Here is a 72,089-nt window from a genome sequence, read left to right as displayed (position 1 = left end):
GTGATCTGAACATTTCAAGATGATCGCACATTCCTATAGGGGGTAAAACCATGTCCCAAAGGTCACCGGGCCTGGTGTCACTTTAAAGAAGTAGTCCAGTTACACCTTTGTGGGCTTATAACTTGGCTTCTGAATGTCCTAGAGAGGTTAGGTGTGTTTTAGTGTACTCCAATCAACAGCCCCTACAACCACAAAAAGGAATGGAGTCATTAGCACTTGTGGTTTGTAAATGGCACCCAGAATTATGTTGCACGAAGCACAATTTCACTTCATTCTGGGTTCATTTGTGTGAAAACAAGGTCCAATCAGGCTGAAACGTTACAAGAAGGTAGAATCTATTGAGTTGTAAGTGATCTGAACGTTTCATGATGATCGCACATTCCTATAGGGGGTCAAACCATGTCCCAAAGGTCACCGGGCCTGGTGTCACTTTAAAGAAGTAGTCCAGTTACAAATTTGTGGGCTTATAACTTGGCTTCTGAATATCCTAGAGAGGTCAGGTTTGTTTTAGAGTACTCCAGTTAACAGCCCCCATTACCCCAAAGAGGAATGGAGTCATTAGCACTTATGGTTTTTAAATGGCACCCAGAATTATGTTGCACGAAGCACACTTTCACATCATTCTGGGTTCATTTGTGTGAAAACAAGGTCCAATCAGGCTGAAACGTTACAGGAAGTTAGAATCTATTGAGTTGTAAGTGATCTGAACGTTTCATGATGATAGCACTTTCCTAAGGGGGTCAAACCATGTCCCAAAGGTCACCGGATCTGGTGTCAATTTAAAGAAGTAGTCCAGTTACACATTTGTGGGCTTATAATGTGGCTTCTGAATGTCCTAGAGAGATCAGGTTTGTTTTAGTATACTCCAATTAACAGCCCCTACAACCACAAAAAGGAATGGAGTCATTAGCACTCATGGTTTTTAAATGGCACCCAGAATTATGTTGCACGAAGCACAATTTCACATGATTCTGGGTCCATTTGTGTGAAAACAAGGTCCAATCAGGCTGAAACGTTACAGGAAGTTAGAATCTATTGAGTTGTAAGTGATCTGAACGTTTCATGATGATAGCACTTTCCTAAGGGGATCAAACCATGTCCCAAAGGTCAACGGATCTGGTGTCAATTTAAAGAAGTAGTCCAGTTACACATTTGTGGGCTTATAACTTGGCTTCTGAATGTCCAAGAGAGATCAGGTTTGTTTTAGTGTACTCCAATCAACAGCCCCTACAACCACAAAAGGAATGGAGTCATTAGCCTTATGGTTTGTAAATGGCACCCAGAATTATGTTGCACGAAGCACAATTTCACATCATTCTGGGTCCATTTGTGTGAAAACAAGGTCCAATCAGGCTGAAACATTACAAGAAGGTAGAATCTATTGAGTTGTAAGTGATCTGAACGTTTCATGATGATCTCACATTCCCATAGGGGGTCAAACCATGTCCCAAAGGTCACCGGGCCTGGTGTCACTTTAAAGAAGTAGTCCAGTTACACCTTTGTGGGCTTATAACTTGGCTTCTGAATGTCCTAGAGAGGTCAGGTTTGTTTTAGTGTACTCCAACCAACAGCCCCTACAACCACAAAAAGGAATGGAGTCATTAGCACTTATGGTTTGTAAATGGCACCCAGAATTATGTTGCACGAAGCACAATTTCACATCATTCTGGTTCCATTTGTGTGAAAACAAGGTCCAATCAGGCTGAAACGTTACAGGAAGGTAGAATCTATTGAGTTGTAAGTGATCTGAACGTTTCATGATGATAGCACTTTCCTAAGGGGGTCAAACCATGTCCCAAAGGTCACCGGATCTGGTGTCAATTTAAAGAAGTAGTCCAGTTACACATTTGTGGGCTTAAAACTTGGCTTCTGAATGTCCTAGAGCGATCAGTTTTGCTTTAGTGTACTCCAATCAACAGCCCCTACAACCACAAAAAGGAATGGAGACATTAGCACTTATGGTTTTTTAAATGGCACCCAGAATTATGTTGCACGAAGCACAATTTCACATCATTCTGGGTTCATTTGTGTGAAAACAAGGTCCAATCAGGATGAAACGTTACAGGAAGGTAGAATCTACTGAGTTGTAAGTGATCTGAACGTTTCATGATGATAGCACTTTCCTAAGGGGTCAAACCATGTCCCAAAGATCACCGGATCTGGTGTCAATTTAAAGAAGTAGTCATGTTACACATTTATGGGCTTATAACTTGGCTTCTGAATGTCCTAGAGAGATCAGGTTTGTTTTAGTGTACTCCAATCAACAGCCCCTACAACCACAAAAAGGAATGGAGTCATTAGCACTTATGGTTTGTAAATGGCACCCAGAATTATGTTGCACGAAGCACAATTTCACATCATTCTGGGTCCATTTGTGTGAAAACAAGGTCCAATCAGGCTGAAACGCTACAAGAAGGTAGAATCTATTGAGTTGTAAGTGATCTGAACATTTCAAGATGATCGCACATTCCTATAGGGGGTAAAACCATGTCCCAAAGGTCACAGGGCCTGGTGTCACTTTAAAGAAGTAGTCCAGTTACACCTTTGTGGGCTTATAACTTGGCTTCTGAATGTCCTAGAGAGGTCAGGTTTGTTTTAGTGTACTCCAATCAACAGCCCCTACAACCACAAAAAGGAATGGAGTCATTAGCACTTATGGTTTGTAAATGGCACCCAGAATTATGTTGCACGAAGCACAATTTCACATCATTCTGGGTTCATTTGTGTGAAAACAAGGTCCAATCCGGCTGACACCTTACAGGAAGGTAGAATCTATTGAGTTGTAAGTGATCTGAACGTTTCATGATGATAGCACTTTCCTAAGGGGGTCTACCCATGTCCCAAAGGTCACCGGATCTGGTGTCAATTTAAAGAAGTAGTCCAGTTACTCATTTGTGGGCTTATAACTTGGCTTCTGAATGTCCTAGAGAGATCAGGGTTGTTTTAGTATACTCCAATCAACATACCCTACAACCACAAAAAGGAATGGAGTCATTAGCACTTATGGTTTTTAAATGGCACCCAGAATTATGTTGCACGAAGCACAATTTCACATCATTCTGGGTTCATTTGTGTGAAAACAAGGTCCAATCAGGCTGAAACGTTACAGGAAGGTAGAATCTATTGAATTGTAAGTGATCTGAACGTTTCATGATGATAGCACTTTCCTAAGGGGGTCAATCCATGTCGCAAAGGTCACCGGATCTGGTGTCAATTTAAAGAAGTAGTCCAGTTACACATTTGTGGGCTTTTAACTTGGCTTCTGAATGTCCTAGAGATGTCAGGTTTGTTTTAATGTACTCCAATCAACAGCCCCTACAACCACAAAAAGGAATGGAGTCATTAGTACTTATGGTATGTAAATGGCACCCAGAATTATGTTGCACGAAGCACAATTTCACATCATTCTGGGTTCATTTGTGTGAAAACAAGGTCCAATAAGGCTGAAACGTTACAGGAAGGTAGAATCAATTGAGTTGTAAGTGATCTGAACGTTTCATGATGATAGCACTTTCCTAAGGGGGTCAAACCATGTCCCAAAGGTCACCGGATCTGGTGTCAATTTAAAGAAGTAGTCCAGTTACACATTTGTGGGCTTATAACTTGGCTTCTGAATGTCCTAGAGAGATCAGGTTTGTTTTAATGTACTCCAATCAAGAGACCCTACAAACACAAAAAGGAATGGAGTCATTAGCACTTATGGTTTGTAAATGGCACCCAGAATTATGTTGCACGATTCACAATTTCACATCATTCTGGGTGCATTTGTGTGAAAACAAGGTCCAATCAGGCTGAAACGCTACAAGAAGGTAGAATCTATTGAGTTGTAAGTGATCTGAACGTTTCAAGATGATCGCACATTCCTATAGGGGGTCAAACCATGTCCCAAAGGTCACCGGGCCTGGTGTCACTTTAAAGAAGTAGTCCAGTTACACCTTTGTGGGCTTATAACATGGCTTATGAATGTCCTAGAGAGATCAGGTTTGTTTTAATGTACTCCAATCAACAGCCCCTACAACCACAAAAAGGAATGGAGATATTAGCACTTATGGTTTGTAAATGGCACCCAGAATTATGTTGCACGAAGCACAATTTCACATCATTCTGGGTTCATTTGTGTGAAAACAAGGTCCAATCAGGCTGAAACGTTACAGGAAGGTAGAATCTACTGAGTTGTAAGTGATCTGAACGTTTCATGATGATAGCACTTTCCTAATGGGGTCAAACCATGTCCCAAAGGTCACCGGATCTGGTGTTAATTTAAAGAAGCAGTCCAGTTACACATTTGTGGGCTTATAACATGGCTTATGAATGTCCTAGAGAGATCAGGTTTGTTTTAATGTACTCCAATCAACAGCCCCTACAACCACAAAAAGGAATGGAGATATTAGCACTTATGGTTTGTAAATGGCACCCAGAATTATGTTGCACGAAGCACAATTTCACATCATTCTGGGTTCATTTGTGTGAAAACAAGGTCCAATCAGGCTGAAACGTTACAGGAAGGTAGAATCTACTGAGTTGTAAGTGATCTGAACGTTTCATGATGATAGCACTTTCCTAATGGGGTCAAACCATGTCCCAAAGGTCACCGGAACTGGTGTCAATTTAAAGAAGTAGTCCAGTTACACATTTGTGGGCTTATAACTTGGCTTATGAATGTCCTAGAGAGATCAGGTTTGTTTTAGCGTACTCCAATTAACAGCCCCCATTACCCCAAAAAGGAATGGAGTCATTAGCACTTATGGTTTTTAAATGGCACCCAGAATTATGTTGCACGAAGCACAATTTCACATCATTCTGGGTTCATTTGTGTGAAAACAAGGTCCAATCAGGCTGAAACGTTACAGGAAGGTAGAATCTATTGAGTTGCAAGTGATCTGAACGTTTCATGATGATAGCACTTTCCTAAGGGGGTCAAACCATGTCCCAAAAGTCACCGGATCTGGTGTCATTTTAAAGAAGTAGTCCAGTTACACATTTGTGGGCTTATAACTTGGCTTCTGAATGTCCTAGAGAGATCAGGTTTGTTTTAGTGTACTCCAATCAACAGCCCCTACAACCACAAAAAGGAATGGAGTCATTAGCACTTATGGTTTGTAAATGGCACCCAGAATTATGTTGCACAAAGCACAATTTCACATGATTCTGGGTCCATTTGTGTGAAAACAAGGTCCAATCAGGCTGAAACGTTACAGGAAGGTAGAATCTATTGAGTTGTAAGTGATCTGAACGTTTCATGATGATAGCGCTTTCCTAAGGGGATCAAACCATGTCCCAAAGGTCACCGGATCTGGTGTCAATTTAAAGAAGTAGTCCAGTTACACATTTGTGGGCTTATAACTTGGCTTCTGAATGTCCTAGAGAGATCAGGTTTGTTTTAGTGTACTCCAATCAACAGCCCCTACAACCACAAAAGGAATGGAGTCATTAGCCTTATGGTTTGTAAATGGCACCCAGAATTATGTTGCACGAAGCACAATTTGACATCATTCTGGGTCCATTTGTGTGAAAACAAGGTCCAATCAGGCTGAAACATTACAAGAAGGTAGAATCTATTGAGTTGTAAGTGATCTGAACGTTTCATGATGTTCTCACATTCCCATAGGGGGTCAAACCATGTCCCAAAGGTCACCGGGCCTGGTGTCAATTTAAAGAAGTAGTCCAGTTACACCTTTGTGGGCTTATAACTTGGCTTCTGAATGTCCTAGAGAGGTCAGGTTTGTTTTAGTGTACTCCAACCAACAGCCCCTACAACCACAAAAAGGAATGGAGTCATTAGCACTTATGGTTTGTAAATGGCACCCAGAATTATGTTGCACGAAGCACAATTTCACATCATTCTGGTTCCATTTGTGTGAAAACAAGGTCCAATCAGGCTGAAACGTTACAGGAAGGTAGAATCTATTGAGTTGTAAGTGATCTGAACGTTTCATGATGATAGCACTTTCCTAAGGGGGTCAAACCATGTCCCAAAGGTCACCGGATCTGGTGTCAATTTAAAGAAGTAGTCCAGTTACACATTTGTGGGCTTAAAACTTGGCTTCTGAATGTCCTAGAGCGATCAGTTTTGCTTTAGTGTACTCCAATCAACAGCCCCTACAACCACAAAAAGGAATGGAGACATTAGCACTTATGGTTTTTTAAATGGCACCCAGAATTATGTTGCACGAAGCACAATTTCACATCATTCTGGGTTCATTTGTGTGAAAACAAGGTCCAATCAGGCTGAAACGTTACAGGAAGGTAGAATCTACTGAGTTGTAAGTGATCTGAACGTTTCATGATGATAGCACTTTCCTAAGGGGTCAAACCATGTCCCAAAGATCACCGGATCTGGTGTCAATTTAAAGAAGTAGTCCAGTTACACATTTGTGGGCTTATAACTTGGCTTCTGAATGTCCTAGAGAGATCAGGTTTGTTTTAGTGTACTCCAATCAACAGCCCCTACAACCACAAAAAGGAATGGAGTCATTAGCACTTATGGTTTGTAAATGGCACCCAGAATTATGTTGCACGAAGCACAATTTCACATCATTCTGGGTCCATTTGTGTGAAAACAAGGTCCAATCAGGCTGAAACGCTACAAGAAGGTAGAATCTATTGAGTTGTAAGTGATCTGAACATTTCAAGATGATCGCACATTCCTATAGGGGGTAAAACCATGTCCCAAAGGTCACAGGGCCTGGTGTCACTTTAAAGAAGTAGTCCAGTTACACCTTTGTGGGCTTATAACTTGGCTTCTGAATGTCCTAGAGAGGTCAGGTTTGTTTTAGTGTACTCCAATCAACAGCCCCTACAACCACAAAAAGGAATGGAGTCATTAGCACTTATGGTTTGTAAATGGCACCCAGAATTATGTTGCACGAAGCACAATTTCACATCATTCTGGGTTCATTTGTGTGAAAACAAGGTCCAATCAGGCTGACACCTTACAGGAAGGTAGAATCTATTGAGTTGTAAGTGATCTGAACGTTTCATGATGATAGCACTTTCCTAAGGGGGTCTACCCATGTCCCAAAGGTCACCGGATCTGGTGTCAATTTAAAGAAGTAGTCCAGTTACTCATTTGTGGGCTTATAACTTGGCTTCTGAATGTCCTAGAGAGATCAGGGTTGTTTTAGTATACTCCAATCAACATACCCTACAACCACAAAAAGGAATGGAGTCATTAGCACTTATGGTTTTTAAATGGCACCCAGAATTATGTTGCACGAAGCACAATTTCACATCATTCTGGGTTCATTTGTGTGAAAACAAGGTCCAATCAGGCTGAAACGTTACAGGAAGGTAGAATCTATTGAATTGTAAGTGATCTGAACGTTTCATGATGATAGCACTTTCCTAAGGGGGTCAATCCATGTCGCAAAGGTCACCGGATCTGGTGTCAATTTAAAGAAGTAGTCCAGTTACACATTTGTGGGCTTATAACTTGGCTTCTGAATGTCCTAGAGATGTCAGGTTTGTTTTAATGTACTCCAATCAACAGCCCCTACAACCACAAAAAGGAATGGAGTCATTAGCACTTATGGTATGTAAATGGCACCCAGAATTATGTTGCACGAAGCACAATTTCACATCATTCTGGGTTCATTTGTGTGAAAACAAGGTCCAATCAGGCTGAAACGTTACAGGAAGGTAGAATCTATTGAGTTGTAAGTGATCTGAACGTTTCATGATGATAGCACTTTCCTAAGGGGGTCAAACCATGTCCCAAAGGTCACCGGATCTGGTGTCAATTTAAAGAAGTAGTCCAGTTACACATTTGTGGGCTTATAACTTGGCTTCTGAATGTCCTAGAGAGATCAGGTTTGTTTTAATGTACTCCAATCAAGAGACCCTACAAACACAAAAAGGAATGGAGTCATTAGCACTTATGGTTTGTAAATGGCACCCAGAATTATGTTGCACGATTCACAATTTCACATCATTCTGGGTGCATTTGTGTGAAAACAAGGTCCAATCAGGCTGAAACGCTACAAGAAGGTAGAATCTATTGAGTTGTAAGTGATCTGAACGTTTCAAGATGATCGCACATTCCTATAGGGGGTAAAACCATTTCCCAAAGGTCACCGGGCCTGGTGTCACTTTAAAGAAGTAGTCCAGTTACACCTTTGTGGGCTTATAACATGGCTTATGAATGTCCTAGAGAGATCAGGTTTTTTTTAATGTACTCCAATCAACAGCCCCTACAACCACAAAAAGGAATGGAGATATTAGCACTTATGGTTTGTAAATGGCACCCAGAATTATGTTGCACGAAGCACAATTTCACATCATTCTGGGTTCATTTGTGTGAAAACAAGGTCCAATCAGGCAGAAACGTTACAGGAAGGTAGAATCTACTGAGTTGTAAGTGATCTGAACGTTTCATGATGATAGCACTTTCCTAATGGGGTCAAACCATGTCCCAAAGGTCACCGGATCTGGTGTTAATTTAAAGAAGCAGTCCAGTTACACATTTGTGGGCTTATAACATGGCTTCTGAATGTCCTAGAGAGATCAGGTTTGTTTTAATGTACTCCAATCAACAGCCCCTACAACCACAAAAAGGAATGGAGATATTAGCACTTATGGTTTGTAAATGGCACCCAGAATTATGTTGCACGAAGCACAATTTCACATCATTCTGGGTTCATTTGTGTGAAAACAAGGTCCAATCAGGCTGAAACGTTACAGGAAGGTAGAATCTACTGAGTTGTAAGTGATCTGAACGTTTCATGATGATAGCACTTTCCTAATGGGGTCAAACCATGTCCCAAAGGTCACCGGAACTGGTGTCAATTTAAAGAAGTAGTCCAGTTACACATTTGTGGGCTTATAACTTGGCTTATGAATGTCCTAGAGAGATCAGGTTTGTTTTAGCGTACTCCAATTAACAGCCCCCATTACCCCAAAAAGGAATGGAGTCATTAGCACTTATGGTTTTTAAATGGCACCCAGAATTATGTTGCACGAAGCACAATTTCACATCATTCTGGGTTCATTTGTGTGAAAACAAGGTCCAATCAGGCTGAAACGTTACAGGAAGGTAGAATCTATTGAGTTGCAAGTGATCTGAACGTTTCATGATGATAGCACTTTCCTAAGGGGGTCAAACCATGTCCCAAAAGTCACCGGATCTGGTGTCATTTTAAAGAAGTAGTCCAGTTACACATTTGTGGGCTTATAACTTGGCTTCTGAATGTCCTAGAGAGATCAGGTTTGTTTTAGTGTACTCCAATCAACAGCCCCTACAACCACAAAAAGGAATGGAGTCATTAGCACTTATGGTTTGTAAATGGCACCCAGAATTATGTTGCACGAAGCACAATTTCACATCATTCTGGGTCCATTTGTGTGAAAACAAGGTCCAATCAGGCTGAAACGCTACAAGAAGGTAGATTCTATTGAGTTGTAAGTGATCTGAATGTTTCAAGATGATCGCGCATTCCTATAGGGGGTAAAACCATGTCCCAAAGGTCACCGGGCCTGGTGTCAATTTAAAGAAGTAGTCCAGTTACACCTTTGTGGGCTTATAACTTGGCTTCTGAATGTCCTAGAGAGGTTAGTTTGTTTTAGTGTACTCCAATCAACAGCCCCTAAAACCACAAAAAGGAATGGAGTCATTAGCACTTATGGTTTGTAAATGGCACCCATAATTATGTTGCACGAAGCACAATTTCACATCATTCTGGGTTCATTTGTGTGAAAACAAGGTCCAATCAGGCTGAAACGTTACATGAAGGTAGAATCTATTGAGTTGTAAGTGATCTGAACGTTTCATGATGATAGCACTTTCCTAAGAGGGTCAAACCATGTCCCAAATGTCACCGGATCTGGTGTCACTTTAAAGAAGTAGTCCAGTTACACATTTGTGGGCTTATAACGTGGCTTCTGAATGTCCTAGAGAGGTCAGGTTTGTTTTAGTGTACTCCAATCAACAGCCCCTACAACCACAAAAAGGAATGGAGTCATTAGCACTTATGGTTTGTAAATGGCACCTAGAATTATGTTGCACGAAGCACAATTTCACATCATTCTGGGTCCATTTGTGTGAAAACAAGGTCCAATCAGGCTGAAACGTTACAGGAAGTAGAATCTATTGAGTTGTAAGTGATCTGAATGTTTCATGATGATAGCACTTTCCTAAGGGGGTCAAACCATGTCCCAAAGGTCACCGGATCTGGTGTCAATTTAAAGAAGTAGTCCAGTTACACATTTGTGGGCTTATAATTTGGCTTCTGAATGTCCTAGAGAGATCAGGTTTGTTTTAGTGTACTCCAATCAACAGCCCCTACAACCACAAAAAGGAATGGAGTCATTAGCACTTAAGGTTTGTAAATGACACCCAGAATTATGTTGCACGAAGCACAATTTCACATCATTCTGGGTCCATTTGTGTGAAAACAAGGTCCAATCAGGCTGAAACGCTACAAGAAGGTAGAATCTATTGAGTTGTAAGTGATCTGAACGTTTCATGATGATAGCACTTTCCTAAGGGGGTAAAACCATGTCCCAAAGGTCACCAGGCCTGGTGTCACTTTAAAGAAGTAGTCCAGTTACACCTTTGTTGGCTTATAACTTGGCTTCTGAATGTCCTAGAGAGGTTAGGTTTGTTTCAGTGTTCTCCAATCAACAGCCCCTACAACCACAAAAAGGAATGGAGTCATTAGCACTTATGGTTTGTAAATGGCACCCAGAATTATGTTGCACGAAGCACAATTTCACATCATTCTGGGTTCATTTGTGTGAAAACAAGGTCCAATCAGGCTGAAACGTTACAGGAAGGTAGAATCTATTGAGTTGTAAGTGATCTGAATGTTTCATGATGATAGCACTTTCCTAAGGGGGTCAAACCATGTCCCAAAGGTCACCGGATCTGGTGTCAATTTAAAGTAGTAGTCCAGTTACACATTTGTGGGCTTATAACTTGACTTCTGAATGTCCTAAGCCCCTTTCAGACAGGCCATGAAAAACGGAAATTTGCCGGAATCTGTCCGTAAGACCTTTCTGTCTGATTGACACATGGCATGGTTTGACCCCCTTAGGAAAAGTGCGATCATCATGAAATGTTCAGATCACTTACAACTCAATAGATTCTACCTTCCTGTATTGTTTCAGCCTGATTGGACCTTGTTTTCACACAAATGAACCCAGAATGATGTGAAATTGTGCTTCGTGCAACATAATTCTGGGTGCCATTTAAAAACCATAAGTGCTAATGTCTCCATTCCTTTTTGTGTTTGTAGGGGCTGTTGATTGGAGTACACTAAAGCAAACCTCATCGCTCTAGGACATTCAGAAGCCAAGTTATAAGCCCACAAATGTGTAACTGGACTACTTCTTTAAATTGACACCAGATCCGGTGACCTTTGGGACATGGTTTGACCCCCTTAGGAAAGTGCTATCATCATGAAACGTTCAGATCACTTACAACTCAATAGATTCTACCTTCCTGTAACGTTTCAGCCTGATTGGACCTTGTTTTCACACAAATGAACCCAGAATGATGTGAAATTGTGCTTCGTGCAACATAATTCTGGGTGCCATTTACAAACCATAAATGCTAATGACTCCATTCCTTTTTGTGGTTGTAGGGGCTGTTGATTGGAGTACACTAAAACAAACCTGACCTCTCTAGGACATTCAGAAGCCAAGTTATAAGCCCACAAAGGTGTAACTGGACTACTTCTTTAAAGTGACACCAGGCCCGGTGACCTTTGGGACAAGGTTTGACCCCCTATGGGAATGTGAGATCATCATGAAACGTTCAGATCACTTACAACTCAATAGATTCTACCTTCTTGTAACGTTTCAGCCTGATTGGACCTTGTTTTCACACAAATGGACCCAGAATGATGTGAAATTGTGCTTCGTGCAACATAATTCTGGGTGCCATTTACAAACCATAAGTGCTAATGACTCCATTCCTTTTGTGGTTGTAGGGGCTGTTGATTGGAGTACACTAAAACAAACCTGATCTCTCTAGGACATTCAGAAGCCAAGTTATAAGCCCACAAATGTGTAACTGGACTACTTCTTTAAATTGACACCAGATCCGGTGACCTTTGGGACATGGTTTGATCCCCTTAGGAAAGCGCTGTCATCATGAAACGTTCAGATCACTTACAACTAAATAGATTCTACCTTCCTGTAACGTTTCAGCCTGATTGGACCTTGTTTTCACACAAATGAACCCAGAATGATGTGAAATTGTGCTTCGTGCAACATAATTCTGGGTGCCATTTACAAACCATAAATGCTAATGACTCCATTCCTTTTTGTGGTTGTAGGGGCTGTTGATTGGAGTACATTAAAACAAACCTGATCTCTCTAGGACATTCAGAAGCCAAGTTATAAGCCCACAAATGTGTAACTGGACTACTTCTTTAAATTGACACTTGGCCCGGTGACCTTTGGGAAATGGTTTGACCCCCTATAGGAATGTGCGATCATCTTGAAACGTTCAGATCACTTACAACTCAATAGATTCTACCTTCTTGTAGCTTTTCAGCTGGATTGGACATTGTTTTCACACAAATTGACCCAGAATGATGTGAAATTGTGCTTCGTGCAACATAATTCTGGGTGCCACTTACAAACTATAAGTGCTAATGACTCCATTCCTTTTTGTGGTTGTAGGGGCTGTTGATTGGAGTACATTAAAACAAACCTGATCTCTCTAGGACATTCAGAAGCCAAGTTATAAGCCCACAAATGTGTAACTGGACTACTTCTTTAAATTGACACCAGATCCGGTGACCTTTGGGACATGGTTTGACCCCCTTAGGAAAGTGCTATCATCATGAAACGTTCAGATCACTTACAACTCAATAGATTCTACCTTACTGTAACGTTTCAGCCTGATTGGACCTTGTTATCACACAAATGAACCCAGAATGATGTGAAATTGTGCTTCGTGCAACATAATTCTGGGTGCCATTTAAAAACCATAAGTGCTAATGTCTCCATTCCTTTTTGTGTTTGTAGGGGCTGTTGATTGGAGTACACTAAAGCAAACCTCATCGCTCTAGGACATTCAGAAGCCAAGTTATAAGCCCACAAATGTGTAACTGGACTACTTCTTTAAATTGACACCAGATCCGGTGACCTTTGGGACATGGTTTGACCCCCTTAGGAAAGTGCTATCATCATGAAACGTTCAGATCACTTACAACTCAATAGATTCTACCTTCCTGTAACGTTTCAGCCTGATTGGACCTTGTTTTCACACAAATGAACCCAGAATGATGTGAAATTGTGCTTCGTGCAACATAATTCTGGGTGCCATTTACAAACCATAAATGCTAATGACTCCATTCCTTTTTGTGGTTGTAGGGGCTGTTGATTGGAGTACACTAAAACAAACCTGATCTCTCTAGGACATTCAGAAGCCAAGTTATAAGCCCACAAATGTGTAACTGGACTACTTCTTTAAATTGACACCAGATCCGGTGACCTTTGGGACATGGTTTGATCCCCTTAGGAAAGCGCTGTCATCATGAAACGTTCAGATCACTTACAACTAAATAGATTCTACCTTCCTGTAACGTTTCAGCCTGATTGGACCTTGTTTTCACACAAATGAACCCAGAATGATGTGAAATTGTGCTTCGTGCAACATAATTCTGGGTGCCATTTACAAACCATAAATGCTAATGACTCCATTCCTTTTTGTGGTTGTAGGGGCTGTTGATTGGAGTACATTAAAACAAACCTGATCTCTCTAGGACATTCAGAAGCCAAGTTATAAGCCCACAAATGTGTAACTGGACTACTTCTTTAAATTGACACTTGGCCCGGTGACCTTTGGGAAATGGTTTGACCCCCTATAGGAATGTGCGATCATCTTGAAACGTTCAGATCACTTACAACTCAATAGATTCTACCTTCTTGTAGCTTTTCAGCTGGATTGGACATTGTTTTCACACAAATTGACCCAGAATGATGTGAAATTGTGCTTCGTGCAACATAATTCTGGGTGCCACTTACAAACTATAAGTGCTAATGACTCCATTCCTTTTTGTGGTTGTAGGGGCTGTTGATTGGAGTACATTAAAACAAACCTGATCTCTCTAGGACATTCAGAAGCCAAGTTATAAGCCCACAAATGTGTAACTGGACTACTTCTTTAAATTGACACCAGATCCGGTGACCTTTGGGACATGGTTTGACCCCCTTAGGAAAGTGCTATCATCATGAAACGTTCAGATCACTTACAACTCAATAGATTCTACCTTACTGTAACGTTTCAGCCTGATTGGACCTTGTTATCACACAAATGAACCCAGAATGATGTGAAATTGTGCTTCGTGCAACATAATTCTGGGTGCCATTTACAAACCATAAATGCTAATGACTCCATTCCTTTTTGTGGTTGTAGGGGCTGTTGATTGGAGTACATTAAAACAAACCTGATCTCTCTAGGACATTCAGAAGCCAAGTTATAAGCCCACAAATGTGTAACTGGACTACTTCTTTAAATTTACACCAGATCCGGTGACCTTTGGGACATGGTTTGATCCCCTTAGGAAAGCGCTATCATCATGAAACGTTCAGATCACTTACAACTAAATAGATTCTACCTTCCTGTAACGTTTCAGCCTGATTGGACCTTGTTTTCACACAAATGAACCCAGAATGATGTGAAATTGTGCTTCGTGCAACATAATTCTGGGTGCCATTTAAAAACCATAAGTGCTAATGACTCCATTCCTTTTTGTAGTTGTAGGGACTGTTTATTGGAGTACACTAAAATAAACCTGATCTCTCTAGGACATTCAGAAGCCAAGTTATAAGCCCACAAATGTGTAACTGGACTACTTCTTTAAATTGACACCAGATCCGGTGACCTTTGGGACATGGTTTGACCCCCTTAGGAAAGTGCTATCATCATGAAACGTTCAGATCACTTACAACTCAATAGATTCTACCTTCCTGTAACGTTTCAGCCTGATTGGACCTTGTTTTCACACAAATGGACCCAGAATGATGTGAAATTGTGCTTCGTGCAACATAATTCTGGGTGCCATTTACAAACCATAAGTGCTAATGACTCCATTCCTTTTTGTGGTTGTAGGGGCTGTTGATTGGAGTACACTAAAACAAACCTAACCTCTCTAGGACATTCAGAAGCCAAGTTATAAGCCCACAAAGGTGTAACTGGACTACTTCTTTAAAGTGACACCAGGCCCGGTGACCTTTGGGACATGGTTTTACCCCCTATAGGAATGTGCGATCATCTTGAAATGTTCAGATCACTTACAACTCAATAGATTCTACCTTCTTGTAGCGTTTCAGCCTGATTGGACCTTGTTTTCACACAAATGGACCCAGAATGATGTGAAATTGTGCTTCGTGCAACATAATTCTGGGTGCCATTTAAAAACCATAAGTGCTAATGTCTCCATTCCTTTTTGTGGTTGTAGGGGCTGTTGATTGGAGTACACTAAAGCAAACCTGATCGCTCTAGGACATTCAGAAGCCAAGTTATAAGCCCACAAATGTGTAACTGGACTACTTCTTTAAATTGACACCAGATCCGGTGACCTTTGGGACATGGTTTGACCCCCTTAGGAAAATGCTATCATCATGAAACGTTCAGATCACTTACAACTCAATAGATTCTACCTTCCTGTAACGTTTCAGCCTGATTGGACCTTGTTTTCACACAAATGGACCCAGAATTATGTGAAATTGTGCTTCGTGCAACATAATTCTGGGTGCCATTTACAAACCATAAATGCTAATGACTCCATTCCTTTTTGTGGTTGTAGGGGCTGTTGATTGGAGTACACTAAAACAAACCTGACCTCTCTAGGACATTCAGAAGCCAAGTTATAAGCCCACAAAGGTGTAACTGGACTACTTCTTTAAAGTGACACCAGGCCCGGTGACCTTTGGGACATGGTTTGACCCCCTATGGGAATGTGAGATCATCATGAAACGTTCAGATCACTTACAACTCAATAGATTCTACCTTCTTGTAATGTTTCAGCCTGATTGGACCTTGTTTTCACACAAATGGACCCAGAATGATGTGAAATTGTGCTTCGTGCAACATAATTCTGGGTGCCATTTACAAACCATAAGGCTAATGACTCCATTCCTTTTGTGGTTGTAGGGGCTGTTGATTGGAGTACACTAAAACAAACCTGATCTCTCTAGGACATTCAGAAGCCAAGTTATAAGCCCACAAATGTGTAACTGGACTACTTCTTTAAATTGACACATGATCCGGTGATCTTTGGGACATGGTTTGATCCGCTTAGGAAAGCGCTATAATCATGAAACGTTCAGATCACTTACAACTAAATAGATTCTACCTTCCTGTAACGTTTCAGCCTGATTGGACCTTGTTTTCACACAAATGAACCCAGAATGATGTGAAATTGTGCTTCGTGCAACATAATTCTGGGTGCCATTTACAAACCATAAATGCTAATGACTCCATTCCTTTTTGTGGTTGTAGGGGCTGTTGATTGGAGTACATTAAAACAAACCTGATCTCTCTAGGACATTCAGAAGCCAAGTTATAAGCCCACAAATGTGTAACTGGACTACTTCTTTAAATTGACACCAGATCCGGTGACCTTTGGGACATGGTTTGACCCCCTTAGGAAAGTGCTATCATCATGAAACGTTCAGATCACTTACAACTCAATAGATTCTACCTTCTTGTAACGTATCAGCCTGATTGGACCTTGTTTTCACACAAATGGACCCAGAATGATGTGAAATTGTGCTTCGTGCAACATAATTCTGGGTGCCATTTACAAACCATAAGTGCTAATGACTCCATTCCTTTTTGTGGTTGTAGGGGCTGTTGATTGGAGTATACTAAAACAAACCTGATCTCTCTAGGACATTCAGAAGCCAAGTTGTAAGCCCACAAATGTGTAACTGGACTACTTCTTTAAATTGACACCAGATCCGGTGACCTTTGGGACATGGTTTGACCCCCTTAGGAAAGCGCTATCATCATGAAACGTTCAGATCACTTACAACTCAATAGATTCTAGCTTCCAGTAACGTTTCAGCCTGATTGGACCTTGTTTTCACACAAATGAACCCAGAATGATGTGAAATTGTGCTTCGTGCAAAATAATTCTGGGTGCCATTTACAAACCATAAGTGCTAATATCTCCATTCCTTTTTGTGGTTGTAGGGTATGTTGATTGGAGTATACTAAAACAAACCTGATCTCTCTAGGACATTCAGAAGCCAAGTTATAAGCCCACAAATTTGTAACTGGACTACTTCTTTAGACACCAGATCCGGTGACCTTTGGGACATGGTTTGACCCCCTTAGGGAAGTGCTATCATCATGAAACGTTCAGATCACTTACAACTCAATAGATTCTACCTTCCTGTAATGTTTCTGCCTGATTGGACCTTGTTTTAACACAAATGGACCCAGAATGATGTGAAATTGTGCTTCGTGCAACATAATTCTGGGTGCCATTTACAAACCATAAGTGCTAATGACTCCATTCCTTTTTGTGGTTGTAGGGGCTGTTGATTGGAGTACACTACAATAAACCTGATCTCTCTAGGACATTCAGAAGCCAAGTTATAAGCCCACAAATGTGTGACTGGACTACTTCTTTAAATTGACACCAGATCCGGTGACCTTTGGGACATGGTTTGACCCCCTTAGGAAAGTGCTATCATCATGAAACGTTCAGATCACTTACAACTCAATAGATTTTACTTCCTGTAACGTTTCAGCCTGATTGGACCTTGTTTTCACACAAATGGACTCAGAATGATGTGAAATTGTGCTTCGTGCAACATAATTCTGGGTGCCATTTACAAACCATAAGTGCTAATGACTCCATTCCTTTTTGTGGTTGTAGGGGCTGTTGATTGGAGTACACTAAAACAAACCTGACCTCTCTAGGACATTCAGAAGCCAAGTTATAAGCCCACAAAGGTGTAAATGGACTACTTCTTTAAAGTGACACCAGGCCCGGTGACCTTTGGGACATGGTTTGACCCCCTATGGGAATGTGAGATCATCATGAAACGTTCAGATCACTTACAACTCAATAGATTCTACCTTCTTGTAATGTTTCAGCCTGATTGGACTTTGTTTTCACACAAATGGACCCATAATGATGTGAAATTGTGCTTCGTGCAACATAATTCTGGGTGCCATTTACAAACCAAAAGTGCTAATGACTCCATTCCTTTTGTGGTTGTAGGGGCTGTTGATTGGAGTACACTAAAACAAACCTGATCTCTCTAGGACATTCAGAAGCCAAGTTATAAGCCCACAAATGTGTAACTGGACTACTTCTTTAAATTTACACCAGATCCGGTGACCTTTGGGACATGGTTTGATCCCCTTAGGAAAGCGCTATCATCATGAAACGTTCAGATCACTTACAACTCAATAGATTCTACCTTCCTGTAACGTTTCAGCCTGATTGGACCTTGTTTTCACACAAATGAACCCAGAATGATGTGAAATTGTGCTTCGTGCAACATAATTCTGGGTGCCATTTAAAAACCATAAGTGCTAATGACTCCATTCCTTTTTGTAGTTGTAGGGACTGTTTATTGGAGTACACTAAAATAAACCTGATCTCTCTAGGACATTCAGAAGCCAAGTTATAAGCCCACAAATGTGTAACTGGACTACTTCTTTAAATTGACACCAGATCCGGTGACCTTTGGGACATGGTTTGACCCCCTTAGGAAAGTGCTATCATCATGAAACGTTCAGATCACTTACAACTCAATAGATTCTACCTTCCTGTAACGTTTCAGCCTGATTGGACCTTGTTTTCACACAAATGGACCCAGAATGATGTGAAATTGTGCTTCGTGCAACATAATTCTGGGTGCCATTTACAAACCATAAGTGCTAATGACTCCATTCCTTTTTGTGGTTGTAGGGGCTGTTGATTGGAGTACACTAAAACAAACCTAACCTCTCTAGGACATTCAGAAGCCAAGTTATAAGCCCACAAAGGTGTAACTGGACTACTTCTTTAAAGTGACACCAGGCCCGGTGACCTTTGGGACATGGTTTTACCCCCTATAGGAATGTGCGATCATCTTGAAATGTTCAGATCACTTACAACTCAATAGATTCTACCTTCTTGTAGCGTTTCAGCCTGATTGGACCTTGTTTTCACACAAATGGACCCAGAATGATGTGAAATTGTGCTTCGTGCAACATAATTCTGGGTGCCATTTAAAAACCATAAGTGCTAATGTCTCCATTCCTTTTTGTGGTTGTAGGGGCTTTTGATTGGAGTACACTAAAGCAAACCTGATCCCTCTAGGACATTCAGAAGCCAAGTTATAAGCCCACAAATTTGTAACTGGACTACTTCTTTAAATTGACACCAGATCCAGTGACCTTTGGGACATGGTTTGACCCACTTAGGAAAGTGCTATCATCATGAAACGTTCAGATCACTTACAACTCAATAGATTCTACCTTCCTGTAACGTTTCAGCCTGATTGGACCTTGTTTTCACACATATGGACCCAGAATGATGTGAAATTGTGCTTCGTGCAACATAATTCTGGGTGCCATTTACAAACCATAAGTGCTAATGACTCCATTCCTTTTTGTGGTTGTAGGGGCTGTTGATTGGAGTACACTAAAACAAACCTGACCTCTCTAGGACATTCAGAAGCCAAGTTATAAGCCCACAAAGGTGTAACTGGACTACTTCTTTAAAGTGACACCAGGCCCGGTGACCTTTGGGACATGGTTTGACCCCCTATGGGAATGTGAGATCATCATGAAACGTTCAGATCACTTACAACTCAATAGATTCTACCTTCTTGTAATGTTTCAGCCTGATTGGACCTTGTTTTCACACAAATGGACCCAGAATGATGTGAAATTGTGCTTCGTGCAACATAATTCTGGGTGCCATTTACAAACCATAAGTGCTAATGACTCCATTCCTTTTTGTGGTTGTAGGGGCTGTTGATTGGAGTACATTAAAACAAACCTGACCTCTACAGGACATTCAGAAGCCAAGTTATAAGCCAACAAATGTGTAACTGGACTACTTCTTTAAAATTGACACCAGATCCGGTGACCTTTGGGACATGGTTTGACCCCCTTAGGAAAGCGCTATCATCATGAAACGTTCAGATCACTTACAACTCAATAGATTCTAGCTTCCAGTAACGTTTCAGCCTGATTGGACCTTGTTTTCACACAAATGAACCCAGAATGATGTGAAATTGTGCTTCGTGCAAAATAATTCTGGGTGCCATTTACAAACCATAAGTGCTAATATCTCCATTCCTTTTTGTGGTTGTAGGGTATGTTGATTGGAGTATACTAAAACAAACCTGATCTCTCTAGGACATTCAGAAGCCAAGTTATAAGCCCACAAATTTGTAACTGGACTACTTCTTTAGACACCAGATCCGGTGACCTTTGGGACATGGTTTGACCCCCTTAGGGAAGTGCTATCATCATGAAACGTTCAGATCACTTACAACTTAATAGATTCTACCTTCCTGTAATGTTTCAGCCTGATTGGACCTTGTTTTAACACAAATGGACCCAGAATGATGTGAAATTGTGCTTCGTGCAACATAATTCTGGGTGCCATTTACAAACCATAAGTGCTAATGACTCCATTCCTTTTTGTGGTTGTAGGGGCTGTTGATTGGAGTACACTACAATAAACCTGATCTCTCTAGGACATTCAGAAGCCAAGTTATAAGCCCACAAATGTGTAACTGGACTACTTCTTTAAATTGACACCAGATCCGGTGACCTTTGGGACATGGTTTGACCCCCTTAGGAAAGTGCTATCATCATGAAACGTTCAGATCACTTACAACTCAATAGATTCTACCTTCCTGTAACGTTTCAGCCTGATTGGACCTTGTTTTCACACAAATGAACCCAGAATGATGTGAAATTGTGCTTCGTGCAACATAATTCTGGGTGCCATTTACAAACCATAAATGCTAATGACTCCATTCCTTTTTGTGGTTGTAGGGGCTGTTGATTGGAGTACATTAAAACAAACCTGATCTCTCTAGGACATTCAGAAGCCAAGTTATAAGTCCACAAATGTGTACCTGGACTACTTCTTTAAATTGACACCAGATCCGGTGACCTTTGGGACATGGTTTGACCCCCTTAGGAAAGTGCTATCATCATGAAACGTTCAGATCACTTACAACTCAATAGATTTTACTTCCTGTAACGTTTCAGCCTGATTGGACCTTGTTTTCACACAAATGGACTCAGAATGATGTGAAATTGTGCTTCGTGCAACATAATTCTGGGTGCCATTTACAAACCATAAGTGCTAATGACTCCATTCCTTTTTGTGGTTGTAGGGGCTGTTGATTGGAGTACACTAAAACAAACCTGACCTCTCTAGGACATTCAGAAGCCAAGTTATAAGCCCACAAAGGTGTAAATGGACTACTTCTTTAAAGTGACACCAGGCCCGGTGACCTTTGGGACATGGTTTGACCCCCTATGGGAATGTGAGATCATCATGAAACGTTCAGATCACTTACAACTCAATAGATTCTACCTTCTTATAATGTTTCAGCCTGATTGGACTTTGTTTTCACACAAATGGACCCAGAATGATGTGAAATTGTGCTTCGTGCAACATAATTCTGGGTGCCATTTACAAACCAAAAGTGCTAATGACTCCATTCCTTTTGTGGTTGTAGGGGCTGTTGATTGGAGTACACTAAAACAAACCTGATCTCTCTAGGACATTCAGAAGCCAAGTTATAAGCCCACAAATGTGTAACTGGACTACTTCTTTAAATTTACACCAGATCCGGTGACCTTTGGGACATGGTTTGATCCCCTTAGGAAAGCGCTATCATCATGAAACGTTCAGATCACTTACAACTAAATAGATTCTACCTTCCTGTAACGTTTCAGCCTGATTGGACCTTGTTTTCACACAAATGAACCCAGAATGATGTGAAATTGTGCTTCGTGCAACTTAATTCTGGGTGCCATTTAAAAACCATAAGTGCTAATGACTCCATTCCTTTTTGTAGTTGTAGGGACTGTTTATTGGAGTACACTAAAATAAACCTGATCTCTCTAGGACATTCAGAAGCCAAGTTATAAGCCCACAAATGTGTAACTGGACTACTTCTTTAAATTGACACCAGATCCGGTGACCTTTGGGACATGGTTTGACCCCCTTAGGAAAGTGCTATCATCATGAAACGTTCAGATCACTTACAACTCAATAGAATCTACCTTCCTGTAACGTTTCAGCCTGATTGGACCTTGTTTTCACACAAATGGACCCAGAATGATGTGAAATTGTGCTTCGTGCAACATAATTCTGGGTGCCATTTACAAACCATAAGTGCTAATGACTCCATTCCTTTTTGTGGTTGTAGGGGCTGTTGATTGGAGTACACTAAAACAAACCTAACCTCTCTAGGACATTCAGAAGCCAAGTTATAAGCCCACAAAGGTGTAACTGGACTACTTCTTTAAAGTGACACCAGGCCCGGTGACCTTTGGGACATGGTTTTACCCCCTATAGGAATGTGCGATCATCTTGAAATGTTCAGATCACTTACAACTCAATAGATTCTACCTTCTTGTAGCGTTTCAGCCTGATTGGACCTTGTTTTCACACAAATGGACCCAGAATGATGTGAAATTGTGCTTCGTGCAACATAATTCTGGGTGCCATTTAAAAACCATAAGTGCTAATGTCTCCATTCCTTTTTGTGGTTGTAGGGGCTGTTGATTGGAGTACACTGAAGCAAACCTGATCGCTCTAGGACATTCAGAAGCCAAGTTATAAGCCCACAAATGTGTAACTGGACTACTTCTTTAAATTGACACCAGATCCGGTGACCTTTGGGACATGGTTTGACCCCCTTAGGAAAGTGCTATCATCATGAAACGTTCAGATCACTTACAACTCAATAGATTCTACCTTCCTGTAACGTTTCAGCCTGATTGGACCTTGTTTTCACACAAATGGACCCAGAATGATGTGAAATTGTGCTTCGTGCAACATAATTCTGGGTGCCATTTACAAACCATAAGTGCTAATGACTCCATTCCTTTTTGTGGTTGTAGGGGCTGTTGATTGGAGTACACTAAAACAAACCTGACCTCTCTAGGACATTCAGAAGCCAAGTTATAAGCCCACAAAGGTGGAACTGGACTACTTCTTTAAAGTGACACCAGGCCCGGTGACCTTTGGGACATGGTTTGACCCCCTATGGGAATGTGAGATCATCATGAAACGTTCAGATCACTTACAACTCAATAGATTCTACCTTCTTGTAATGTTTCAGCCTGATTGGACCTTGTTTTCACACAAATGGACCCAGAATGATGTGAAATTGTGCTTCGTGCAACATAATTCTGGGTGCCATTTACAAACCATAAGGCTAATGACTCCATTCCTTTTGTGGTTGTAGGGGCTGTTGATTGGAGTATACTAAAACAGACCTGATCTCTCTTGGACATTCAGAAGCCAAGTTATAAGCCCACAAATGTGTAACTGGACTACTTCTTTAAATTGACACATGATCCGGTGACCTTTGGGACATGGTTTGATCCGCTTAGGAAAGCGCTATCATCATGAAACGTTCAGATCACTTACAACTCAATAGATTCTAGCTTCCAGTAACGTTTCAGCCTGATTGGTCCTTGTTGTCACACAAATGAACCCAGAATGATGTGAAATTGTGCTTCGTTCAAAATAATTCTGGGTGCCATTTACAAACCATAAGTGCTAATATCTCCATTCCTTTTTGTGGTTGTAGGGTATGTTGATTGGAGTATACTAAAACAAACCTGATCTCTCTAGGACATTCAGAAGCCAAGTTATAAGCCCACAAATTTGTAACTGGACTACTTCTTTAGACACCAGATCCGGTGACCTTTGGGACATGGTTTGACCCCCTTAGGAAAGGGCTATCATCATGAAACGTTCAGATCACTTACAACTTAATAGATTCTACCTTCCTGTAATGTTTCAGCCTGATTGGACCTTGTTTTAACACAAATGGACCCAGAATGATGTGAAATTGTGCTTCGTGCAACATAATTCTGGGTGCCATTTACAAACCATAAGTGCTAATGACTCCATTCCTTTTTGTGGTTGTAGGGGCTGTTGATTGGAGTACACTAAAACAAACCTGACCTCTCTAGGACATTCAGAAGCCAAGTTATAAGCCCACAAATGTGTAACTGGACTACTTCTTTAAAGTGACACCAGATCCGGTGACCTTTGGGACATGGTTTGACCCCCTTAGGAAAGTGCTATCATCATGAAACGTTCAGATCACTTACAACTCAATAGATTCTACCTTCCTGTAACGTTTCAGCCTGATTGGACCTTTTTTTCACACAAATGGACCCAGAATCATGTGAAATTGTGCTTCGTGCAACATAATTCTGGGTGCCATTTAAAAACCATAAGTGCTAATGACTCCATTCCTTTTTGTGGTTGTAGGGGCTGTTGATTGGAGTACACTAAAACAAACCTAACCTCTCTAGGACATTCAGAAGCCAAGTTATAAGCCCACAAAGGTGTAACTGGACTACTTCTTTAAAGTGACACCTGATCCGGTGACCTTTGGGACATGGTTTGACCCCCTTAGGAAAGTGCTATCATCATGAAACGTTCAGATCACTTACAACTCAATAGATTCTACCTTCCTGTAACGTTTCAGCCTGATTGGACCTTGTTTTCACAGAAATGGACCCAGAATGATGTGAAATTGTGCTTCGTGCAACATAATTCTGGGTGCCATTTAAAAACCATAAGTGCTAATGACTCCATTCCTTTTTGTGGTTGTAGGGGCTGTTGATTGGAGTACACTAAAATAAACCTGATCTCTCTAGGACATTCAGAAGCCAAGTTATAAGCCCACAAATATGTAACTGGACTACTTTAAATTGACACCAGATCCGGTGACCTTTGGGACATGGTTTGACCCCCTATGGGAATGTGAGATCATCATGAAACGTTCAGATCACTTACAACTCAATAGATTCTACCTTCTTGTAATGTTTCAGCCTGATTGGACTTTGTTTTCACACAAATGGACCCATAATGATGTGAAATTGTGCTTCGTGCAACATAATTCTGGGTGCCATTTACAAACCATAAGTGCTAATGACTCCATTCCTTTTTGTGGTTGTAGGGGCTGTTGATTGGAGTATACTAAAACAAACCTGATCTCTCTAGGACATTCAGAAGCCAAGTTGTAAGCCCACAAATGTGTAACTGGACTACTTCTTTAAATTGACACCAGATCCGGTGACCTTTGGGACATGGTTTGACCCCCTTAGGAAAGCGCTATCATCATGAAACGTTCAGATCACTTACAACTCAATAGATTCTAGCTTCCAGTAACGTTTCAGCCTGATTGGACCTTGTTTTCACACAAATGAACCCAGAATGATGTGAAATTGTGCTTCGTGCAAAATAATTCTGGGTGCCATTTACAAACCATAAGTGCTAATATCTCCATTCCTTTTTGTGGTTGTAGGGTATGTTGATTGGAGTATACTAAAACAAACCTGATCTCTCTAGGACATTCAGAAGCCAAGTTATAAGCCCACAAATTTGTAACTGGACTACTTCTTTAGACACCAGATCCGGTGACCTTTGGGACATGGTTTGACCCCCTTAGGGAAGTGCTATCATCATGAAACGTTCAGATCACTTACAACTCAATAGATTCTACCTTCCTGTAATGTTTCTGCCTGATTGGACCTTGTTTTAACACAAATGGACCCAGAATGATGTGAAATTGTGCTTCGTGCAACATAATTCTGGGTGCCATTTACAAACCATAAGTGCTAATGACTCCATTCCTTTTTGTGGTTGTAGGGGCTGTTGATTGGAGTACACTACAATAAACCTGATCTCTCTAGGACATTCAGAAGCCAAGTTATAAGCCCACAAATGTGTGACTGGACTACTTCTTTAAATTGACACCAGATCCGGTGACCTTTGGGACATGGTTTGACCCCCTTAGGAAAGTGCTATCATCATGAAACGTTCAGATCACTTACAACTCAATAGATTTTACTTCCTGTAACGTTTCAGCCTGATTGGACCTTGTTTTCACACAAATGGACTCAGAATGATGTGAAATTGTGCTTCGTGCAACATAATTCTGGGTGCCATTTACAAACCATAAGTGCTAATGACTCCATTCCTTTTTGTGGTTGTAGGGGCTGTTGATTGGAGTACACTAAAACAAACCTGACCTCTCTAGGACATTCAGAAGCCAAGTTATAAGCCCACAAAGGTGTAAATGGACTACTTCTTTAAAGTGACACCAGGCCCGGTGACCTTTGGGACATGGTTTGACCCCCTATGGGAATGTGAGATCATCATGAAACGTTCAGATCACTTACAACTCAATAGATTCTACCTTCTTGTAATGTTTCAGCCTGATTGGACTTTGTTTTCACACAAATGGACCCATAATGATGTGAAATTGTGCTTCGTGCAACATAATTCTGGGTGCCATTTACAAACCAAAAGTGCTAATGACTCCATTCCTTTTGTGGTTGTAGGGGCTGTTGATTGGAGTACACTAAAACAAACCTGATCTCTCTAGGACATTCAGAAGCCAAGTTATAAGCCCACAAATGTGTAACTGGACTACTTCTTTAAATTTACACCAGATCCGGTGACCTTTGGGACATGGTTTGATCCCCTTAGGAAAGCGCTATCATCATGAAACGTTCAGATCACTTACAACTCAATAGATTCTACCTTCCTGTAACGTTTCAGCCTGATTGGACCTTGTTTTCACACAAATGAACCCAGAATGATGTGAAATTGTGCTTCGTGCAACATAATTCTGGGTGCCATTTAAAAACCATAAGTGCTAATGACTCCATTCCTTTTTGTAGTTGTAGGGACTGTTTATTGGAGTACACTAAAATAAACCTGATCTCTCTAGGACATTCAGAAGCCAAGTTATAAGCCCACAAATGTGTAACTGGACTACTTCTTTAAATTGACACCAGATCCGGTGACCTTTGGGACATGGTTTGACCCCCTTAGGAAAGTGCTATCATCATGAAACGTTCAGATCACTTACAACTCAATAGATTCTACCTTCCTGTAACGTTTCAGCCTGATTGGACCTTGTTTTCACACAAATGGACCCAGAATGATGTGAAATTGTGCTTCGTGCAACATAATTCTGGGTGCCATTTACAAACCATAAGTGCTAATGACTCCATTCCTTTTTGTGGTTGTAGGGGCTGTTGATTGGAGTACACTAAAACAAACCTAACCTCTCTAGGACATTCAGAAGCCAAGTTATAAGCCCACAAAGGTGTAACTGGACTACTTCTTTAAAGTGACACCAGGCCCGGTGACCTTTGGGACATGGTTTTACCCCCTATAGGAATGTGCGATCATCTTGAAATGTTCAGATCACTTACAACTCAATAGATTCTACCTTCTTGTAGCGTTTCAGCCTGATTGGACCTTGTTTTCACACAAATGGACCCAGAATGATGTGAAATTGTGCTTCGTGCAACATAATTCTGGGTGCCATTTAAAAACCATAAGTGCTAATGTCTCCATTCCTTTTTGTGGTTGTAGGGGCTTTTGATTGGAGTACACTAAAGCAAACCTGATCCCTCTAGGACATTCAGAAGCCAAGTTATAAGCCCACAAATTTGTAACTGGACTACTTCTTTAAATTGACACCAGATCCAGTGACCTTTGGGACATGGTTTGACCCACTTAGGAAAGTGCTATCATCATGAAACGTTCAGATCACTTACAACTCAATAGATTCTACCTTCCTGTAACGTTTCAGCCTGATTGGACCTTGTTTTCACACATATGGACCCAGAATGATGTGAAATTGTGCTTCGTGCAACATAATTCTGGGTGCCATTTACAAACCATAAGTGCTAATGACTCCATTCCTTTTTGTGGTTGTAGGGGCTGTTGATTGGAGTACACTAAAACAAACCTGACCTCTCTAGGACATTCAGAAGCCAAGTTATAAGCCCACAAAGGTGTAACTGGACTACTTCTTTAAAGTGACACCAGGCCCGGTGACCTTTGGGACATGGTTTGACCCCCTATGGGAATGTGAGATCATCATGAAACGTTCAGATCACTTACAACTCAATAGATTCTACCTTCTTGTAATGTTTCAGCCTGATTGGACCTTGTTTTCACACAAATGGACCCAGAATGATGTGAAATTGTGCTTCGTGCAACATAATTCTGGGTGCCATTTACAAACCATAAGTGCTAATGACTCCATTCCTTTTTGTGGTTGTAGGGGCTGTTGATTGGAGTACATTAAAACAAACCTGACCTCTACAGGACATTCAGAAGCCAAGTTATAAGCCAACAAATGTGTAACTGGACTACTTCTTTAAAATTGACACCAGATCCGGTGACCTTTGGGACATGGTTTGACCCCCTTAGGAAAGCGCTATCATCATGAAACGTTCAGATCACTTACAACTCAATAGATTCTAGCTTCCAGTAACGTTTCAGCCTGATTGGACCTTGTTTTCACACAAATGAACCCAGAATGATGTGAAATTGTGCTTCGTGCAAAATAATTCTGGGTGCCATTTACAAACCATAAGTGCTAATATCTCCATTCCTTTTTGTGGTTGTAGGGTATGTTGATTGGAGTATACTAAAACAAACCTGATCTCTCTAGGACATTCAGAAGCCAAGTTATAAGCCCACAAATTTGTAACTGGACTACTTCTTTAGACACCAGATCCGGTGACCTTTGGGACATGGTTTGACCCCCTTAGGGAAGTGCTATCATCATGAAACGTTCAGATCACTTACAACTTAATAGATTCTACCTTCCTGTAATGTTTCAGCCTGATTGGACCTTGTTTTAACACAAATGGACCCAGAATGATGTGAAATTGTGCTTCGTGCAACATAATTCTGGGTGCCATTTACAAACCATAAGTGCTAATGACTCCATTCCTTTTTGTGGTTGTAGGGGCTGTTGATTGGAGTACACTACAATAAACCTGATCTCTCTAGGACATTCAGAAGCCAAGTTATAAGCCCACAAATGTGTAACTGGACTACTTCTTTAAATTGACACCAGATCCGGTGACCTTTGGGACATGGTTTGACCCCCTTAGGAAAGTGCTATCATCATGAAACGTTCAGATCACTTACAACTCAATAGATTCTACCTTCCTGTAACGTTTCAGCCTGATTGGACCTTGTTTTCACACAAATGAACCCAGAATGATGTGAAATTGTGCTTCGTGCAACATAATTCTGGGTGCCATTTACAAACCATAAATGCTAATGACTCCATTCCTTTTTGTGGTTGTAGGGGCTGTTGATTGGAGTACATTAAAACAAACCTGATCTCTCTAGGACATTCAGAAGCCAAGTTATAAGTCCACAAATGTGTACCTGGACTACTTCTTTAAATTGACACCAGATCCGGTGACCTTTGGGACATGGTTTGACCCCCTTAGGAAAGTGCTATCATCATGAAACGTTCAGATCACTTACAACTCAATAGATTTTACTTCCTGTAACGTTTCAGCCTGATTGGACCTTGTTTTCACACAAATGGACTCAGAATGATGTGAAATTGTGCTTCGTGCAACATAATTCTGGGTGCCATTTACAAACCATAAGTGCTAATGACTCCATTCCTTTTTGTGGTTGTAGGGGCTGTTGATTGGAGTACACTAAAACAAACCTGACCTCTCTAGGACATTCAGAAGCCAAGTTATAAGCCCACAAAGGTGTAAATGGACTACTTCTTTAAAGTGACACCAGGCCCGGTGACCTTTGGGACATGGTTTGACCCCCTATGGGAATGTGAGATCATCATGAAACGTTCAGATCACTTACAACTCAATAGATTCTACCTTCTTATAATGTTTCAGCCTGATTGGACTTTGTTTTCACACAAATGGACCCAGAATGATGTGAAATTGTGCTTCGTGCAACATAATTCTGGGTGCCATTTACAAACCAAAAGTGCTAATGACTCCATTCCTTTTGTGGTTGTAGGGGCTGTTGATTGGAGTACACTAAAACAAACCTGATCTCTCTAGGACATTCAGAAGCCAAGTTATAAGCCCACAAATGTGTAACTGGACTACTTCTTTAAATTTACACCAGATCCGGTGACCTTTGGGACATGGTTTGATCCCCTTAGGAAAGCGCTATCATCATGAAACGTTCAGATCACTTACAACTAAATAGATTCTACCTTCCTGTAACGTTTCAGCCTGATTGGACCTTGTTTTCACAAAAATGAACCCAGAATGATGTGAAATTGTGCTTCGTGCAACTTAATTCTGGGTGCCATTTAAAAACCATAAGTGCTAATGACTCCATTCCTTTTTGTAGTTGTAGGGACTGTTTATTGGAGTACACTAAAATAAACCTGATCTCTCTAGGACATTCAGAAGCCAAGTTATAAGCCCACAAATGTGTAACTGGACTACTTCTTTAAATTGACACCAGATCCGGTGACCTTTGGGACATGGTTTGACCCCCTTAGGAAAGTGCTATCATCATGAAACGTTCAGATCACTTACAACTCAATAGAATCTACCTTCCTGTAACGTTTCAGCCTGATTGGACCTTGTTTTCACACAAATGGACCCAGAATGATGTGAAATTGTGCTTCGTGCAACATAATTCTGGGTGCCATTTACAAACCATAAGTGCTAATGACTCCATTCCTTTTTGTGGTTGTAGGGGCTGTTGATTGGAGTACACTAAAACAAACCTAACCTCTCTAGGACATTCAGAAGCCAAGTTATAAGCCCACAAAGGTGTAACTGGACTACTTCTTTAAAGTGACACCAGGCCCGGTGACCTTTGGGACATGGTTTTACCCCCTATAGGAATGTGCGATCATCTTGAAATGTTCAGATCACTTACAACTCAATAGATTCTACCTTCTTGTAGCGTTTCAGCCTGATTGGACCTTGTTTTCACACAAATGGACCCAGAATGATGTGAAATTGTGCTTCGTGCAACATAATTCTGGGTGCCATTTAAAAACCATAAGTGCTAATGTCTCCATTCCTTTTTGTGGTTGTAGGGGCTGTTGATTGGAGTACACTGAAGCAAACCTGATCGCTCTAGGACATTCAGAAGCCAAGTTATAAGCCCACAAATGTGTAACTGGACTACTTCTTTAAATTGACACCAGATCCGGTGACCTTTGGGACATGGTTTGACCCCCTTAGGAAAGTGCTATCATCATGAAACGTTCAGATCACTTACAACTCAATAGATTCTACCTTCCTGTAACGTTTCAGCCTGATTGGACCTTGTTTTCACACAAATGGACCCAGAATGATGTGAAATTGTGCTTCGTGCAACATAATTCTGGGTGCCATTTACAAACCATAAGTGCTAATGACTCCATTCCTTTTTGTGGTTGTAGGGGCTGTTGATTGGAGTACACTAAAACAAACCTGACCTCTCTAGGACATTCAGAAGCCAAGTTATAAGCCCACAAAGGTGGAACTGGACTACTTCTTTAAAGTGACACCAGGCCCGGTGACCTTTGGGACATGGTTTGACCCCCTATGGGAATGTGAGATCATCATGAAACGTTCAGATCACTTACAACTCAATAGATTCTACCTTCTTGTAATGTTTCAGCCTGATTGGACCTTGTTTTCACACAAATGGACCCAGAATGATGTGAAATTGTGCTTCGTGCAACATAATTCTGGGTGCCATTTACAAACCATAAGGCTAATGACTCCATTCCTTTTGTGGTTGTAGGGGCTGTTGATTGGAGTATACTAAAACAGACCTGATCTCTCTTGGACATTCAGAAGCCAAGTTATAAGCCCACAAATGTGTAACTGGACTACTTCTTTAAATTGACACATGATCCGGTGACCTTTGGGACATGGTTTGATCCGCTTAGGAAAGCGCTATCATCATGAAACGTTCAGATCACTTACAACTCAATAGATTCTAGCTTCCAGTAACGTTTCAGCCTGATTGGTCCTTGTTGTCACACAAATGAACCCAGAATGATGTGAAATTGTGCTTCGTTCAAAATAATTCTGGGTGCCATTTACAAACCATAAGTGCTAATATCTCCATTCCTTTTTGTGGTTGTAGGGTATGTTGATTGGAGTATACTAAAACAAACCTGATCTCTCTAGGACATTCAGAAGCCAAGTTATAAGCCCACAAATTTGTAACTGGACTACTTCTTTAGACACCAGATCCGGTGACCTTTGGGACATGGTTTGACCCCCTTAGGAAAGGGCTATCATCATGAAACGTTCAGATCACTTACAACTTAATAGATTCTACCTTCCTGTAATGTTTCAGCCTGATTGGACCTTGTTTTAACACAAATGGACCCAGAATGATGTGAAATTGTGCTTCGTGCAACATAATTCTGGGTGCCATTTACAAACCATAAGTGCTAATGACTCCATTCCTTTTTGTGGTTGTAGGGGCTGTTGATTGGAGTACACTAAAACAAACCTGACCTCTCTAGGACATTCAGAAGCCAAGTTATAAGCCCACAAATGTGTAACTGGACTACTTCTTTAAAGTGACACCAGATCCGGTGACCTTTGGGACATGGTTTGACCCCCTTAGGAAAGTGCTATCATCATGAAACGTTCAGATCACTTACAACTCAATAGATTCTACCTTCCTGTAACGTTTCAGCCTGATTGGACCTTTTTTTCACACAAATGGACCCAGAATCATGTGAAATTGTGCTTCGTGCAACATAATTCTGGGTGCCATTTAAAAACCATAAGTGCTAATGACTCCATTCCTTTTTGTGGTTGTAGGGGCTGTTGATTGGAGTACACTAAAACAAACCTAACCTCTCTAGGACATTCAGAAGCCAAGTTATAAGCCCACAAAGGTGTAACTGGACTACTTCTTTAAAGTGACACCTGATCCGGTGACCTTTGGGACATGGTTTGACCCCCTTAGGAAAGTGCTATCATCATGAAACGTTCAGATCACTTACAACTCAATAGATTCTACCTTCCTGTAACGTTTCAGCCTGATTGGACCTTGTTTTCACAGAAATGGACCCAGAATGATGTGAAATTGTGCTTCGTGCAACATAATTCTGGGTGCCATTTAAAAACCATAAGTGCTAATGACTCCATTCCTTTTTGTGGTTGTAGGGGCTGTTGATTGGAGTACACTAAAATAAACCTGATCTCTCTAGGACATTCAGAAGCCAAGTTATAAGCCCACAAATATGTAACTGGACTACTTTAAATTGACACCAGATCCGGTGACCTTTGGGACATGGTTTGACCCCCTTAGGAAAGTGCTATCATCATGAAACGTTCAGATCACTTACAACTCAATAGATTCTACCTTCCTGTAACGTTTCAGCCTGATTGGACCTTGTTTTCACACAAATGGACCCAGAATGATGTGAAATTGTGCTTCGTGCAACATAATTCTGGGTGCCATTTACAAACCATAAGTGCTAATGACTCCATTCCTTTTTGTGGTTGTAGGGGCTGTTGATTGGAGTACACTAAAACAAACCTAACCTCTCTAGGACATTCAGAAGCCAAGTTATAAGCCCACAAATGTGTAACAGGACTACTTCTTTAAAGTGACACCAGGCCCAGTGACCTTTGGGACATGGTTTTACCCCCTATAGGAATGTGCGATCATCTTGAAACGTTCAGATCACTTACAACTCAATAGATTCTACCTTCTTGTAGCGTTTCAGCCTGATTGGACCTTGTTTTCACACAAATGGACCCAGAATGATGTGAAATTGTGCTTCGTTCAACATAATTCTGGGTGCCATTTAAAAACCATAAGTGCTAATGACTCCATTCCTTTTTGTGGTTGTAGGGGCTGTTGATTGGAGTACACTAAAACAAACCTGATCTCTCTAGGACATTCAGAAGCCAAGTTATAAGCCCACACATGTGTAACTGGACTACTTCTTTAAATTGACACCAGATCCGGTGACCTTTGGGACATGGTGTGACCCCCTTAGGAAAGTGCTATCATCATGAAACGTTCAGATCACTTACAACTCAATAGATTCTACCTTCCTGTAACGTTTCAGCCTGATTGGACCTTGTTTTCACACAAATGGACCCAGAATGATGTGAAATTGTGCTTCGTGCAACATAATTCTGGGTGCCATTTACAAACCATAAGTGCTAATGACTCCATTCCTTTTTGTGGTTGTAGGGGCTGTTGATTGGAGTACACTAAAACAACCCTGACCTCTCTAGGACATTCAGATGCCAAGTTATAAGCCCACAAATGTGTAACTGGACTACTTCTTTAAAGTGACACCAGATCCGGTGACCTTTGGGACATGGTTTGACCCCCTTAGGAAAGTGCGATCATCATGAAACGTTCAGATCACTTACAACTCAATAGATTCTACCTTCCTGTATTGTTTTAGCCTGATTGGACCTTGTTTTCACAAAAATGAACCCAGAATGATGTGAAATTGTGCTTCGTGCAACATAATTCTGGGTGCCATTTAAAAACCATAAGTGCTAATGTCTCCATTCCTGTTTGTGGTTGTAGGGGCTGCTGATTGGAGTACACTAAAGCAAACCTGATCGCTCTAGGACATTCAGAACCCAAGTTATAAGCCCACAAATGTGTAACTGGACTACTTTAAATTGACACCAGATCCGGTGACCTTTGGGACATTGTTTGACCCCCTTAGGAAAGTGCTATCATCATGAAACGTTCAGATCACTTACAACTCAATAGATTCTACCTTCCTGTAACGTTTCAGCCTGATTGGACCTTGTTTTCACACAAATGAACCCAGAATGATGTGAAATTGTGCTTCGTGCAACATAATTCTGGGTGCCATTTAAAAACCATAAGTGCTAATGACTCCATTCCTTTTTGTGGTTGTAGGGGCTGTTTATTGGAGTATACTAAAACAAACCTGATCTCTCTAGGACATTCAGAAGCCAAGTTATAAGCCCACAAATGTGTAACTGGACTACTTCTTTAGACACCAGATCCGGTGACCTTTGGGACATGGTTTGACCCCCTTAGGAAAGTGCTATCATCATGAAACCTTCAGATCACATACAACTCAATAGATTCTACCTTCATGTAACGTTTCAGCCTGATTGGACCTTGTTTTCACACAAATGAACCCAGAATGATGTGAAATTGTGCTTCGTGCAACATAATTCTGGGTGCCATTTAAAAGCCATAAGTGCTAATGACTCCATTCCTTTTTGTGGTTGTAGGGGCTGTTGATTGGAGTACACTAAAACAAACCTGATCGCTCTAGGACCTTCAGAAGCCAAGTTATAAGCCCATAAATGTGTAACTGGACTACTTCTTTAAATTGACACCAGATCCGGTGACCTTTGGGACATGGTTTGACCCCCTTAGTAAAGTGCTATCATCATTAAACGTTCAGATCACTTACAACTCAATAGATTCTACCTTCCTGTAACGTTTCAGCCTGATTGGACCTTGTTTTCACACAAATGGACCCAGAATGATGTGAAATAGTGCTTCGTGCAACATAATTCTGGGTGCCATTTACAAACCATAAGTGATAATGACTTCATTCCTTTTTGTGGTTGTAGGGGCTGTTGATTGGAGTACACTAAAATAAACCTGATCTCTCTAGGACATTCAGAAGCCAAGTTATAAGCCCACAAATGTGTAACTGGACTACTTCTTTAAATTGACACCAGATCCGGTGACCTTTGGGACATGGTTTGACCCCCTTAGGAAAGTGCTATCATCATGAAACGTTCAGATCACTTACAACTCAATAGATTCTACCTTCTTGTAGCGTTTCAGCCTGATTGGACCTTGTTTTCACACAAATGGACCCAGAATGATGTGAAATTGTGCTTCGTGCAACATAATTCTGGGTGCCATTTAAAAACCATAAGTGCTAATGACTCCATTCCTTTTTGTGGTTGTAGGGGCTGTTGATTGGAGTACACTAAAACAAACCTGATCTCTCTAGGACATTCAGAAGCCAAGTTATAAGCCCACAAATGTGTAACTGGACTACTTCTTTAAAGTGACACCAGATCCGGTGACCTTTGGGACATGGTTTGACCCCCTTAGGAAAGTGCGATCATCATGAAACGTTCAGATCACTTACAACTCAATAGATTCTACCTTCCTGTATTGTTTCAGCCTGATTGGACCTTGTTTTCACACAAATGAACCCAGAATGATGTGAAATTGTGCTTCGTGCAACATAATTCTGGGTGCCATTTAAAAACCATAAGTGCTAATGTCTCCATTCCTGTTTGTGGTTGTAGGGGCTGTTGATTGGAGTACACTAAAGCAAACCTGATCGCTCTAGGACATTCAGAAGCCAAGTTATAAGCCCACAAATGTGTAACTGGACTACTTCTTTAAATTGACACCAGATCCGGTGACCTTTGGGACATTGTTTGACCCCCTTAGGAAAGTGCTATCATCATGAAACGTTCAGATCACTTACAACTCAATAGATTCTACCTTCCTGTAACGTTTCAGCCTGATTGGACCTTGTTTTCACACAAATGAACCCAGAATGATGTGAAATTGTGCTTCGTGCAACATAATTCTGGGTGCCTTTTAAAAACCATAAGTGCTAATGACTCCATTCCTTTTTGTGGTTGTAGGGGCTGTTGATTGGAGTATACTAAAACAAACCTGATCTCTCTAGGACATTCAGAAGCCAAGTTATAAGCCCACAAATGTGTAACTGGACTACTTCTTTAGACACCAGATCCAGTGACCTTTGGGACATGGTTTGACCCCCTTAGGAAAGTGCTATCATCATGAAACGTTCAGATCACTTACAACTCAATAGATTCTACCTTCCTGTAACGTTTCAGCCTGATTGGACCTTGTTTTCACACAAATGGACCCAGAATGATGTGAAATAGTGCTTCGTGCAACATAATTCTGGGTGCCATTTACAAACCATAAGTGATAATGACTCCATTCCTTTTTGTGGTTGTAGGGGCTGTTGATTGGAGTACACTAAAATAAACCTGATCTCTCTAGGACATTCAGAAGCCAAGTTATAAGCCCACAAATGTGTAACTGGACTACTTCTTTAAATTGACACCAGATCCGGTGAACTTTGGGACATGGTTTGACCCCCTTAGGAAAGTGGTATCATCATGAAACGTTCAGATCACTTACAACTCAATAGATTCTACCTTCTTGTAGCGTTTCAGCCTGATTGGACCTTGTTTTCACACAAATGGACCCAGAATGATGTGAAATTGTGCTTCGTGCAACATAATTCTGGGTGCCATTTAAAAACCATAAGTGCTAATGACTCCATTCCTTTTTGTGGTTGTAGGGGCTGTTGATTGGAGTACACTAAAACAAACCTGATCTCTCTAGGACATTCAGAAGCCAAGTTATAAGCCCACACATGTGTAACTGGACTACTTCTTTAAATTGACACCAGATCCGGTGACCTTTGGGACATGGTGTGACCCCCTTAGGAAAGTGCTATCATCATGAAACGTTCAGATCACTTACAACTCAATAGATTCTACCTTCCTGTAACGTTTCAGCCTGATTGGACCTTGTTTTCACACAAATGGACCCAAAATGATGTGAAATTGTGCTTCGTGCAACATAATTCTGGGTGCCATTTACAAACCATAAGTGCTAATGCCTCCATTCCTTTTTGTGGTTGTAGGGGCTGTTGACTGGAGTACACTAAAACAACCCTGACCTCTCTAGGACATTCAGAAGCCAAGTTATAAGCCCACAAATGTGTAACTGGACTACTTCTTTAAAGTGACACCAGATCCGGTGACCTTTGGGACATGGTTTGACCCCCTTAGGAAAGTGCGATCATCATGAAACGTTCAGATCACTTACAACTCAATAGATTCTACCTTCCTGTATTGTTTCAGCCTGATTGGACCTTGTTTTCACACAAATGAACCCAGAATGATGTGAAATTGTGCTTCGTGCAACATAATTCTGGGTGCCATTTAAAAACCATAAGTGCTAATGTCTCCATTCCTGTTTGTGGTTGTAGGGGCTGTTGATTGGAGTACACTAAAGCAAACCTGATCGCTCTAGGACATTCAGAAGCCAAGTTATAAGCCCACAAATGTGTAACTGGACTACTTCTTTAAATTGACACCAGATCCGGTGACCTTTGGGACATTGTTTGACCCCCTTAGGAAAGTGCTATCATCATGAAACGTTCAGATCACTTACAACTCAATAGATTCTACCTTCCTGTAACGTTTCAGCCTGATTGGACCTTGTTTTCACACAAATGAACCCAGAATGATGTGAAATTGTGCTTCGTGCAACATAATTCTGGGTGCCTTTTAAAAACCATAAGTGCTAATGACTCCATTCCTTTTTGTGGTTGTAGGGGCTGTTGATTGGAGTATACTAAAACAAACCTGATCTCTCTAGGACATTCAGAAGCCAAGTTATAAGCCCACAAATGTGTAACTGGACTACTTCTTTAGACACCAGATCCAGTGACCTTTGGGACATGGTTTGACCCCCTTAGGAAAGTGCTATCATCATGAAACGTTCAGATCACTTACAACTCAATAGATTCTACCTTCCTGTAACGATTCAGCCTGATTGGACCTTGTTTTCACACAAATGAACCCAGAATGATGTGAAATTGTGCTTCGTGCAACATAATTTTGGGTGCCATTTAAAAACCATAAGTGCTAATGTCTCCATTCCTTTTTGGGGTTCTAGGGGCTGTTGATTGGAGTACACTAAAACAAACCTGATCGCTCTAGGACATTCAGAAGCCAAGTTATAAGCCCACAAATGTGTAACTGGACTACTTCTTTAAATTGACGCCAGATCCGCTGACCTTTGAGACATGGTTTGACCCCCTTAGGAAAGTGCTATCATCATGAAACCTTCAGATCACATACAACTCAATAGATTCTACCTTCATGTAACGTTTCAGCCAGATTGGACCTTGTTTTCACACAAATGAACCCAGAATGATGTGAAATTGTGCTTCGTGCAACATAATTCCTGGTGCCATTTAAAAGCCATAAGTGCTAATGACTCCATTCCTTTTTGTGGTTGTAGGGGCTGTTGATTGGAGTACACTAAAACAAACCTGATCGCTCTAGGACCTTCAGAAGCCAAGTTATAAGCCCATAAATGTGTAACTGGACTACTTCTTTAAATTGACACCAGATCCGGTGACCTTTGGGACAGGGTTTGACCCCCTTAGGAAAGTGCTATCATCATTAAACGTTCAGATCACTTACAACTCAATAGATTCTACCTTCCTGTAACGTTTCAGCCTGATTGGACCTTGTTTTCACACAAATGGACCCAGAATGATGTGAAATAGTGCTTCGTGCAACATAATTCTGGGTGCCATTTACAAACCATAAGTGCTAATGACTCCATTCCTTTTTGTGGTTGTAGGGGCTGTTGATTGGAGTACACTACAATAAACCTGATCTCTCTAGGACATTCAGAAGCCAAGTTATAAGCCCACAAATGTGTAACTGGACTACTTATTTAAATTGACACCAGATCCGGTGACCTTTGGGACATGGTTTGACCCCCTTAGGAACGTGCTATCATCATTAAACGTTCAGATCACTTACAACTCAATAGATTCTACCTTCCTGTAACGTTTCAGCCTGATTGGACCTTGTTTTCACACAAATGAAACCAGAATGATGTGAAATTGTGCTATGTGCAACATAATTCTGGGTGCCATTTACAAACCATAAGTGCTAATGACTCCATTCCTTTTTGTGGTTGTAGGGGATGTAGATTGGAGTACACTAAAACAAACCTAACCTCTCTAGGACATTCAGAAGCCAAGTTATAAGCCCACACATGTGTAACTGGACTACTTCTTTAAATTGACACCAGATCCGGTTACCTTTGGGACATGGTTTGACCCCCTTAGGAAAGTGCTATCATCATGAAACGTTCAGATCACTTACAACTCAATAGATTCTACCTTCCTGTAACGTTTCAGCCTGATTGGACCTTGTTTTCACACAAATGGACCCAGAATGATGTGAAATAGTGCTTCGTGCAACATAATTCTGGGTGCCATTTACAAACCATAAGTGATAATGACTCCATTCCTTTTTGTGGTTGTAGGGGCTGTTGATTGGAGTACACTAAAATAAACCTGATCTCTCTAGGACATTCAGAAGCCAAGTTATAAGCCCACAAATGTGTAACTGGACTACTTCTTTAAATTGACACCAGATCCGGTGACCTTTGGGACATGGTTTGACCCCCTTAGGAAAGTGCTATCATCATGAAACGTTCAGATCACTTACAACTCAATAGATTCTACCTTCCTGTAATGTTTCAGCCTGATTGGACCTTGTTTTCACACAAATGGACCCAGAATCATGTGAAATTGTGCTTCGTGCAACATAATTCTGGGTGCCATTTAAAAACCATAAGTGCTAATGACTCCATTCCTTTTTGTGGTTGTAGGGGCTGTTGATTGGAGTATACTAAAACAAACCTGATCTCTCTAGGACATTCAGAAGCCACGTTATAAGCCCACAAATGTGTAACTGGACTACTTCTTTAAATTGACACCAGATCCGGTGACCTTTGGGACATGGTTTGACCCCCTTAGGAAAGTGCTATCATCATGAAACGTTCAGATCACTTACAACTCAATAGATTCTAACTTCCTGTAACGTTTCAGTCTGATTGGACCTTGTTTTCACACAAATGAACCCAGAATGATGTGAAATTGTGCTTCGTGCAACATAATTCTGGGTGCCATTTAAAAACCATAAGTGCTAATGACTCCATTCCTTTTTGTGGTTGTAGGGGCTGTTGATTGGAGAATACTAAAACAAACCTGATCTCTCTAGGACATTCAGAAGCCAAGTTATAAGCCCACAAATGTGTAACTGGACTACTTCTTTAGACACCAGATCCGGTGACATTTGGGACATGGTTTGACCCCCTTAGGGAAGTGCTATCATCATGAAACCTTCAGATCACTTACATTTTAATAGATTCTACCTTCCTGTAATGTTTCAGCCTGATTGGACCTTGTTTTCACACAAATGGACCCAGAATGATGTGAAATTGTGCTTCGTGCAACATAATTCTGGGTGCCATTTACAAACCATAAGTGCTAATGACTCCATTCCTTTTTGTGGTTGTAGGGGCTGTTGATTGGAGTACACTAAAACAAACCTGACCGCTCTAGGACATTCAGAAGCCAAGTTATAAGCCCACAAATGTGTAACTGGACTAATTCTTTAAAGTGACACCAGATCCGGTGACCTTTGCGACATGGTTTGACCCCCTATAGGAATGTGCGATCATCATGAAACGTTCAGATCACTTACAACTCAATAGATTCTACCTTCTTGTAACGTTTCAGCCTGATTGGAACTTGTTTTCACACAAATGGACCCAGAATGATGTGAAATTGTGCTTCATGCAACATAATTCTGGGTGCCATTTACAAACCATAAGTGCTAATGACTCCATTCCTTTTTGTGGTTGTAGGGGCTGTTGATTGGAGTACACTAAAACAAACCTGACCTCTCTAGGATATTCAGAAGCCAAGTTATAAGCCCACAAATGTGTAACTGGACTACTTCTTTAAAGTGACACCAGGTCCGGTGACCTTTGGGACATGGTTTGACCCCCTATAGGAATGTGCGATCATCATGAAACGTTCAGATCACTTACAACTCAATAGATTCTACCTTCTTGTAACGTTTCAGCCTGATTGGAACTTGTTTTCACACAAATGGACCCAGAATGATGTGAAATTTTGCTTCATGCAACATAATTCTGGGTGCCATTTACAAACCATAAGTGCTAATGACTCCATTCCTTTTTGTGGTTGTAGGGGCTGTTGATTGGAGTACACTAAAACAAACATGATCTCTCCAGGACATTCAGAAGCCAAGTTATAAGCCCACAAATGTGTAACTGGACTACTTCTTTAAAGTGACACCAGGCCCGGTGACCTTTGGGACATGGTTTGACCCCCTATAGGAATGTGCGATCATCATGAAACGTTCAGATCACTTACAACTCAATAGATTCTACCTTCTTGTAACGTTTCAGCCTGATTGGACCTTGTTTTCACACAAATGAACCCAGAATGATGTGAAATTGTGCTTCGTGCAACATAATTCTGGGTGCCATTTACAAACCATAAGTGCTAATGACTCCATTCCGTTTTGTGGTTGTAGGGGCTGTTGATTGGATTACACTAAAACAAACCTAACCTCTCTAGGACATTCAGAAGCCAAGTTATAAGCCCACAAAGATGTAACTGGACTACTTCTTTAAAGTGACACCAGGCCCGGTGACCTTTGGGACATGGTTTTACCCCCTATAGGAATGTGCGATCATCTTGAAACATTCAGATCACTTACAACTCAATAGATTCTACCTTCTTATAGCGTTTCAGCCTGATTGCACCTTGTTTTCACACAAATGGACCCAGAATGAACTGAAATTGTGCTTCGTGCAACATAATTCTGGGTGCCATTTACAAACCAAAAGTGCTAATGACTCCATTCCTTTTTGTGGTTGTAGGGGCTGTTGATTGGAGTACACTAAAACAAACCTGATCTCTCTAGGACATTCAGAAGCCAAGTTATAAGCCCACAAATGTGTAACTGGACTACTTCTTTAAATTGACACCAGATCCGGTGACCTTTGGGACATGGTTTGACCCCCTTAGGAAAGTGCTATCATCATGAAACGTTCAGATCACTTACAACTCAATAGATTCTACCTTCTTGTAACGTTTCAGCCTGATTGGACCTTGTTTTCACACAAATGGACCCAGAATGATGTGAAATTGTGCTTCGTGCAACATAATTCTGGGTGCCATTTACAAACCATAAGTGCTAATGACTCCATTCCTTTTTGTGGTTGTAGGGGCTGTTGATTGGAGTACACTAAAACAAACCTGACCGCTCTAGGACATTCAGAAGCCAAGTTATAAGCCCACAAATGTGTAACTGGACTAATTCTTAAAAGTGACACCAGATCCGGTGACCTTTGCGACATGGTTTAACCCCCTTAGGAAAGTGCTATCATCATGAAACGTTCAGATCACTTACAACTCAATAGATTCTACCTTCCTGTAACGTTTCTGCCTGATTGGACCTTGTTTTCACACAAATGAACCCAGAATGATGTGAAATTGTGCTTCGTGCAACATAATTCTGGGTGCCATTTACAAACCATAAGTGCTAATGACTCCATTCCGTTTTGTGGTTGTAGGGGCTGTTGATTGGATTACACTAAAACAAACCTAACCTCTCTAGGACATTCAGAAGCCAAGTTATAAGCCCACAAAGATGTAACTGGACTACTTCTTTAAAGTGACACCAGGCCCGGTGACCTTTGGGACATGGTTTTACCCCCTATAGGAATGTGCGATCATCTTGAAACATTCAGATCACTTACAACTCAATAGATTCAACCTTCTTATAGCGTTTCAGCCTGATTGGACCTTGTTTTCACACAAATGGACCCAGAATGAAGTGAAATTGTGCTTCGTGCAACATAATTCTGGGTGCCATTTACAAACCAAAAGTGCTAATGACTCCATTCCTTTTTGTGGTTGTAGGGGCTGTTGATTGGAGTACACTAAAACAAACCTGATCTCTCTAGGACATTCAGAAGCCAAGTTATAAGCCCACAAATGTGTAACTGGACTACTTCTTTAAATTGACACCAGATCCGGTGACCTTTGGGACATGGTTTGACCCCCTTAGGAAAGTGCTATCATCACGAAACGTTCAGATCACTTACAACTCAATAGATTCTACCTTCTTGTAACGTTTCAGCCTGATTGGACCTTGTTTTCACACAAATGGACCCAGAATGATGTGAAATTGTGCTTCGTGCAACATAATTCTGGGTGCCATTTACAAACCATAAGTGCTAATGACTCCATTCCTTTTTGTGGTTGTAGGGGCTGTTGATTGGAGTACACTAAAACAAACCTGACCGCTCTAGGACATTCAGAAGCCAAGTTATAAGCCCACAAATGTGTAACTGGACTAATTCTTTAAAGTGACACCAGATCCGGTGACCTTTGCGACATGGTTTAACCCCCTTAGGAAAGTGCTATCATCATGAAACGTTCAGATCACTTACAACTCAATAGATTCTACCTTCCTGTAACGTTTCTGCCTGATTGGACCTTGTTTTCACACAAATGAACCCAGAATGATGTGAAATTGTGCTTCGTGCAACATAATTCTGTGTGCCATTTACAAACCATAAGTGCTAATGACTCCATTCCTTTTTGTGGTTGTAGGGGCTGTTGATTGGAGAACATTAAAACAAACCTGATCTCTCTAGGACATTCAGAAGCCAAGTTATAAGCCTACAAAGATGTAACTGGACTACTTCTTTAAAGTGACACCAGGCCCGGTGACCTTTGGGACATGGTTTTACCCCCTATAGGAATGTGCGATCATCTTGAAACGTTCAGATCACTTACAACTCAATAGATTCTACCTTCCTGTAACGTTTCAGCCTGATTGGACCTTGTTTTCACACAAATGGACCCAGAATGATGTGAAATTGTGCTTCGTGCAACATAATTCTGGGTGCCATTTAAGAACCATAAGTGCTAATGACTCCATTCCTTTTTGTGGTTGTAGGGGCTGTTGATTGGAGTACACTAAAACAAACCTGATCTCTCTAGGACATTCAGAAGCCAAGTTATAAGCCCACAAATGTGTAACTGGACTACTTCTTTAAATTGACACCAGATCCGGTGACCTTTGGGACATGGTTTGACCCCCTTAGGAAAGTGCTATCATCATGAAACGTTCAGATCACTTACAACTCAATAGATTCTACCTTCTTGTAACGTTTCAGCCTGATTGGACCTTGTTTTCACACAAATGGACCCAGAATGATGTGAAATTGTGCTTCGTGCAACATAATTCTGGGTGCCATTTACAAACCATAAGTGCAAATGACTCCATTCCTTTTTGTGGTTGTAGGGGCTGTTGATTGGAGTACACTAAAACAAACCTGACCGCTCTAGGACATTCAGAAGCCAAGTTATAAGCCCACAAATGTGTAACTGGACTAATTCTTTAAAGTGACACCAGATCCGGTGACCTTTGCGACATGGTTTAACCCCCTTAGGAAAGTGCTATCATCATGAAACGTTCAGATCACTTACAACTCAATAGATTCTACCTTCCTGTAACGTTTCTGCCTGATTGGACCTTGTTTTCACACAAATGAACCCAGAATGATGTGAAATTGTGCTTCGTGCAACATAATTCTGGGTGCCATTTACAAACCATAAGTGCTAATGACTCCATTCCGTTTTGTGGTTGTAGGGGCTGTTGATTGGATTACACTAAAACAAACCTAACCTCTCTAGGACATTCAGAAGCCAAGTTATAAGCCAACAAAGATGTAACTGGACTACTTCTTTAAAGTGACACCAGGCCCGGTGACCTTTGGGACATGGTTTTACCCCCTATAGGAATGTGCGATCATCTTGAAACATTCAGATCACTTACAACTCAATAGATTCTACCTTCTTATAGCGTTTCAGCCTGATTGGACCTTGTTTTCACACAAATGGACCCAGAATGAAGTGAAATTGTGCTTCGTGCAACATAATTATGGGTGCCATTTACAAACCAAAAGTGCTAATGACTCCATTCCTTTTTGTGGTTGTAGGGGCTGTTGATTGGAGTACACTAAAACAAACCTGATCTCTCTAGGACATTCAGAAGCCAAGTTATAAGCCCACAAATGTGTAACTGGACTACTTCTTTAAATTGACACCAGATCCGGTGACCTTTGGGACATGGTTTGACCCCCTTAGGAAAGTGCTATCATCACGAAACGTTCAGATCACTTACAACTCAATAGATTCTACCTCCTTGTAACGTTTCAGCCTGATTGGACCTTGTTTTCACACAAATGGACCCAGAATGATGTGAAATTGTGCTTCGTGCAACATAATTCTGGGTGCCATTTACAAACCATAAGTGCTAATGACTCCATTCCTTTTTGTGGTTGTAGGGGCTGTTGATTGGAGTACACTAAAACAAACCTGACCGCTCTAGGACATTCAGAAGCCAAGTTATAAGCCCACAAATGTGTAACTGGACTAATTCTTTAAAGTGACACCAGATCCGGTGACCTTTGCGACATGGTTTAACCCCCTTAGGAAAGTGCTATCATCATGAAACGTTCAGATCACTTACAACTCAATAGATTCTACCTTCCTGTAACGTTTCTGCCTGATTGGACCTTGTTTTCACACAAATGAACCCAGAATGATGTGAAATTGTGCTTCGTGCAACATAATTCTGTGTGCCATTTACAAACCATAAGTGCTAATGACTCCATTCCTTTTTATGTTGTAGGGGCTGTTGATTGGAGAACATTAAAACAAACCTGATCTCTCTAGGACATTCAGAAGCCAAGTTATAAGCCTACAAAGATGTAACTGGACTACTTCTTTAAAGTGACACCAGGCCCGGTGACCTTTGGGACATGGTTTTACCCCCTATAGGAATGTGCGATCATCTTGAAACGTTCAGATCACTTACAACTCAATAGATTCTACCTTCCTGTAACGTTTCAGCCTGATTGGACCTTGTTTTCACACAAATGGACCCAGAATGATGTGAAATTGTGCTTCGTGCAACATAATTCTGGGTGCCATTTAAGAACCATAAGTGCTAATGACTCCATTCCTTTTTGTGGTTGTGGGGGCTGTTGATTGGAGTACACTAAAACAACCCTGATCTCTCTAGGACATTCAGAAGCCAAGTTATAAGCCCACAAAGGTGTAACTGGACTACTTCTTTAAAGTGACACCAGGCCCGGTGACCTTTGGGACATGGTTTGACCCCCTATAGGAAAGTGCTATCATCATGAAACGTTCAGATCACTTACAACTCAATAGATTCTACCTTCCTGTAACGTTTCTGCCTGATTGGACCTTGTTTTCACACAAATGAACCCAGAATGATGTGAAATTTTGCTTCGTGCAACATAATTCTGGGTGCCATTTACAAACCATAAGTGCTAATGACTCCATTCCTTTTTGTGGTTGTAGGGGCTGTTGATTGGAGTACATTAAAACAAACCTGACCTCTCCAGGACATTCAGAAGCCAAGTTATAAGCCCACAAATGTGTAACTGGACTACTACTTTAAAATGACACCAGATCCGGTGACATTTGGGACATGGTTTGACCCCCTTAGGAAAGTGCTATCATCATGAAACGTTCAGATCACTTACAACTCAATAGATTCTACCTTTCTGTAACGTTTCAGCCTGATTGGACCTTGTTTTCACACAAATGAACCCAGAATGATGTGAAATTGTGCTTCGTGCAACATAATTCTGGGTGCCATTTAAAAACCATAAGTGCTAATGACTCCATTCCTTTTTGTGGTTGTAGGGGCTGTTGATTGGAGTATACTAAAACAAACCTGATCTCTCTAGGACATTCAGAAGCCAAGTTATAAGCCCACAAATGTGTAACTGGACTACTTCTTTAGACACCAGATCCGGTGACCTTTGGGACATGGTTTGACCCCCTTAGGGAAGTGCTATCATCATGAAACCTTCAGATCACTTACATTTTAATAGATTCTACCTTCCTGTAATGTTTCAGCCTGATTGGACCTTGTTTTCACACAAATGGACCCGGAATGATGTGAAATTGTGCTTCGTGCAACATAATTCTGGGTGCCATTTACAAACCATAAGTGCTAATGACTCCATTCCTTTTTGTGGTTGTAGGGGCTGTTGATTGGAGTACACTAAAACAAACCTGACCGCTCTAGGACATTCAGAAGCCAAGTTATAAGCCCACAAATGTGTAACTGGACTAATTCTTTAAAGTGACACCAGATCCGGTGACCTTTGCGTCATGGTTTGACCCCCTTAGGAAAGTGCTATCATCATGAAACGTTCAGATCACTTACAACTCAATAGATTCTACCTTCCTGTAACGTTTCTGCCTGATTGGACCTTGTTTTCACACAAATGAACCCAGAATGATGTGAAATTGTGCTTCGTGCAACATAATTCTGTGTGCCATTTACAAACCATAAGTGCTAATGACTCCATTCCTTTTTGTGGTTGTAGGGGCTGTTGATTGGAGTACATTAAAACAAACCTGATCTCTCTAGGACATTCAGAAGCCAAGTTATAAGCCTACAAAGATGTAACTGGACTACTTCTTTAAAGTGACACCAGGCCCGGTGACCTTTGGGACATGGTTTTACCCCCTATAGGAATGTGCGATCATCTTGAAACGTTCAGATCACTTACAACTCAATAGATTCTACCTTCCTGTAACGTTTCAGCCTGATTGGACCTTGTTTTCACACAAATGGACCCAGAATGATGTGAAATTGTGCTTCGTGCAACATAATTCTGGGTGCCATTTAAGAACCATAAGTGCTAATGACTCCATTCCTTTTTGTGGTTGTGGGGGCTGTTGATTGGAGTACACTAAAACAACCCTGATCTCTCTAGGACATTCAGAAGCCAAGTTAGAAGCCCACAAAGGTGTAACTGGACTACTTCTTTAAAGTGACACCAGGCCCGGTGACCTTTGGGACATGGTTTGACCCCCTATATGAAAGTGCTATCATCATGAAACGTTCAGATCACTTACAACTCAATAGATTCTACCTTCCTGTAACGTTTCTGCCTGATTGGACCTCTTTTTCACACAAATGAACCCAGAATGATGTGAAAATTTGCTTCGTGCAACATAATTCTGGGTGCCATTTACAAACCATAAGTGCTAATGACTCCATTCCTTTTTGTGGTTTTAGGGGCTGTTGATTGGAGTACATTAAAACAAACCTGACCTCTCCAGGACATTCAGAAGCCAAGTTATAAGCCCACAAATGTGTAACTGGACTACTACTTTAAATTGACACCAGATCCGGTGACATTTGGGACATGGTTTGACCCCCTTAGGAAAGTGCTATCATCATGAAACGTTCAGATCACTTACAACTCAATAGATTCTACCTTTCTGTAACGTTTCAGCCTGATTGGACCTTGTTTTCACACAAATGAACCCAGAATGATGTGAAATTGTGCTTCGTGCAACATAATTCTGGGTGCCATTTAAAAACCATAAGTGCTAATGACTCCATTCCTTTTTGTGGTTGTAGGGGCTGTTGATTGGAGTATACTAAAACAAACCTGATCTCTCTAGGACATTCAGAAGCCAAGTTATAAGCCCACAAATGTGTAACTGGACTACTTCTTTAGACACCAGATCCGGTGACCTTTGGGACATGATTTGACCCCCTTAGGGAAGTGCTATCATTATGAAACCTTCAGATCACTTACATTTTAATAGATTCTACCTTCCTGTAATGTTTCAGCCTGATTGGACCTTGTTTTCACACAAATGGACCCAGAATGATGTGAAATTGTGCTTCGTGCAACATAATTCTGGGTGCCATTTACAAACCATAAGTGCTAATGACTCCATTCCTTTTTGTGGTTGTAGGGGCTGTTGATTGGAGTATACTAAAACAAACCTGATCTCTCTAGGACATTCAGAAGCCACGTTATAAGCCCACAAATGTGTAACTGGACTACTTCTTTAAATTGACACCAGATCCGGTGACCTTTGGGACATGGTTTGACCCCCTTAGGAAAGTGCTATCATCATGAAACGTTCAGATCACTTACAACTCAATAGATTCTAACTTCCTGTAACGTTTCAGTCTGATTGGACCTTGTTTTCACACAAATGAACCCAGAATGATGTGAAATTGTGCTTCGTGCAACATAATTCTGGGTGCCATTTAAAAACCATAAGTGCTAATGACTCCATTCCTTTTTGTGGTTGTAGGGGCTGTTGATTGGAGAATACTAAAACAAACCTGATCTCTCTAGGACATTCAGAAGCCAAGTTATAAGCCCACAAATGTGTAACTGGACTACTTCTTTAGACACCAGATCCGGTGACATTTGGGACATGGTTTGACCCCCTTAGGGAAGTGCTATCATCATGAAACCTTCAGATCACTTACATTTTAATAGATTCTACCTTCCTGTAATGTTTCAGCCTGATTGGACCTTGTTTTCACACAAATGGACCCAGAATGATGTGAAATTGTGCTTCGTGCAACATAATTCTGGGTGCCATTTACAAACCATAAGTGCTAATGACTCCATTCCTTTTTGTGGTTGTAGGGGCTGTTGATTGGAGTACACTAAAACAAACCTGACCGCTCTAGGACATTCAGAAGCCAAGTTATAAGCCCACAAATGTGTAACTGGACTAATTCTTTAAAGTGACACCAGATCCGGTGACCTTTGCGACATGGTTTGACCCCCTATAGGAATGTGCGATCATCATGAAACGTTCAGATCACTTACAACTCAATAGATTCTACCTTCTTGTAACGTTTCAGCCTGATTGGAACTTGTTTTCACACAAATGGACCCAGAATGATGTGAAATTGTGCTTCATGCAACATAATTCTGGGTGCCATTTACAAACCATAAGTGCTAATGACTCCATTCCTTTTTGTGGTTGTAGGGGCTGTTGATTGGAGTACACTAAAACAAACCTGACCTCTCTAGGATATTCAGAAGCCAAGTTATAAGCCCACAAATGTGTAACTGGACTACTTCTTTAAAGTGACACCAGGTCCGGTGACCTTTGGGACATGGTTTGACCCCCTATAGGAATGTGCGATCATCATGAAACGTTCAGATCACTTACAACTCAATAGATTCTACCTTCTTGTAACGTTTCAGCCTGATTGGAACTTGTTTTCACACAAATGGACCCAGAATGATGTGAAATTTTGCTTCATGCAACATAATTCTGGGTGCCATTTACAAACCATAAGTGCTAATGACTCCATTCCTTTTTGTGGTTGTAGGGGCTGTTGATTGGAGTACACTAAAACAAACATGATCTCTCCAGGACATTCAGAAGCCAAGTTATAAGCCCACAAATGTGTAACTGGACAACTTCTTTAAAGTGACACCAGGCCCGGTGACCTTTGGGACATGGTTTGACCCCCTATAGGAATGTGCGATCATCATGAAACGTTCAGATCACTTACAACTCAATAGATTCTACCTTCTTGTAACGTTTCAGCCTGATTGGACCTTGTTTTCACACAAATGAACCCAGAATGATGTGAAATTGTGCTTCGTGCAACATAATTCTGGGTGCCATTTACAAACCATAAGTGCTAATGACTCCATTCCGTTTTGTGGTTGTAGGGGCTGTTGATTGGATTACACTAAAACAAACCTAACCTCTCTAGGACATTCAGAAGCCAAGTTATAAGCCCACAAAGATGTAACTGGACTACTTCTTTAAAGTGACACCAGGCCCGGTGACCTTTGGGACATGGTTTTACCCCCTATAAGAATGTGCGATCATCTTGAAACATTCAGATCACTTACAACTCAATAGATTCTACCTTCTTATAGCGTTTCAGCCTGATTGCACCTTGTTTTCACACAAATGGACCCAGAATGAACTGAAATTGTGCTTCGTGCAACATAATTCTGGGTGCCATTTACAAACCAAAAGTGCTAATGACTCCATTCCTTTTTGTGGTTGTAGGGGCTGTTGATTGGAGTACACTAAAACAAACCTGATCTCTCTAGGACATTCAGAAGCCAAGTTATAAGCCCACAAATGTGTAACTGGACTACTTCTTTAAATTGACACCAGATCCGGTGACCTTTGGGACATGGTTTGACCCCCTTAGGAAAGTGCTATCATCATGAAACGTTCAGATCACTTACAACTCAATAGATTCTACCTTCTTGTAACGTTTCAGCCTGATTGGACCTTGTTTTCACACAAATGGACCCAGAATGATGTGAAATTGTGCTTCGTGCAACATAATTCTGGGTGCCATTTACAAACCATAAGTGCTAATGACTCCATTCCTTTTTGTGGTTGTAGGGGCTGTTGATTGGAGTACACTAAAACAAACCTGACCGCTCTAGGACATTCAGAAGCCAAGTTATAAGCCCACAAATGTGTAACTGGACTAATTCTTAAAAGTGACACCAGATCCGGTGACCTTTGCGACATGGTTTAACCCCCTTAGGAAAGTGCTATCATCATGAAACGTTCAGATCACTTACAACTCAATAGATTCTACCTTCCTGTAACGTTTCTGCCTGATTGGACCTTGTTTTCACACAAATGAACCCAGAATGATGTGAAATTGTGCTTCGTGCAACATAATTCTGGGTGCCATTTACAAACCATAAGTGCTAATGACTCCATTCCGTTTTGTGGTTGTAGGGGCTGTTGATTGGATTACACTAAAACAAACCTAACCTCTCTAGGACATTCAGAAGCCAAGTTATAAGCCCACAAAGATGTAACTGGACTACTTCTTTAAAGTGACACCAGGCCCGGTGACCTTTGGGACATGGTTTTACCCCCTATAGGAATGTGCGATCATCTTGAAACATTCAGATCACTTACAACTCAATAGATTCAACCTTCTTATAGCGTTTCAGCCTGATTGGACCTTGTTTTCACACAAATGGACCCAGAATGAAGTGAAATTGTGCTTCGTGCAACATAATTCTGGGTGCCATTTACAAACCAAAAGTGCTAATGACTCCATTCCTTTTTGTGGTTGTAGGGGCTGTTGATTGGAGTACACTAAAACAAACCTGATCTCTCTAGGACATTCAGAAGCCAAGTTATAAGCCCACAAATGTGTAACTGGACTACTTCTTTAAATTGACACCAGATCCGGTGACCTTTGGGACATGGTTTGACCCCCTTAGGAAAGTGCTATCATCACAAAACGTTCAGATCACTTACAACTCAATAGATTCTACCTTCTTGTAACGTTTCAGCCTGATTGGACCTTGTTTTCACACAAATGGACCCAGAATGATGTGAAATTGTGCTTCGTGCAACATAATTCTGGGTGCCATTTACAAACCATAAGTGCTAATGACTCCATTCCTTTTTGTGGTTGTAGGGGCTGTTGATTGGAGTACACTAAAACAAACCTGACCGCTCTAGGACATTCAGAAGCCAAGTTATAAGCCCACAAATGTGTAACTGGACTAATTCTTTAAAGTGACACCAGATCCGGTGACCTTTGCGACATGGTTTAACCCCCTTAGGAAAGTGCTATCATCATGAAACGTTCAGATCACTTACAACTCAATAGATTCTACCTTCCTGTAACGTTTCTGCCTGATTGGACCTTGTTTTCACACAAATGAACCCAGAATGATGTGAAATTGTGCTTCGTGCAACATAATTCTGTGTGCCATTTACAAACCATAAGTGCTAATGACTCCATTCCTTTTTGTGGTTGTAGGGGCTGTTGATTGGAGAACATTAAAACAAACCTGATCTCTCTAGGACATTCAGAAGCCAAGTTATAAGCCTACAAAGATGTAACTGGACTACTTCTTTAAAGTGACACCAGGCCCGGTGACCTTTGGGACATGGTTTTACCCCCTATAGGAATGTGCGATCATCTTGAAACGTTCAGATCACTTACAACTCAATAGATTCTACCTTCCTGTAACGTTTCAGCCTGATTGGACCTTGTTTTCACACAAATGGACCCAGAATGATGTGAAATTGTGCTTCGTGCAACATAATTCTGGGTGCCATTTAAGAACCATAAGTGCTAATGACTCCATTCCTTTTTGTGGTTGTAGGGGCTGTTGATTGGAGTACACTAAAACAAACCTGATCTCTCTAGGACATTCAGAAGCCAAGTTATAAGCCCACAAATGTGTAACTGGACTACTTCTTTAAATTGACACCAGATCCGGTGACCTTTGGGACATGGTTTGACCCCCTTAGGAAAGTGCTATCATCATGAAACGTTCAGATCACTTACAACTCAATAGATTCTACCTTCTTGTAACGTTTCAGCCTGATTGGACCTTGTTTTCACACAAATGGACCCAGAATGATGTGAAATTGTGCTTCGTGCAACATAATTCTGGGTGCCATTTACAAACCATAAGTGCAAATGACTCCATTCCTTTTTGTGGTTGTAGGGGCTGTTGATTGGAGTACACTAAAACAAACCTGACCGCTCTAGGACATTCAGAAGCCAAGTTATAAGCCCACAAATGTGTAACTGGACTAATTCTTTAAAGTGACACCAGATCCGGTGACCTTTGCGACATGGTTTAACCCCCTTAGGAAAGTGCTATCATCATGAAACGTTCAGATCACTTACAACTCAATAGATTCTACCTTCCTGTAACGTTTCTGCCTGATTGGACCTTGTTTTCACACAAATGAACCCAGAATGATGTGAAATTGTGCTTCGTGCAACATAATTCTGGGTGCCATTTACAAACCATAAGTGCTAATGACTCCATTCCGTTTTGTGGTTGTAGGGGCTGTTGATTGGATTACACTAAAACAAACCTAACCTCTCTAGGACATTCAGAAGCCAAGTTATAAGCCAACAAAGATGTAACTGGACTACTTCTTTAAAGTGACACCAGGCCCGGTGACCTTTGGGACATGGTTTTACCCCCTATAGGAATGTGTGATCATCTTGAAACATTCAGATCACTTACAACTCAATAGATTCTACCTTCTTATAGCGTTTCAGCCTGATTGGACCTTGTTTTCACACAAATGGACCCAGAATGAAGTGAAATTGTGCTTCGTGCAACATAATTCTGGGTGCCATTTACAAACCAAAAGTGCTAATGACTCCATTCCTTTTTGTGGTTGTAGGGGCTGTTGATTGGAGTACACTAAAACAAACCTGATCTCTCTAGGACATTCAGAAGCCAAGTTATAAGCCCACAAATGTGTAACTGGACTACTTCTTTAAATTGACACCAGATCCGGTGACCTTTGGGACATGGTTTGACCCCCTTAGGAAAGTGCTATCATCACGAAACGTTCAGATCACTTACAACTCAATAGATTCTACCTCCTTGTAACGTTTCAGCCTGATTGGACCTTGTTTTCACACAAATGGACCCAGAATGATGTGAAATTGTGCTTCGTGCAACATAATTCTGGGTGCCATTTACAAACCATAAGTGCTAATGACTCCATTCCTTTTTGTGGTTGTAGGGGCTGTTGATTGGAGTACACTAAAACAAACCTGACCGCTCTAGGACATTCAGAAGCCAAGTTATAAGCCCACAAATGTGTAACTGGACTAATTCTTTAAAGTGACACCAGATCCGGTGACCTTTGCGACATGGTTTAACCCCCTTAGGAAAGTGCTATCATCATGAAACGTTCAGATCACTTACAACTCAATAGATTCTACCTTCCTGTAACGTTTCTGCCTGATTGGACCTTGTTTTCACACAAATGAACCCAGAATGATGTGAAATTGTGCTTCGTGCAACATAATTCTGTGTGCCATTTACAAACCATAAGTGCTAATGACTCCATTCCTTTTTATGTTGTAGGGGCTGTTGATTGGAGAACATTAAAACAAACCTGATCTCTCTAGGACATTCAGAAGCCAAGTTATAAGCCTACAAAGATGTAACTGGACTACTTCTTTAAAGTGACACCAGGCCCGGTGACCTTTGCGACATGGTTTAACCCCCTTAGGAAAGTGCTATCATCATGAAACGTTCAGATCACTTACAACTCAATAGATTCTACCTTCCTGTAACGTTTCAGCCTGATTGGACCTTGTTTTCACACAAATGGACCCAGAATGATGTGAAATTGTGCTTCGTGCAACATAATTCTGGGTGCCATTTAAGAACCATAAGTGCTAATGACTCCATTCCTTTTTGTGGTTGTGGGGGCTGTTGATTGGAGTACACTAAAACAACCCTGATCTCTCTAGGACATTCAGAAGCCAAGTTATAAGCCCACAAAGGTGTAACTGGACTACTTCTTTAAAGTGACACCAGGCCCGGTGACCTTTGGGACATGGTTTGACCCCCTATAGGAAAGTGCTATCATCATGAAACGTTCAGATCACTTACAACTCAATAGATTCTACCTTCCTGTAACGTTTCTGCCTGATTGGACCTTGTTTTCACACAAATGAACCCAGAATGATGTGAAATTTTGCTTCGTGCAACATAATTCTGGGTGCCATTTACAAACCATAAGTGCTAATGACTCCATTCCTTTTTGTGGTTGTAGGGGCTGTTGATTGGAGTACATTAAAACAAACCTGACCTCTCCAGGACATTCAGAAGCCAAGTTATAAGCCCACAAATGTGTAACTGGACTACTACTTTAAAATGACACCAGATCCGGTGACATTTGGGACATGGTTTGACCCCCTTAGGAAAGTGCTATCATCATGAAACGTTCAGATCACTTACAACTCAATAGATTCTACCTTTCTGTAACGTTTCAGCCTGATTGGACCTTGTTTTCACACAAATGAACCCAGAATGATGTGAAATTGTGCTTCGTGCAACATAATTCTGGGTGCCATTTAAAAACCATAAGTGCTAATGACTCCATTCCTTTTTGTGGTTGTAGGGGCTGTTGATTGGAGTATACTAAAACAAACCTGATCTCTCTAGGACATTCAGAAGCCAAGTTATAAGCCCACAAATGTGTAACTGGACTACTTCTTTAGACACCAGATCCGGTGACCTTTGGGACATGGTTTGACCCCCTTAGGGAAGTGCTATCATCATGAAACCTTCAGATCACTTACATTTTAATAGATTCTACCTTCCTGTAATGTTTCAGCCTGATTGGACCTTGTTTTCACACAAATGGACCCGGAATGATGTGAAATTGTGCTTCGTGCAACATAATTCTGGGTGCCATTTACAAACCATAAGTGCTAATGACTCCATTCCTTTTTGTGGTTGTAGGGGCTGTTGATTGGAGTACACTAAAACAAACCTGACCGCTCTAGGACATTCAGAAGCCAAGTTATAAGCCCACAAATGTGTAACTGGACTAATTCTTTAAAGTGACACCAGATCCGGTGACCTTTGCGTCATGGTTTGACCCCCTTAGGAAAGTGCTATCATCATGAAACGTTCAGATCACTTACAACTCAATAGATTCTACCTTCCTGTAACGTTTCTGCCTGATTGGACCTTGTTTTCACACAAATGAACCCAGAATGATGTGAAATTGTGCTTCGTGCAACATAATTCTGTGTGCCATTTACAAACCATAAGTGCTAATGACTCCATTCCTTTTTGTGGTTGTAGGGGCTGTTGATTGGAGTACATTAAAACAAACCTGATCTCTCTAGGACATTCAGAAGCCAAGTTATAAGCCTACAAAGATGTAACTGGACTACTTCTTTAAAGTGACACCAGGCCCGGTGACCTTTGGGACATGGTTTTACCCCCTATAGGAATGTGCGATCATCTTGAAACGTTCAGATCACTTACAACTCAATAGATTCTACCTTCCTGTAACGTTTCAGCCTGATTGGACCTTGTTTTCACACAAATGGACCCAGAATGATGTGAAATTGTGCTTCGTGCAACATAATTCTGGGTGCCATTTAAGAACCATAAGTGCTAATGACTCCATTCCTTTTTGTGGTTGTGGGGGCTGTTGATTGGAGTACACTAAAACAACCCTGATCTCTCTAGGACATTCAGAAGCCAAGTTAGAAGCCCACAAAGGTGTAACTGGACTACTTCTTTAAAGTGACACCAGGCCCGGTGACCTTTGGGACATGGTTTGACCCCCTATATGAAAGTGCTATCATCATGAAACGTTCAGATCACTTACAACTCAATAGATTCTACCTTCCTGTAACGTTTCTGCCTGATTGGACCTCTTTTTCACACAAATGAACCCAGAATGATGTGAAAATTTGCTTCGTGCAACATAATTCTGGGTGCCATTTACAAACCATAAGTGCTAATGACTCCATTCCTTTTTGTGGTTTTAGGGGCTGTTGATTGGAGTACATTAAAACAAACCTGACCTCTCCAGGACATTCAGAAGCCAAGTTATAAGCCCACAAATGTGTAACTGGACTACTACTTTAAATTGACACCAGATCCGGTGACATTTGGGACATGGTTTGACCCCCTTAGGAAAGTGCTATCATCATGAAACGTTCAGATCACTTACAACTCAATAGATTCTACCTTTCTGTAACGTTTCAGCCTGATTGGACCTTGTTTTCACACAAATGAACCCAGAATGATGTGAAATTGTGCTTCGTGCAACATAATTCTGGGTGCCATTTAAAAACCATAAGTGCTAATGACTCCATTCCTTTTTGTGGTTGTAGGGGCTGTTGATTGGAGTATACTAAAACAAACCTGATCTCTCTAGGACATTCAGAAGCCAAGTTATAAGCCCACAAATGTGTAACTGGACTACTTCTTTAGACACCAGATCCGGTGACCTTTGGGACATGATTTGACCCCCTTAGGGAAGTGCTATCATTATGAAACCTTCAGATCACTTACATTTTAATAGATTCTACCTTCCTGTAATGTTTCAGCCTGATTGGACCTTGTTTTCACACAAATGGACCCAGAATGATGTGAAATTGTGCTTCGTGCAACATAATTCTGGGTGCCATTTACAAACCATAAGTGCTAATGACTCCATTCCTTTTTGTGGTTGTAGGGGCTGTTGATTGGAGTACATTAAAACAAACCTGATCTCTCTAGGACATTCAGAAGCCAAGTTATAAGCCTACAAAGATGTAACTGGACTACTTCTTTAAAGTGACACCAGGCCCGGTGACCTTTGGAACATGGTTTTACCCCCTATAGGAATGTGCGATCATCTTGAAACGTTCAGATCACTTACAACTCACTAGATTCTACATTCCTGTAACGTTTCAGCCTGATTGGACCTTGTTTTCACACAAATGGACCCAGAATGATGTGAAATTGTGCTTCGTGCAACATAATTCTGGGTGCCATTTACAAACCATAAGTGCTAATGACTCCATTCCTTTTTGTGGTTGTAGGGGCTGTTGATTGGAGTACATTAAAACAAACCTGATCTCTCTAGGACATTCAGAAGCCAAGTTATAAGCCTACAAAGATGTAACTGGACTACTTCTTTAAAGTGACACCAGGCCCGGTGACCTTTGGAACATGGTTTTACCCCCTATAGGAATGTGCGATCATCTTGAAACGTTCAGATCACTTACAACTCACTAGATTCTACATTCCTGTAACGTTTCAGCCTGATTGGACCTTGTTTTCACACAAATGGACCCAGAATGATGTGAAATTGTGCTTCGTGCAACATAATTCTGGGTGCCATTTAAGAACCATAAGTGCTAATGACTCCATTCCTTTTTGTGGTTGTGGGGGCTGTTGATTGGAGTACACTAAAACAACCCTGATCTCTCTAGGACATTCAGAAGCCAAGTTATAAGCCCACAAAGGTGTAACTGGACTACTTCTTTAAAGTGACACCAGGCCCGGTGACCTTTGGGACATGGTTTGACCCCCTATAGGAAAGTGCTATCATCATGAAACGTTCAGATCACTTACAACTCAATAGATTCTACCTTCCTGTAGCGTTTCTGCCTGATTGGACCTTGTTTTCACACAAATGAACCCAGAATGATGTGAAATTTTGCTTCGTGCAACATAATTCTGGGTGCCATTTACAAACCATAAGTGCTAATGACTCCATTCCTTTTTGTGGTTGTAGGGGCTGTTGATTGGAGTACATTAAAACAAACCGGACCTCTCCAGGACATTCAGAAGCCAAGGTATAAGCCCACAAATGTGTAACTGGACTACTACTTTAAATTGACACCAGATCCGGTGACATTTGGGACATGGTTTGACCCCCTTAGGAAAGTGATATCATCATGAAACGTTCAGATCACTTACAACGCAATAGATTCTACCTTTCTGTAACGTTTCAGCCTGATTGGACCTTGTTTTCACACAAATGAACCCAGAATGATGTGAAATTGTGCTTCGTGCAACATAATTCTGGGTGCCATTTAAAAACCATAAGTGCTAATGACTCCATTCCTTTTTGTGGTTGTAGGGGCTGTTGATTGGAGTATACTAACACAAACCTGATCTCTCTAGGACATTCAGAAGCCAAGTTATAAGCCCACAAATGTGTAACTGGACTACTTCTTTAGACACCAGATCCGGTGACCTTTGGGACATGGTTTGACCCCCTTAGGGAAGTGCTATCATCATGAAACCTTCAGATCACTTACATTTTAATAGATTCTACCTTCCTGTAATTTTTCAGCCTGATTGGACCTTGTTTTCACACAAATGGACCCAGAATGATGTGAAATTGTGCTTCGTGCAACATAATTCTGGGTGCCATTTACAAACCATAAGTGCTAATGACTCCATTCCTTTTTGTGGTTGTAGGGGCTGTTGATTGGAGTACACTAAAACAAACCTGACCGCTCTAGGACATTCAGAAGCCAAGTTATAAGCCCACAAATGTGTAACTGGACTAATTCTTTAAATTGACACCAGATCCGGTGACCTTTGCGACATGGTTTGACCCCCTATAGGAAAGTGCTATCATCATGAAACGTTCAGATCACTTACAACTCAATAGATTCTACCTTCCTGTAACGTTTCAGCCTGATTGGACCTTGTTTTCACACAAATGGACCCAGAATGATGTGAAATTATGCTTCGTGCAACATAATTCTGGGTGCCATTTAAGAACCATAAGTGCTAATGACTCCATTCCTTTTTGTGGTTGTGGGGGCTGTTGATTGGAGTACACTAAAACAACCCTGATCTCTCTAGGACATTCAGAAGCCAAGTTAGAAGCCCACAAAGGTTTAACTGGACTACTACTTTAAAGTGACACCAGGCCCGGTGACCTTTGGGACATGGTTTGACCCCCTATAGGAAAGTGCTATCATCATGAAACGTTCAGATCACTTACAACTCAATAGATTCTACCTTCCTGTAAAGTTTCTGCCTGATTGGACCTCTTTTTCACACAAATGAACCCAGAATGATGTGAAAATTTGCTTCGTGCAACATAATTCTGGGTGCCATTTACAAACCATAAGTGCTAATGACTCCATTCCTTTTTGTGGTTGTAGGGGCTGTTGATTGGAGTACATTAAAACAAACCTGACCTCTCCAGGACATTCAGAAGCCAAGTTATAAGCCCACAAATGTGTAACTGGACTACTACTTTAAATTGACACCAGATCCGGTGACATTTGGGACATGGTTTGACCCCCTTAGGAAAGTGCTATCATCATGAAACGTTCAGATCACTTACAACTCAATAGATTCTACCTTTCTGTAACGTTTCAGCCTGATTGGACCTTGGTTTCACACAAATGAACCCAGAATGATGTGAAATTGTGCTTCGTGCAACATAATTCTGGGTGCCATTTAAAAACCATAAGTGCTAATGACTCCATTCCTTTTTGTGGTTGTAGGGGCTGTTGATTGGAGTATACTAAAACAAACCTGATCTCTCTAGGACATTCAGAAGCCAAGTTATAAGCCCACAAATGTGTAACTGGACTACTTCTTTAGACACCAGATCCGGTGACCTTTGGGACATGGTTTGACCCCCTTAGGGAAGTGCTATCATCATGAAACCTTCAGATCACTTACATTTTAATAGATTCTACCTTCCTGTAATGTTTCAGCCTGATTGGACCTTGTTTTCACACAAATGGACCCAGAATGATGTGAAATTGTGCTTCGTGCAACATAATTCTGGGTGCCATTTACAAACCATAAGTGCTAATGACTCCATTCCTTTTTGTGGTTGTAGGGGCTGTTGATTGGAGTACATTAAAACAAACCTGATCTCTCTAGGACATTCAGAAGCCAAGTTATAAGCCTACAAAGATGTAACTGGACTACTTCTTTAAAGTGACACCAGGCCCGGTGACCTTTGGGACATGGTTTTACCCCCTATAGGAATGTGTGATCATCTTGAAACGTTCAGATCACTTACAACTCAATAGATTCTACCTTCCTGTAACGTTTCAGCCTGATTGGACCTTGTTTTCACACAAATGGACCCAGAATGATGTGAAATTGTGCTTCGTGCAACATAATTCTGGGTGCCATTTAAGAACCATAAGTGCTAATGACTCCATTCCTTTTTGTGGTTGTGGGGGCTGTTGATTGGAGTACACTAAAACAACCCTGATCTCTCTAGGACATTCAGAAGCCAAGTTATAAGCCCACAAAGGTGTAACTGGACTACTTCTTTAAAGTGACACCAGGCCCGGTGACCTTTGGGACATGGTTTGACCCCCTATAGGAAAGTGCTATCATCATGAAACGTTCAGATCACTTACAACTCAATAGATTCTACCTTCCTGTAACGTTTCTGCCTGATTGGACCTTGTTTTCACACAAATGAACCCAGAATGATGTGAAATTTTGCTTCGTGCAACATAATTCTGGGTGCCATTTACAAACCATAAGTGCTAATGACTCCATTCCTTTTTGTGGTTGTAGGGGCTGTTGATTGGAGTACATTAAAACAAACCGGACCTCTCCAGGACATTCAGAAGCCAAGTTATAAGCCCACAAATGTGTAACTGGACTACTACTTTAAATTGACACCAGATCCGGTGACATTTGGGACATGGTTTGACCCCCTTAGGGAAGTGCTATCATCATGAAACCTTCAGATCACTTACATTTTAATAGATTCTACCTTCCTGTAATGTTTCAGCCTGATTGGACCTTGTTTTCACACAAATGGACCCAGAATGATGTGAAATTGTGCTTCGTGCAACATAATTCTGGGTGCCATTTACAAACCATAAGTGCTAATGACTCCATTCCTTTTTGTGGTTGTAGGGGCTGTTGATTGGAGTACACTAAAACAAACCTGATCTCTCTAGGACATTCAGAAGCCAAGTTATGAGCCCACAAATGTGTAACTGGACTACTTCTTTAAATTGACACCAGATCCGGTGACCTTTGGGACATGGTTTGACCCCCTTAGGAAAGTGCTATCATCATGAAACGTTCAGATCACTTACAACTCAATAGATTCTACCTTCCTGTAACGTTTCAGCCTGATTGGACCTTGTTTTCACACAAATGAACCCAGAATGATGTGAAATTGTGCTTCGTGCAACATAATTCTGGGTGCCATTTAAAAACCATAAGTGCTAATGACTCCATTCCTTTTTGTGGTTGTAGGGGCTGTTGATTGGAGTACACTAAAACAAACCTGATCGCTCTAGGACATTCAGAAGCCAAGTTATAAGCCCACAAATGTGTAACTGGACTACTTCTTTAAATTGACACCAGATCCGGTGACCTTTGGGACATGGTTTGACCCCCTTAGGAAAGGGCTATCATCATGAAACGTTCAGATCACTTACAACGCAATAGATTCTACCTTCCTGTAACGTTTCAGCCTGATTGGACCTTGTTTTCACACAAATGAACCCAGAATGATGTGAAATTGTGCTTCGTGCAACATAATTCTGGGTGCCATTTAAAAACCATAAGTCTAATGACTCCATTCCTTTTTGTGGTTGTAGGGGCTGTTGATTGGAGTATACTAAAACAAACCTGATCTCTCTAGGACATTCAGAAGCCAAGTTATAAGCCCACAAATTTGTAACTGGACTACTTCTTTAGACACCAGATCCGGTGACCTTTGGGACATGGTTTGACCCCCTTAGGAAAGTGCTATCATCATGAAACGTTCAGATCACTTACAACAATAGATTCTACCTTCCTGTAACGTTTCAGCCTGATCGGACCTTGTTTTCACACAAATGAACCCAGAATGATGTGAAATTGTGCTTCGTGCAACATAATTCTGGGTGCCATTTAAAAACCATAAGTGCTAATGTCTCCATTCCTTTTTGTGGTTCTAGGGGCTGTTGATTGGAGTACACTAAAACAAACCTGATCTCTCTAGGACATTCAGAAGCCAAGTTATAAGCCCACACACAAAGATGTAACTGGACTACTTCTTTAAAGTGACACTTGGCCCGGTGACCTTTGGGACATGGTTTGACCCCCTATAGGAATGTGCGATCATCTTGAAACGTTCAGATCACTTACAACTCAATAGATTCTACCTTCTTGTAGCGTTTCAGCCGGATTGGACCTTGTTTTCACACAAATTGACCCAGAATCATGTGAAATTGTGCTTAGTGCAGCATAATTCTGGGTGCCATTTAAGAACCATAAGTGCTAATGACTCCATTCCTTTTTGTGGTTGTAGGGGCTGTTGATTGGAGTACACTAAAATAAACCTGATCTCTCTAGGACATTCAGAAGCCAAGTTATAAGCCCACAAATGTGTAACTGGACTACTTCTTTAAATTGACACCAGATCCGGTGACCTTTGGGACATGGTTTGACCCCCTTAGGAAAGCGCTATCATCATGAAACGTTCAGATCACTTACAACTCAATAGATTCTAGCTTCCAGTAACGTTTCAGCCTGATTGGACCTTGTTTTCACACAAATGAACCCAGAATGATGTGAAATTGTGCTAAGTGCAAAATAATTCTGGGTGCCATTTACAAACCATAAGTGCTAATGACTCCATTCCTTTTTGTGGTTGTAGGGGCTGTTGATTGGAGTACACTAAAACAAACCTAACCTCTCTAGGACATTCAGAAGCCAAGTTATAAGCCCACAAAGGTGTAACTGGACTACTTCTTTAAAGTGACACTTGGCCCGGTGACCTTTGGGACATGGTTTGACCCCCTATAGGAATGTGCGATCATCTTGAAACGTTCAGATCACTTACAACTCAATAGATTCTACCTTCTTGTAGCGTTTCAGCAGGATTGGACCTTGTTTTCACACAAATTGACCCAGAATGATGTGAAATTGTGCTTCGTGCAACATAATTCTGGGTGCCACTTACAAACCATAAGTGCTAATGACTCCATTCATTTTTGTGATTGTAGGGGCTGTTGATTGGAGTACATTAAAACAAACCTGATCTCTCTAGGACATTCAGAAGCCAAGTTATAAGCCCACAAATGTGTAACTGGACTACTTCTTTAAATTGACACCAGATCCAGTGACCTTTGGGACATGGTTTGACCCCCTTAGGAAAGTGCTATCATCATGAAACGTTCAGATCACTTACAACTCAATAGATTCTACCTTCCTGTAACGTTTCAGCCTGATTGGACCTTGTTTTCACACAAAAGGACCCAGAATGATGTGAAATTGTGCTTTGTGCAACATAATTCTGGGTGCCATTTAAAAACCATAAGTGCTAATGACTCCATTCCTTTTTGTGGTTGTAGGGGCTGTTGATTGGAGTACACTAAAATAAACCTGATCTCTCTAGGACATTCAGAAGCCAAGTTATAAGCCCACAAATGTGTAACTGGACTTCTTCTTTAAATTGACACCAGATCCGGTGACCTTTGGGACATGGTTTGACCCCCTATAGGAATGTGCGATCATCATGAAACGTTCAGATCACTTACAACTCAATAGATTCTACCTTCGTGTAACGTTTCAGCCTGATTGGACCTTGTTTTCACACAAATGGACCCAGAATGAAGTGAAATTGTGCTTCGTGCAACATAATTCTGGGTGCCATTTACAAACCATAAGTGCTAATGAGTCCATTCCTTTTTGTGGTTGTAGGGGCTGTTGATTGGAGTACACTAAAACAAACCTGATCTCTCTAGGACATTCAGAAGCCAAGTTATAAGCCCACAAATGTGTAACTGGACTACTTCTTTAAATTGACACCAGATCCGGTGACCTTTGGGACATGGTTTGACCCCCTTAGGAAAGTGCTATCATCATGAAACGTTCAGATCACTTACAACTCAATAGATTCTACTTTCTTGTAACGTTTCAGCCTGATTGGACCTTGTTTTCACACAAATGGACCCAGAATGAAGTGAAATTGTGCTTCGTGCAACATAATTCTGGGTGCCATTTACAAACCATAAGTGCTAATGAGTCCATTCCTTTTTGTGGTTGTAGGGGCTGTTGATTGGAGTACACTAAAACAAACCTGATCTCTCTAGGACATTCAGAAGCCAAGTTATAAGCCCACAAATGTGTAACTGGACTACTTCTTTAAAGTGACACCAGGCCCGGTGACCTTTGGGACATGGTTTGACCCCTATAGGAATGTGCGATCATCATGAAACGTTCAGATCACTTACAACTCAATAGATTCTATCTTCTTGTAACGTTTCAGCCTGATTGGACCTTGTTTTCACACAAATGAACCCAGAATGATGTGAAATTGTGCTTCGTGCAACATAATTCTGGGTGCCATTTACAAACCATAAGTGCTAATGACTCCATTCCGTTTTCTGGTTGTAGGGGCTGTTGATTGGAGTACACTAAAACAAACCTAACCTCTCTAGGACATTCAGAAGCCAAGTTATAAGCCCACAAAGATGTAACTGGACTACTTCTTTAAAGTGACACCAGGCCCGGTGACCTTTGGGACATGGTTTTACCCCCTATAGGAATGTGCGATCATCTTGAAACATTCAGATCACTTACAACTCAATAGATTCTACCTTCTTATAGCGTTTCAGCCTGATTGGACCTTGTTTTCACACAAATGGACCCAGAATGAAGTGAAATTGTGCTTCGTGCAACATAATTCTGGGTGCCATTTACAAACCTTAAGTGCTAATGACTCCATTCCTTTTTGTGGTTGTAGGGGCTGTTGATTGGAGTACACTAAAACAAACCTGATCTCTCTAGGACATTCAGAAGCCAAGTTATAAGCCCACAAATGTGTAACTGGACTACTTCTTTAAATTGACACCAGATCCGGTGACCTTTGGGACATGGTTTGACCCCCTTAGGAAAGTGCTATCATCATGAAACGTTCAGATCACTTACAACTCAATAGATTCTACCTTCCTGTAACGTTTCAGCCTGATTGGACCTTGTTTTCACACAAATGAACCCAGAATGATGTGAAATTGTGCTTTGTGCAACATAATTCTGGGTGCCATTTACAAACCATAAGTGCTAATGACTCCATTCCTTTTTGTGGTTTTAGGGGCTGTTGATTGGAGTACACTAAAACAAACTAACCTCTCTAGGACATTCAGAAGCCAAGTTATAAGCCCAAAAGGTGTAACTGGACTACTTCTTTAAAGTGACACCAGGCCCGGTGACCTTTGGGACATGGTTTTACCCCCTATAGGAATGTGCGATCATCTTGAAATGTTCAGATCACTTACAACTCAATAGATTCTACCTTCTTGTAGCGTTTCAGCCTGATTGGACCTTGTTTTCACACAAATGGACCCAGAATGATGTGAAATTGTGCTTCGTGCAACATAATTCTGGGTGCCATTTACAAACCATAAGTGCTAATGACTCCATTCCTTTTTGTGGTTGTAGGGGCTGTTGATTGGAGTACACTAAAACAAACCTGATCTCTCTAGGACATTCAGAAGCCAAGTTATAAGCCCACAAATGTGTAACTGGACTACTTCTTTAAATTGACACCAGATCCGGTGACTTTTGGGACATGGTTTGACCCCCTTAGGAAAGTGCTATCATCATGAAACGTTCAGATCACTTGCAACTCAATAGATTCTACCTTCCTGTAACGTTTCAGCCTGATTGGACCTTGTTTTCATACAAATGAACCCAGAATGATGTGAAATTGTGCTTCGTGCAACATAATTCTGGGTGCCATTTACAAACCATAAGTGCTAATATCTCCATTCCTTTTTGTGGTTGTAGGGGCTGTTGATTGGAGTACATTAAAACAAACCTGATCTCTCTAGGTCATTCAGAAGCGAAGTTATAAGCCCACACACAAAGATGTAACTGGACTACTTCTTTAAAGTGACACTTGGCCCGGTGACCTTTGGGACATGGTTTGACCCCCTATAGGAATGTGCGATCATCTTGAAACGTTCAGATCACTTACAACTCAATAGATTCTACCTTCTTGTAGCGTTTCAGCCGGATTGGACCTTGTTTTCACACAAATTGACCCAGAATCATGTGAAATTGTGCTTAGTGCAGCATAATTCTGGGTGCCATTTAAGAACCATAAGTGCTAATGACTCCATTCCTTTTTGTGGTTGTAGGGGCTGTTGATTGGAGTACACTAAAATAAACCTGATCTCTCTAGGACATTCAGAAGCCAAGTTATAAGCCCACAAATGTGTAACTGGACTACTTCTTTAAATTGACACCAGATCCGGTGACCTTTGGGACATGGTTTGACCCCCTTAGGGAAGTGTTATCATCATGAAACCTTCAGATCACTTACATTTTAATAGATTCTACCTTCCTGTAACGTTTCAGCCTGATTGGACCTTGTAGGGGCTGTTGATTGGAGTAGCCCCTACAACCACAAAAAGGAATGGAGTCATTAGCACTTATGGTTTGTAAATGGCACCCAGAATTATGTTGCACGAAGCACAATTTCACATCATTCTGGGTCCATTTGTGTGAAAACAAGGTCCAATCAGGCTGAAACGTTACAAGAAGGTAGAATCTATTGAGTTGTAAGTGATCTGAACGTTTCATGATGATAGCACTTTCCTAAGGGGGTCAAACCATGTCCCAAAGGTCACCGGATCTGGTGTCAATTTAAAGAAGTAGTCCAGTTACACATTTGTGGGCTTATAACTTGGCTTCTGAATGTCCTAGAGAGATCAGGTTTGTTTTAGTGTACTCCAATCAACAGCCCCTACAACCACAAAAAGGAATGGAGTCATTAGCACTTTTGGTTTGTAAATGGCACCCAGAATTATGTTGCACGAAGCACAATTTCACTTCATTCTGGGTCCATTTGTGTGAAAACAAGGTCCAATCAGGCTGAAACGCTATAAGAAGGTAGAATCTATTGAGTTGTAAGTGATCTGAATGTTTCAAGATGATCGCACATTCCTATAGGGGGTAAAACCATGTCCCAAAGGTCACCGGGCCTGGTGTCACTTTAAAGAAGTAGTCCAGTTACATCTTTGTGGGCTTATAACTTGGCTTCTGAATGTCCTAGAGAGGTTAGGTTTGTTTTAGTGTACTCCAATCAACAGCCCCTACAACCACAAAACGGAATGGAGTCATTAGCACTTATGGTTTGTAAATGGCACCCAGAATTATGTTGCACGAAGCACAATTTCACATCATTCTGGTTTCATTTGTGTGAAAACAAGGTCCATTCAGGCTGAAACGTTACAAGAAGGTAGAATCTATTGAGTTGTAAGTGATCTGAACGTTTCATGATGATCGCACATTCCTATAGGGGGTCAAACCATGTCCCAAAGGTCACCGGGCCTGGTTTCACTTTAAAGAAGTAGTCCAGTTACACATTTGTGGGCTTATAACTTGGCTTCTGAATGTCCTGGAGAGATCAGGTTTGTTTTAGTGTACTCCAATCAACAGCCCCTACAACCACAAAAAGGAATGGAGTCATTAGCACTTATGGTTTGTAAATGGCACCCAGAATTATGTTGCACGAAGCACAATTTCACATCATTCTGGGTCCATTTGTGTGAAAACAAGGTCCAATCAGGCTGAAACGTTACAAGAAAGTAGAATCTATTGAGTTGTAAGTGATCTGAACGTTTCATGATGTTCGCACATTCCTATAGGGGGTCAAACCATGTCCCAAAGGTCACCGGACCTGGTGTCACTTTAAAGAAGTAGTCCAGTTACACATTTGTGGGCTTATAACTTGGCTTCTGAATATCCTAGAGAGGTCAGGTTTGTTTTAGAGTACTCCAGTCAACAGCCCCCATTACCCCAAAGAGGAATGGAGTCATTAGCACTTATGGTTTTTAAATGGCACCCAGAATTATGTTGCACGAAGCACACTTTCACATCATTCTGGGTTCATTTGTGTGAAAACAAGGTCCAATCAGGCTGAAACGTTACAGGAAGTTAGAATCTATTGAGTTGTAAGTGATCTGAACGTTTCATGATGATAGCACTTTCCTAAGGGGGTCAAACCATGTCCCAAAGGTCACCGGATCTGGTGTCAATTTAAAGAAGTAGTCCAGTTACACATTTGTGGGCTTATAACGTGGCTTCTGAATGTCCTAGAGAGATCAGGTTTGTTTTAGTATACTCCAATCAACAGCCCCTACAACCACAAAAAGGAATGGAGTCATTAGCACTTATGGTTTTTAAATGGCACCCAGAATTATGTTGCACGAAGCACAATTTCACATGATTCTGGGTCCATTTGTGTGAAAACAAGGTCCAATCAGGCTGAAACGTTACAGGAAGGTAGAATCTATTGAGTTGTAAGTGATCTGAACGTTTCATGATGATAGCACTTTCCTAAGGGGGTCAAACCATGTCCCAAAGGTCACCGGATCTGGTGTCAATTTAAAGAAGTAGTCCAGTTACACATTTGTGTTCTTATAACTTGGCTTCTGAATGTCCTAGAGAGATCAGGTTTATTTTAGTGTACTCCAATCAACAGCCCCTACAACCACAAAAAGGAATGGAGTCATTATCAGTCATTAGTAGTACGTTTGCTAGTTCTACGTGCTTCCACGGATCGGGCGTGGGCACGCGCTTGTTTTAGAGGCGTTTTCGTGCAGCCTCTACCCTGCACGACCGCTCGTGGCCACACTAGCTATATTTATCTTTATTTGTTTCACACACACACACACACACACACACACACACACACACACACACACACACACACACACACACACACACACACACACACACACACACACACTCACACACACACACAGGCCCTTGCGTGCAAACCCCGGTCAGGCCTGCAGTGTACACATCAGAGACATGATGTTCTTTCACAGAACTGAGGTTGTTCATTACTAAATGACTTTTACAGGAATATTGTTATATTCAACAGGTTGATCATAATGATGTGTATTAAACCCACAACCTAGCACTGAGGACAGAGGGACTTTATTTAAATTAGTACTTAATGGAAACGATACATAATGATACATAAGAGCCATGTCATACATTCAGCCTAGGAATAGTAGCATTGTGCACTATTAAAAATATACACATCAATTGCTCGAATCCCATTGTTGCAAAGTAAAACTCTAATAAAACTCTAGTCTGACATCAACAGAGAAGACTTAGTGTATGTACTACAAATACAGCATTAGGATTTCGAGTGGACCGTGCACCTTGTGAACCATCAGAGGCTTATGATGCAACATATCTTCCAGTTGCTATTAGACAAGTTATAATTCTCGACCATTTTTCGGAACTGGTTTCTTGGGTCCGTGAGTAAATGCCAAATGAGATGATAGTCCTTAAGTAAGTTCCTGGCGATCCCATGTCACGCTCTTGCCCATCAGCCGGTGAACGCTGAGACGGAACTCGATGAGAGCGATGTATTTTTTAAGTGCTCCGAATGTACTTCTAACAAGCGTGCGATTCACTTCGTGAGTAAACCGCAGCTGCAGCTGATTCAAACAGTCGAGCCAACTTTCTACATCACAATATGCGTTTTGTAGTTAGTCGAGTTACCTTTTGTGTGGCGCATGCACGGGTCGTTAGCGTCCAGCTCCCAGCTTAGAGAGTCCTGTATTGACACAGACGTCAATACATCTCGATGTCATGCAACACACAAAGTCTGTCGTATACAGGTGGGTTAACACATGTACGATACCTTTTGTGTGGCGCATGCATGGGTCGTTAGCGTCCAGCTCCCGGCTTATAGAGAGTCCTGTATTGACACAGATGTCAATACATCTCGATGTCATGCAACACACAAAGTCTGTCGCATACAGGTGGGTTAACACACATGTACGATGTGTGCGATGGCGCGCCCGTTTACAATGGGACACGACGATGATCATTGTTAACCAAATTCTTGTTTCTCACGACAGGTGGTAGCGTTGTCTCCTGCACCTGGTCTTCGTGTACAGAGGGTGTTGTAATGTGCTCGTCATAGTCGCGATCGTTGTCACTCGAATCCGTTGTTCTCACGACAGGTGGTAGCGTTGTCTCCTGCATGTTGTCTTCGCGTGCGGCAAGCGTTGTGCTGTGCTCGTTATAATGGTTGTCTTCGTACAAAGGGGGTGTTGAATACTCCTTCGCGAGTAGTCTAGGAGGTGGTGTGATGGGACGTATCTCAGAGGCGTTATGTGAGCGTTTCACCATGGCCTGAGCAACTGCGACTACTGAGAGTACACCCAGTACATACAGCGAGATCATTTTTTTTCTTGGGTGTTGTACGTGTGGGTACAGCCGCTTTAATGGCAGTGAGAGCAAGTGGGTATATGTATTTATAGGTCACTAGCAGAAACTAAGGCA

This window comes from Nothobranchius furzeri, chromosome 13 (genome assembly GCF_043380555.1).
Source record: "Nothobranchius furzeri strain GRZ-AD chromosome 13, NfurGRZ-RIMD1, whole genome shotgun sequence".
NCBI classification, from domain to species: domain Eukaryota; kingdom Metazoa; phylum Chordata; class Actinopteri; order Cyprinodontiformes; family Nothobranchiidae; genus Nothobranchius; species Nothobranchius furzeri.
The sequence above is the reverse complement of the archived record's forward strand: the minus strand, read 5'-3'. Positions refer to the sequence as shown.